The sequence below is a fragment of the Hyla sarda genome, chromosome 4 (assembly GCF_029499605.1).
Source record: "Hyla sarda isolate aHylSar1 chromosome 4, aHylSar1.hap1, whole genome shotgun sequence".
In the NCBI taxonomy this organism is placed as follows: Eukaryota; Metazoa; Chordata; class Amphibia; order Anura; family Hylidae; genus Hyla; species Hyla sarda.
In genome coordinates this window covers 362,944,932-363,012,525 of record NC_079192.1, presented here as the reverse complement: position 1 = coordinate 363,012,525, position 67,594 = coordinate 362,944,932, and the positions used below count along the sequence as shown (strand labels likewise).

Here is a 67,594-nt window from a genome sequence, read left to right as displayed (position 1 = left end):
AAGTGAAGCGTCTGGCTCTGAGTTCAGGAGAAGGGATTGTGACATTGTAGCTTTTAGCACCAAGCAAAATGTGGACAAGTCATGTATGACAACTAGTGTTGCTCGTGAATATTCGCAATGCGAATTTTATTCGCGAATATCGCATATTCGCGAATATAGCACTATATATTCGTAATTACGAATATTCGTTTTTTTTTTTTGTTTTTTTTTTTACACAGTATACATCACAGTGATCATCCCTCTCTGCTTCCAGCTTGTGTGGTGTAAAGAAGGCTCGAATACTACTGTGTGAGATCGGTGTGCGAATTTTAGCATATGTTAATTTTTGCACATGCAAATTTTTGCATATGCTAATTTTCGCATACGCAAATTTTCACATATGCGAAAATAAAACGAGAATGTTACGAATATGCGAATATTCGTGAATATATGATGAATATTCGTCCATATATTCGCGAATTCGAATATGGCCTATGCCGCTCAACACTAATGACAACTACTGATCTTCCTGCCTGGAGGAAAAGCTGAATGAAACAAGGTATTTTCTCAGCAAAGATAATACTTGTATATTACAAAGTTATTTAACTTTTTAGCTTGTGCAGCTATATAAAGGTAATTTAATTTTGCTGGAGTTCTCTTTTACTTCCTGCAAACCTCTGAGATGGATGCCATCTGGACCCAGTGATTTGTGTGTTTTAACCCCTTAAGGACCAAGGGCGTACAGGTACGCCTTTGCTCCCTGGTACTTAAGGACCAAGGGCGTACCTGTACGCCCGTGGGAATTTCGGTCCCCGCCGCGCGCCGGGCGGGGATCGCGCCGGGGTGACTGCTGATATCTATCAGCAGGCACCCCGCGCAAATGCCCAGGGGGGTCATTAGACCCCCCATGTCGGCGATCGGCGCAAATCGCAAATGAATTCACACTTGCGATTTGCGCCGATTCCGGGTCATACGGGTCTATGGTGACCCGGTGACCCGGAATAGAAGGGGGATCGCGGGTGTCCTAGACACCCACGATCCCCCTGTAGTGATAGGAGTGAGGTGGCAGAGTTGCCACCCCTCCTATCTCTGCTATTGGTGGTCTAGACGCGACCACCAATAGCAGATCGGGGGCGGAGGGGTTTTCTTTCGGTTTCCCCGTCCTGCCCTCCCACAATAGGCGGGGCAGGACGGGGAAACCGACAGGGACCGGCGCCGAAGATCCACTTACCCATCGGCGACGGCAGCGGCGACGATCAGCGGCGGCAGCGGGCGATGAACGGCGGAAGAAGAGGACCATGACGCAGCTCCCTGGATCCAACGGAAGCCGGTGAGTTACTTAGCAACATCTGGAGGGCTACAGTCTGAGACCACTATAGTGGTCTCTAAACTGTAACCCTCCAGATGTTGCAAAACTACAACTCCCAGCATGCCCAGAGAGCTGTTTAGGCTTGCTGGGAGTTGCAGTTTTGCAACAGCTGGAGGTCTACAGTTTGAGACCACTGCAAAGTGATCTCTATACTGTGCACCTCCAGATCTTGCAAAACTACAACTCCCAGCATGCCCAGACAGCAGTTTGCTGTCTGGGCATGCTGGGAGTTGTAGTTTTGCAACATCTGGAGGTCCACAGTTTGGAGACCACTATGCAGTGGTCTCTAAACTATAGCTCTACAGATGTTGCAAAACTGCAACTCCCAGCAAGCCTAAACAGCTCTCTGGGCATGCTGGGAGTTGTAGTTGCGATCCCTCCAGCTGTTGCATAACTACATCTCCCAGCATGCCTTTCGGCGATCAGTACATGCTGGGAGTTGAAGTTTTGCAACAGCTGGAGGCACACTGGTTGGAAAATACTGAGTTAGGTAACAGAACCTAACTGAAGGTTTTCCAACCAGTGTGCCTCCAGCTGTTGCAAAAGTACAACTCCCAGCATGCACGGTCTGTCAGTACATGCTGGGAGTTGTAGTTTTGAAACAGCTGCAGGTTTGCCCCCCCCATGTGAACGTACAGGGTACATTCACACTGGCGGGTTTACAGTAAGTTTTCTGCTTCAAGTTTGGGCTGTGGCAAATTTTTCACCGCAGCGCAAACTCCTAGCGGTAAATTCACTGTAAACCCGCCAGTGTGAACGTACCCTAAAAACACTACACTTACACATAATAAAGAGTAAAACACAACATATACACCCCCTTACACTGTCCCCCTAATAAAAAATAAAAAACGTATTGTACGGCAGTGTTTCCAAAACAGAGCCTCCAGCTGCTGCAAAACAACAACTCCCAGCATTTCCGGACAGCCAATGACTGTCCAGGCATGCTGGGAGTTTAGCAACAGCTGGATGCACCCTGTTTGGGAATCACTGGCGTAGAATACCCCTATGTCCACCCCTGTGCAATCCCTAATTTAGTCCTCAAATGCGCATGGCGCTCTCTCACTTCGGAGCCCTGTCGTATTTCAAGGAAACAGTTTAGTGCCCCATATGGGGTATCTCTGTACTCGGGAGAAATTGCGTTACTAATTTTGGGGGCTTTTTTTACTTTTACCCCTTATGAAAAAGAAAAGTTGGGTCTACACCAGCCTGTTAGTGTAAAAAAAAAATTTTTTTTACATTAACATGCTGGCGTTGTCCTTTACTTTTTATTTTCACGGGAGGTAAAAGGAAAAAAAGACCCCCAAAATTTGTAACGCAATTTCTCCTGAGTACGGAGATACCCCATATGTGGGCGTAAAATGCTCTGCGGACGCACAACAAGGCTCAGGAGTGAGAGCGCACCATGTACATTTGAGGCCTAAATTGGTGATGCACAGGGGTGGCTGATTTTACAGCGGTTCTGACATAAGCGCAAAACAATAAATACAGACATGTGACCCCATTTTGGAAACGACACCCCTCACGGAACGTAACAAGGGGTATAGTGAGCCTGAACACCCCACAGGTGTTTGACAAATTTTCATTAAAGTTGGATGGGAAAATGAAAAAAAAAAAAATTTTTCACTAAAATGCTGGTGTCACCCTAAATTTTTCATTTTCACAAGGGAAAATAAAAAAAAGCCCCCCAAAATTTGTAACCCAATTTCTTCTGAGTAAGAGCATACCCCATATGTGGATGTAAAGTGCTCTATGGGTGCACTACAATGCTCAGAAGAGAGGGAGCGCCATTGGGATTTTGAAGATAAAATTTGTCCGGAATTGAAGGCCACTTGTGTTTACAAAGCCCCCATGGTACCAGAACAATGGACCCCCCCCCCCATATGTGACCCCATTTTGGAAACTACACCCCTCATGTAATGTAATAAGGGGCGCAGTGAGCATTTACGCCCCACAGGTGTCTGACAGATTTTTGGAACAGTGATCCGTGAAAATGAAAAATGTAATTTTCCATTTGCACAGCCCACTGTCCCAAAGATCTGTCAAACGCCAGTGGGGTGTAAATGCTCACTGCACCACTTATTAAATTCTGTGAGGGGTGTAGTTTCCAAAATGGGGTCACATGTGGGGGGGGGGGGTCCACTGTTCTGGCACCACGGGGGGCTTTGTAAATGCACATGGCCCCTGACTACCATTCCAAACGAATTCTCTTTCCAAAAGCTCAATGGTGCTCCTCCTCTTCTGAGCATTGTAGTTCGCCCGTAGTGCACTTCAGGTCCACTTATGGGGTACCTCCATACTCAGAAGAGATGGGGTTACAAATTTTGGGGGGTATTTTCTGCTATTAACCCTTGCAAAAATGTGAAATTTGGGGGGGAAACACACATTTAAGTGAAAAAAATATATATATTTTTTTACATATGCAAAAGTCGTGAAACCCGTGTGGGGTATTAAGGCTCACTTTATTCCTTGTTACGCTCCTCAAGGGGTCTAGTTTCCAAAATGATATGCCATGTGTTTTTTTTTTTGCTGTTCTGGCACCATAGGGGCTTCCTAAATGCGACATGCCCCCCGAGCAAAATTTGCTCTCAAAAAGTCAAATATCACTCCTTCTCTTCGGAGCATTGTAGTTCGCCCGTAATGCACTTCATGCCAACTTATGGGGTGCCTCCATACTCAGAAGTGATGGGGTTACAAAATTTGGGGGGTATTTTCTGCTATTAACCCTTGCAAAAATGCTAAATTTGGGAGGAAACACACATTTTAGTGAAAAAAAAAATTATTTTTTTTACATATGCAAAAGTCGTGAAACACCTGTGGGGTATTAAGGCTCACTTTATTCCTTGTTACGTTCCCCAAGGGGTCTAGTTTCCAAAATGGTATGCCATGTGGGTTATTTTTGCTGTTCTGGCACCATAGGGGCTTCCTAAATGCAACATGCCCCCCAAAAACCATTTCTGAAAAACGTACTCTCCAAAATCCCCTTGTCGCTCCTTCTCTTCTGAGCCCTCTACTGCGCCCGCCGAACACTTTACATAGACATATGAGGTATGTGCTTACTCGAGAGAAATTGGGCTACAAATACAAGTATACTTTTTCTCCTTTTACCCCTTGTAAAAATTCAAAAATTGGGTTTACAAGAACATGCGAGTGTAAAAAATAAAGATTGTGAATTTTCTTCTTCACTTTGCTGCTATTCCTGTGAAACACCTAAAGGGTTAAAACACTTACTGATTGTAATTTTGAATACTTTGGGGGGTGTAGTTTTTATAATGGGGTCATTTGTGGGGTATTTCTAATGGGAAGACCCTTTAAATCCACTTCAAACCTGAACTGGTCTCTGAAAAAAAGCGAGGTTCAAAATTTTGTGAAAAATTGGAAAAGTGCTGCTGAACTTTGAAGCCCTCTGGTGTCTTCCAAAAGTAAAAACACGTCAATTTTATGATGCAAACATAAAGTAGACATATTGGAAATGTGAATAAAATAAAAAAATATTTTGAATATCCATTTTCCTTACAAGCAGAGAGCTTCAAAGTTAGAAAAATGCTAAATTTTCAAATTTTTCATCAAATTTTGGGATTTTTCACCAAGAAAGGATGTAAGTTACCACAACATTTTACCACTATGTTAAAGTAGAATATGTCACGAAAAAACTATCTCGGAATCAGATTGATAACTAAAAGCATTCCAGAGTTATTAATGTTTAAAGTGACAATGGTCAGATGTGCAAAAAACGCTCTGGTCCTAATGTGTAAAATGGCCTGGTCCTTAAGGGGTTAATGTTAATAAGGCAGTACCACAATTCTTGTTGGGTTAAATAAGTGAGATATGCTGAAGAATATACATGATTCCTTTTCATGTCACCTTACATTGGATTTTCCTGTGATCACACGATATGCAGAGATTTGCCTGCTCTACAGACAGTATCAGGAATGACAGGCTTAAAGGGGTACTCCACTGCCCCAGCGTTCGAACACTTTTTTTTCCCAACGTTGGGTGTGGGCTGTGGGGGTCATGTCATACCATGCCCCCTCAAGGCAAGTCTATGGGAGGGGGTGTGGTGGCTTCCATGCACCCTCCCATAGACTTGCATTGAGGGGTGTGGTGTGACATCATGACCCCCGCACCCAGCGTTTGGAACAATGTTCCAAACGCTGGGTGGAGCATCCTTTTAAATAGTCCAAAATATGATGGGCTTAGATACACTGGCTTACTAACCTATTATCAAACATGATAGTCTTTGATATAATGTTTTAGTAACATCATTAATATCCTCATGAAATTGGATACATGACCTTAGGGGCTCAATACAGTATCCGATTAGATGCATGTACATGTGATTGGATATTCCCTTGAAATGTATTTAGAGCAAAAAAAAAAAAAAAGTATGTTGGGCTGCTGCAGCCAGTTATTGAAGGCGCAAGACTAGTGATGTCGCGAACATAAATTTTTCGGTTCGCGAGCGCGAACTTCCGCAAATATTCGCGAACCGGGCGAACCACCATTGACTTCAATGGGAGGCGAATTTTAAAACCCACAGGGACTCTTTCTGGCCACAATAGTGATTTAAAAGTTGTTTCGAGGGGACTAACACCTGGACTGTGGCGTGCTGGAGGGGGATCCATGGCAAAACTCCCATGGAAAATTACATAGTTGATGCAGAGTCTGGTTTTAATCCATAAAGGGCATAAATCACCTATTATTCCTAAATTCTTTGGAATAACGTGCTTTAGCCCCCTTTAGGCAGCACATAGAGCCCCCCTTTAGGCATCACATAGTTAGATCCCCCCTTTAGGCAGCATATAGATTCCCCCATATTAGGCAGCACATAGATTCCCCCATGTTAGGCACCACATAGATTGCCCCACATTAGGCAGCACATAGTTAGAGCCCCCCTTTTAACCAGCGGTTCCCTCCCAACCAGGGTGCCTCCAGCTGTTGCAAGACACACGGACTGATATTTGAGCCCTAAAAAGGGTGCTGTCCTTAAAGCAGATGTTAGACTAGGGCTTTAGGAGTAAAGTGGACCCTGAATACACCACCTAGCAGCAACCTAGCTATCGCTTTCCCTAGGCTTTGTGTGCAAATATATTTGCTGCATTTATCATCTGTGAAAAAGGATTTTTGCACAGGAATACTCTTCTCCAGTTGATGTAGGATCCATTGTTGCCTTTTTTTTTTTCCATCTTTGAGTATCTTGTATAAAAATTCACACAACTTTGTTTTGTGCGCAATTTCTTTAGTCAAACACAGAAAATGTTCACGCAAAAGCTAAATCTTCCCCAATGGGACAGTTTTACTAGTGTTAAATGGGTATTCTGGGAATTTTTTTTTATTTGACTATGCTACAGGGGATGTAAAGTTAGTGTAGTTCATAAAACAGTGTCTGTACCTGTGTTTGACGGTTTTCTCACAATTCTTATGTGATTTTCATCCCAATACTTATTTTTATCAGCATACAAAATGACTGTTGTCTCGGATTTTTCCCAGCTTGCAATGCGGCCGAGACCTGACTCACTAGTCAGCTGATTACAGGGAGCCTGTCTGCTTCAATGTGTGGAGGGATCAATCTGCAAGTAATGCAACAGCTGGAGGCACTCTGATTTAAAACCACAGGTCTGCAGCTCATTTATGTTTCAATGGGTGGGGTAGCTGATGTGTGGGAAGAAGGAAAATGGTATCATGGGATTTGTAGGCAAACAAGAAAACTGAAAACAGGAAATACAAGTTCAGAGAAAGCTAGCCACAGTGTTCTGGTAATCTCACAGCATAGCCATTTAGCCCAAGACAAGCGCAGATCCTTCCTAAGCATGTCCATTACTGTCTGCCCGGTACGTACTAAAATCACCTTATGCTGGATAACCCTTTTAAAGTGCACAAAAAAGAAAACACAACACTGCCATTCATGTCTCTGCGCCATATTTTTAAATGATGCATGTGACAATAATAATTTCACTTAAAACTGTTTCAGGTCTGTGCAATCTTCAGCTCCAGTGTGATGCAGGCCACGCTGGGAGGTACAGTTACCTGGACCAAAAATCATACGGCCTTAAACTTTTTCAATGTACACTTTTAAAGCAACTCAGGAGGAGAAAGCCCTTATGCCAGATAATAGTATTCACCAGCAAGTGTCTGTGATGCTTTCTTTCTTTCTGGTCAGATGGCTGGCAGTGGCTAAGGGCCCCCCCCCCCCCCCCCTGCTACACAAGAACTAACTGCTAACTAGTGTTTGGGGCAGAGGGTTAGGACTTGTTCAGCATGCGAGCCTGGTGGTGGCAGAGGGCCCCTCGCCTGACTCATACAGGGCAGATTCCTGGTGCCACGTCTGCCCCCCCCCCCCCCCCCCCGAGGCTGACTCGTATGGTAAGTATGGGGGTATGGGGTAGATGTCTGGTGATGGCAGAGGGACCCCCACAGGCTGACTTGTATGGGGCGGATGGACCCCCAGCTGCATACAGAGTTGAACCTGGAACCCAGATCTAGCTTGTTGTCTGGGTGCTTCCAATCTCTCTTGATTATAGCAGATACAACAGAATGACTGTAGCAATGTAAAGAAACATAGCCTGCACTCACCGCTCAGTACGGGTCTAACGGCCTCGGATACCGGACCTCCTCGGTAGCGTGGGATTCACAGCAGCTGCTGACAGTGCTCAGAAACAGGCTGTTTGCCTGTTTCTGAGCGCTGTCAGCAGCTGCTGTGAATCCCACGCTACCGAGGAGGTCCGGTATCCGAGGCCGTTAGACCCGTACTGAACGGTGAGTGCAGGCTATGTTTCTTTACATTGCTACATTGTATTCTGATGCTTGACTCTCTGTCCTAGCACCACTGTGGGTCAGAACAGAGACTCTCTCAGCTGTTCCTAGAGTGTGAGGATTTATGTTGCTAGTGCCGCTACCTGTCTATTTTCTTGAGAAGCTACAACAGAATGACTGACTGGGTAATTCACAGGCTATTTCTGTCCTGGGAGGCATTTTTGCACAGGAAGATTCCATTATCCTCATAACAGACTTAATCAAGGTGTCAGTATCAGTGTCCATTTCACCAGAAGCAGAGATCACATTCTGCTGCATGTTTGTTGTTTTGTCTCTGTGTAACGAGGTCTTCAGATGGAGCAATGAATAGTGAATAAAAGACTTTTAGAATGATACCCATAGTGTTACAACACTGCAGCAGTTAAATGGGCACTGTCACCAAACTTTTTTATTTTTTGTACTTATGTACTACAACATATCTCTAATATACATTTATAAAAAAAATTCCCATTAAAATCGTTTTATTTACATTTAAAAAACGGCCACTAGGGGTCTCCCTCCTAGTGGCCGCCTGCAGCCTGGCGTGACGTCACGCATGAATTCGGACAGATGCCGGCTGGGCATCAGTCCGAATTCAGTCAGACTGCGCTCGCTCCCTGCCTGCCAATCAGACAGGTGGGAGCGAGCGCACTTCATTCAAAGCGAGAGTTCTAAACACCACGTGACCAAGCCCCGGGCCAAGCGCGTGTGATTGACAGCTCGGTCAACCAATGAGCGAGCTTTCCGCCCAGCCGGCTGCATACTGACTAGTAGAGTGAACTCCGGTGAGTGTTTGGTCCAGTTATAGGTGTAGCTCAGGAGTATGGCTGCCGGTCTACCGGTCAACAAAAACCGCAACACTCCTCCTTAGCATAGATAGAAACACACCCCGCGCTGCATGCTGGGAGTAGAAACGTGACGTCATAAAGGGGCACTACGAGTTGTAGTTTTGCAACAGCTGGAGGTGCCCTGGTTGGGAAACACTGTTAGGGTGCATGCACACCATGTTGCGGTTGGACCGGGTTGCGCGGTGGGGCTCGGGGGAGCGGGATGTGCGGCAGCTGGGGGCATCACAGATACTGGTTTCACCTATACAGTGTGCCTCCAGTTGTTTCCCCGCTGCAACTCCCAGCATGCCCTGACAGCCAAGGGATGTCAGGGCAAGCTGTGAGTTGTAGTGGGGAAACAGTTGACGGTACACTGTACAGGTGAACTAAGGGCGGAAGTCCCCCCCAGCAGGCATCAGTGACGTCGCACCCGCTGGGGAAGTCTGCCTGATAAGTGAGCACACTACCAGGCAGACAAAAGGCATTTTTAATATGTTAAAACATAAAATTAAAGGCAGTGAGGGGGTTAGGGATAGATGGGCAATAGGCAGGGATAGAAAAAAAAAAAGGGATGGTGGAAATTATTCCATGTACGGAAGCCGGAGCACGGATTCCAATGCTGGGCAGCATAGCACATATGAAGAAACAAAGAAGAGGATCCAGCTCTTGAAGATGCTAAAATTGTGGATTTATTTCCAAACAGACATACACATGGACAGCATGTAGACAGATGACGTGTTTCAAGTGCAGGTGCGCTCTTAGTCATCCACAATTTTAGCATCTTCAAGAGCTCGATCCTCTTCTTTGTTTCTATGTACATGGAATAATGCTACAATGTAGTAGTACAAATATGTAATAAATACGCCGAAGTGCAGGAATGTAAATGTGTGCAATGATAACACCTATCATTGCACACATTTACATTCCTGCACTTCGGCTAGATGTAAATCATATTTGAGAGTTTGTGAATACATAGGTATGTTTGACATCTCAGAGAATGCAATGTGGGATCCTGACTAAAAAAAAACATGGAGGGACTAGTGATTCAACAGCCAACAAATTTGACTAGTAACTTACTTGGCAAAATCAACAAGAACCCACTGGTACCACAAGGACGACCTATTGTGTATAGTTCTAATTCGGTATGTAAATAATTGAATATACTTTAAATCATTAATCAAAGTACTTCTTTCTTATATAAAAAATTTCACAGATGTGCTTAACAAATTTTTTTGGTTACCTGTGATGCTGAGTTCTGGTACACTTTGATTTGGCACACAGATGGAATTGTGGCTGTAAAGTACTTTTTGGAAACAAGTGACGTCAACACTGACTTGTGTAAAAAGTTTTAAAGCAACTTCTGACTTGCATTATCACACATTTTTTGTATTTAAAGGGGTCCTCAACCTACAACTCCAAACCACATTTATGGGGGCAGTTTGTTCACTAGCTAATGCCAATCTGTTCCAAGGGCTGTGGGAGTGGGCCCTTTTCTCATTAGAACTCACCCCACACGTAACTAAAATAGTTTTATGCGGTCATTACATAGACGACATGCTTATAATCCCACCTCAACTTCACCGTTGATATAATATTTTTCAGGTTATGTGCACTGCCATTTCTCCAAACATGATGTGTATTATGACATCCAAACTGTTCAGTTTAGCTCTCATCTGACCACTCTATATTCTCCCAGTATTTCATTGGCTTTTTCAAATGTTTTACAACAAACTTGAATTCCTTAAGGATGCAGGGCGTACCTGTACGCCCTGCACCTGATCCCCGTTTATGATGCGGGCTCAGGAGCTGAGCTTGCTTCATAGTAGAGTGGTCTCGGTGGCTATCAGCTGACAGGACCCGTGTCTAATGCCCGACATCACTGATCGTGGTGATGCCCGACATTAACCCCTTAGATGCCGTAATCAAAGTTGATTGCAACATCTAAAATAGAAAAAAAAAACAGTCTGGCAGCTCAGCGGAGCTGATCGGGACCACTGTGGTAAAATCGAGGTTACCCAATCAACTGGGAGGATGGCTGGAGGGCCCTTACCTGCCTCCCTGCTGTCTGATCAGTTGCTCGATGGTCCAAGAAGCCTCAGCAGCCTGGAGCAATCGAGCACTGATAACACTGATCAATGCTATGCTATGTTTAGCTGTTTTGGAAATGTTTATGTGTTGCCGTTATGATTGACGGTGATATATCCGGTCCCAACGTGTCACAAGACTGTGATGCATTTCCACCTTATCGGAGCACAGGGATGTATTCTTATTGGCGTTTTTACTCCATGATGTTTCACGCATTGGACCATGGTATGTGCATGAACTTTGTGGTCTTTCTCTTACTTGAATTGCTCTAGAAAAAGAAAGAAAATGAAGCCTTCAGAGGGGAAACGTTGTGTCAGTGGGGAGCTTCGGCAATCATACTCTTGCCACTCTTGGGAGGCTAAATTTGGAATCACTCTTCATCTCAGTGTTCACACATTAGGTAAGATCTATGTCCCCCTCCATAGCCCTACCACCACCACCCCTTCCCCATACCCTCCATTCATACTTTGTCTACTGTTTGCCTTCATTTTGCTTAAATTTGTTCTATTTATTTTTCTCTATATTATTATTATTATTATTATTTTATTTTTTTTTTAAGATTTGATTTAAAAAAATACTCTTGCCTCTAGGTTTGAATTTGTATACTGTAGTATTTAGATGTAGTCCTTTGGTTCTATTTCTATGCATTTCCACCATGGTACCATGAGTTACTATTTTCTTCATACATATGTGCATCCTATCAGGAGTCCCATTTTTTTGTTTTTCAACAGGGTGTTAATCTAGGTTACGTACACACCAGTTTATTGTGTATTTTATATGTTATGAAATGTATTGTATCACAGAGCTCCGCTTCTCGCTTTGTTATCTCCAGCTCTCTAATAGGGAAGCGTTACTAATCTTTAACTCAAGATGAAATGCAATAAAAACCTTTTAGGAAAACAAATTTGCAGGCAGTTTGTGATAAGCCAAAGACACTAAGCTCCGTTTATGATCAATAACGTACACAAAACAAACAAAATGGAAATGTTATAATGGGTCTGATTTAAAATATGATACTTCATGACACTTGTATCAAATTATGAATGTCTCATTTCTATACATGTGTTTCAGAGATTAATACAGAGAAGTTAAAGACACAAAAACAAAAAAAAAGGTGCTGCTCACAAGTCGGACAAAAGCTTGTGGACAACTGGATAATGTCCTTAATCTGCATAATGTTTTGAACCATGCTCTTGCTTACCTAATAGATTTTATGTAATATCTTAAAATTATTGTAAGATATTATTTTCTTTAAGCATCTAAGAACACAAAAAGGTAATATGAAGCAGAATGAATATGAAAAACAAAAAAGGCATTGACATTATGCTATATAAATATTACAAACTGCATTTTATTTTAATAAATACGTATGTACCTACAGAATCACTGCAGCAGAATTATTCTAATCTTATACGGTATATACAGACCTATAAACAAACTAGTAAATGTGTATTAATGTATACCTCCAATTCAACTGTTAAAATATAAGCCATTTTCTAGTGTTACCACCCCTCAAAGTTCCTTTTCCAGCTGCTCCCTTCAGAGTATTAAGTCAGTCTCTCATCAGTGCATTAGGGATCCATGTTACTGTCAGTTTGGGTCATTAAACCCACAAATTCTTGGCATCGTATAACAATGTTGCTCAATAGCTTCCTTTTGCCTGTAATTTTTGATGCTTAGGACTATAAGGTAATGAAAGTGTAGATACAAATTTCAGCACCTGCCCAATCTTTACATCAAGTGTGGAGCGACACAGGCCACCCTGGGTGGTACAGTTGCTGAGGCAACCATTTGACACCCAGTGAGTTTCATGCATGAGTCTCCTTATTTAGAAAATAGTTAATAGAAAGGTTCCCCAACCCATCTATTAGCAAGAGCTAGTCTGTTCTCGAGAACCTACCAGTTCCATGCTTTATACAATATTGGTAACGCCTGCTGCCGCTGGCTCCCATTTGTCAGGCCTGGCTGCGTTGCTGGCCGTGGAAGCTTCCCGATGTCTCGGTTCTTTTCTTGTCTTCCGTAAACTGACCCTCATCCCCAGGGAACCGTCACTCGGGGCCGGCACACCGACTGTGGAGCGTTGTGTGGGAGTCCAGCAGCTTTCCTGGCCCAGTAACGGAGACCGAGGGAGAAGGGAGGTGATAAGGAAAGAGACTGATAGAAGAGTCGGGGATGGGAGGTGACTAGAGTCGGGCTGAGAGAGCACAGGCCTGAACCAATTCCAGTGCAGAGGTATCGGGGCGACTAGACACAAGGCTTTCTCCCCTGGGTCTGATGATGAACCGGCTGGGGGGGTTCGGACCTTCCAACATGAGGAAAATGTCTACTTTACAAACATCCTGATGGATAATGTTGAGTGTTGTATACTGTGACTGTCTTGTAGATTAGCAACATTTTTTCCTGTTAAATTATATTGCATTTTTGCACTCCATGAGTAGCACAATAATAGCAATTGAACACTTCAATATCAAGTATCAAAGCTGGGTATTTCATGGGCCCTCTGAGAAATAAGAGACAGCTATTCTACAAGCAAACCATATAACACGTTATCACATACAGTGATGCAGCATATTGGTGAGTGGTAAGCATAGTTATTGCCTTAAATTTCGGCTGCACATTCTTTTCTATGCAATACAGCATCAATGGTATAATCTTCTTTTTAGAGCTACAAAGAACTTAAATAATTATCTGCACGTTTACATATTTCTCAGAATACCAGGCACAATTACAAAAAAATCTATCGATACCAGCTGTACATTTTAGACGATATATGACTAGCCCAGTACCCTCTATAAATAATATAAAAATTGCATTATATGTGATGTTGGGTAAGGTTCGTTTTGAAATGATTTTGTTTGCTTTGTAAGTACAACTTAATATAACATATTCTCTATTTTTGTAACTTGTAATTGCATAGCAAGCAAAAGTAAGACACTTCCTAAGTCATAAACTTCTTTGGTCTACCAAGTTGGCATCATATCTGGAAACCACATTCTTCCAAGGTACTTTGAAACTTCACAATGGATTTGCTCCAGATTGTACTTGTTGTCTGGAATAAGTACTTCCTCCATAATAGAGAGTTGTGTCAGTCTTCTTCCACACATTTTTACAAACTCAACAAATGCGCTGCAGGACACTTCACACTCTCCAAGTCCAATGGCAGTCAAGTTTTTGCAACGGTCAGCTATACGAATCAACTCATCATCCAAAGGCTGAAGTCCATTTGCACAAACCACAAGTTCGATTAGTCGGGGACAGTTCATACCTATACGACCTAGCATAGCCTTGCTCACAGCTCGGCCAAAGTAGAGATGAGTAACTGGAGTCTCCTCTCGGAAAAATGCATCAAATTCCTCTTCATATAGGAAAAAGTACATAACAATATTGACCTTTGGAGAGTGCCTGATAAGGGCATCCCAGCTTTGTTTCTTTATGGTGTGAAATTGCGTTTGACCTGGATTTTCACTAACTACATCAATACGAAGGTGTTCAAGACGAACATGTTTTTCAGTTGAAAGTGCCAAGAGTAATTCATCGCTTAAAAGATGATAATTCAGGGCGAGTTCTCTTAATCCATGACACTGATCAGCCACACACAATATTCCTAATGATAAAACAAGAATTGTAGTTTTAGTCGTGTTCTAGACCACCAATTCGCAATATTTCTAGTTCTAAAAACTTTCATTTAGTATTGAAATTTATGTATTGGTATCACAATATGCTACAAAAAGACACCATGCAGGGAGAGGCAACAGTAATATAGTGCGGAACATGGTATCACCTAACAGGATAGTGAAAAGGCAGGCTTCATCAAGGAGGTAGATGGATGCCCATTATAGACACAAAGAATGGGATTGTGGAGAGAAGAAAACAGGGCCTCAATAAGAACTAAGACCTAACTAAATAGTCAAGTCCAACTGAACCGTATCAATCTATCCAAGGCTGCTAGGCAGTGAGATATCGTGAACGTAATGCTTAAATCTTTTCCTAGACAATCATTACATTGATCTGTTCCTTCACAATCTTAATAATAAGAAAGGAGATTTTCACCTAGCAGCAATAGGAATTCGGGCTACTATTCGAAAGTTTATGTTGTTGATCAGTAAACCATAATGTTTGTGTTTTCTATGTAACATTTACAACCTCATAAATACTCTGCTACTGTGTCTCCAAAATAGTTTTTTGTCAGATCTTGTGTAGTGTCCCACAGGGACCCCTTTATAGCCTGTGGTTAGATCTTCATGTAGTTGGGGGGGGGGGGGGGGGGGGGGGTCACACATGCCATATTTTGCTGTGCATTTTGCAGCATATATTTTGCAGATGATTTTGCTACCCATCGGCCCTTAATAATCTGTTTTTTATTATTCTATGGCAAGGCAGAAATTGTGAAACAGTAACACACAAACACTCACACTGTAGGAACCTTCCAGAGTTGGAGGCTAAACCTAGCCCAGCCTCTTTAGAAGCAAAGAGGAATTGAGTTCACTTCAGGGTAGCATGGAGTAAACCTCTTCCTCTGTGCTGACCCTAACCCTGACATAGCAAGGGCAGAATTATTTTCCTCATAGAAGGAAGAAAGCGTTTGCTTTAAGCGTAAGATGCACAAGAACCCCATAACCCTAGAATAGGACCCAAGTAGGTTTCCAGGCCTAGTACAAGACCTGGTGAGACAAACAGAATCATCCCTGCCTCTGAGCTACAGCATGGAGACTCCCAACTGTGACTAGGTCCATTGTTGAAGGTATACAATATTATGCACAAAATTATGCACAAACCGAATGGGGTGATTTACTAAGAGTGGAGTTTTTTTTAAACAACTGCTCTGAACTGTCAGGTTTTTCAGAGCTCAAATCCACCACGTGTTTATGTGAGAACATTAGTAAATATGTTGGGATTTTACAAAACTGTCGGGGACACGCCCCATTTGTCAGGACTTCCCCCCTTTCACCCATGACCACACCCCTTTTTCTGGTTTTCCTTGTAAATTGGAGTGTCTTGGTTTTTTTGGTCGCAAATTCTGGCACACGAAAAGTGCGACACAATTTGGGCACAAAATCCTAGAAAAAAAGAGTTGGGATCATGTTAGTAAATAACCCCTAATGTGTATGTGTATAGGGAGTTTCTTAAAAAAATTCTTAGCTAACAGTCACTATATGAGATTGACCAGTTTATTCCAATAATTCACCTAGAATGATAGGTATATGTTAGTCAAGACATACAGCATATAGAATAAAATATTAAAAGGGTAAGAAATGGTATAGAGATCATACGGCTACAGTATAATGAAAAATACATTAAACTCCCAGCTTTGGTTATTATAAATGAGTAGCATAGGCTACTTTATCTTACCAGCAGGTGATACATGAGGACAGCTGCTCATTTTCAATAGCTTCAAAGTATCACTGTTGTTAGCAACTAAAACTTTCAAGGAAGGGTCGTCCACGGGAGTATCATCAATCTTTATTGAAGACAACGACTTTGAGTTGACAAAGACTACAGTGAGTGCAGACACAAAATGTGACTGAAACAAAAAAGATATTATTACTGATTATATATCGTGCAGCTCTGATAACAAGTCATTCATGTCATCAAGGTTTTATACACTGCTCAAAAAAATAAGGTAACACATCCTAGATCTGAATGAATGAACTAATCATATGAAATACTTTCGTTTTTACATTGAATGAAGGTCGAATGGGCTGACAACAAAATCACACAAAAATTATCAATGGAAATCAAATTTATCAACCCATAAAGGTCTGGATATGGAGTCACACTCAAAATCAAAGTGGAAAATCACACTACAGGCTGATCCAACTTTGATGTAATGTCCTTAAAACAAGTCAAAGGGAGGCTCAGTAGTGTGTGTGTGGCCTCCACGTGCCAGTATGCCTGGGCATTCTCCCGATGAGGGATGTCCTCCCAGACCTGAACTAAAGCATCCGCCAACTACTGGACAGTGTATGGTGCAACGTGGCGTTGGTGGATGGAGTGAGACATGATGTCCCAGATGTGATCAATCGGATTCAGGTCTGGGGAACGGGCGGGCCAGTCCATAGCATCAATGTTTTCCTCTTGCAGGAACTGCTGGCACACTCCAGCCACATGAGGTCTAGCATTGTCTTGCATTACGAGAAACCCAGGGCCAGCCGCACCAGCATATGGTCTCACAAGGGGTGTGAGGATGTCATCTCGGTACCTAATGGCAGTCAGGCTACCTCTGGCAAGCACATGGAGGGCTGTCAGATCCCCTAAAGAAATGCCACCCCACACCATTACTGACCCACCGCCAAACCGGTCATGCTGGAGGATGTTGCAGGCAGCAGAACATTCTCCACGGCGTCTCCAGACTCTGTCATGTCTTTTACTTGTGCCCAGTGTGAATCTGCTTTCATCTGTGAAGAGCACAGGGCGCCAGTGGCGAATTTGCCAATCTTGGTGTTTTTTGGCAAATGCCAAACGTCCTTAACGGTGCTGGGCTGTAAGCACAACCCCCACCTGTGGACATTGAGCCCTCATACCACCCTCATGGAGTCTGTTTCTGACCATTTGAGTGGACACATGCACATTTGTGGCATGCTGGAGGTCATTTTGCAGGGCTCTGGCAGTGCTTCTCCATGCACAAAGGCAGAGGTAGCGGTCCTGCTGCTAAGTTGTGGCCCTCCTAGGGCCTCCTCCATGTCTCCTGATGTACTGGCCTGTCTTCTGGTAGCGCCTCCATGCTCTGGACACTACGCTGACAGACATAGCAAACCTTCTTGCCACAGCTCGCATTGATGTGCCATCCTGGATGAGCTACACTACCTGAGCCACTTGTGTGGGTTGTAGACTCTGTCTCATGCTACCACTAGAGTGAAAGCACCGCCAGCATTCAAAAGTGACCAAAACATCAGCCAGGAAGCATAGGAACTGAGAAGTGCTCTCTGGTCACCGTCTGTGGTCACCACTCTTTGATTGGGGGTGTCTCACTAATTGCCTATAATTTCCCCCTGTTTTCTGTTCCATTAGCACATCAGCATGTGAAATTGATTGTCAATCAGTGTTGCTTCCTGAGTGGACAGTGTGATTTCACAGAAGTGTGATTGACTTGGAGTTACATTGTGTTGTTTAAGTGTTTCCTTAATTTTTTGAGCAGTGTATGATTGTCATTTGTAGAAAGCATCTTGTATAAATTTTCTCAATCCCTAAACCATGAATGCTGTAACAGCCAATTCTACCACTTTATTTGTTATTGGTAAGCATTAAGAAATGTATGTAGCCAGTAGAGGCCTTAAAAAGTTGTGCCAATAAAAAAATTCTAAAGTGCTATTTAGTCAAATTCATATGGCACCTTATTTGGTCTAAGTAACATCTGATTATTACATAAAAGCCTAGGATTTACAAGGAAGTAGTGCTCCTGTCCTACTGTGTCTGAGCCACATCATACCTTTAAAGGGGTATTTCAGGATTTTTTTATTTGACTATGCTACAGGTGTTGTGAAGTTAGTGTAGTTCATAATATAGTATCTGTACCTGTGTGTGACAGTGGTTTCACTATTCTTCTGTGATTATCACCCCAATATTTATTTTTTAACAGCATACATTTCTCAGGATTTCCCAGGTTGCAGTCCGTCGAGACCTGACATCACTAGTTAGGTGATCAGAGGGAGTCTGTCCTGCTTCAATTTTGCAACAGCTGTAGTACCCCTTGTTCGAAAACACTGTGTTTCAATGGGTGTGGTGGCTGATGTGTGGGAGGAAGGAAAGTGATCTCAAACTTGGATGGAACTGTGGAGTTTAGAGAACAAAATCCAACAGGAAATACTCTGTTCTGGCAGGTAAGTACTAAAATCCCCTTATGGTTAATAACCCCTTTAACAACATGTACGATGCAGGTGTAAACTTTATGGGGGAGATTTATCAAAACCTGTCCAGAGGAAAAGTTGCCCAGTTGCCCATAGCAACCAATCAGCTTCCTTCTTTCGTTTTTAACAAGGCCTCTGCAAAATGAAAGAAGCAATCTGATTGGTTGCTATGGGCCACTGGGCAACTTTTCCTCTTGACAGGTTTTAATAAATCTCCCCATATATTATCCACTTTAAGCATTTTTAGTTTCTGTATATGATATTTGATAATCAACTTCTGCTAACTGCAGAACTTACATTTGTCACAATCTCAAAATAATAGTAAAGGATTAAATCTAAATGAGCTATGACACTCGATTATTTGTCTTCTGTACCTGTATACATTAAAGTTGGCCATATACATTAAAGTCAGCTGAACCCCCCAAATGGCAGATATTTGGGATGTCAATGTGCTATCGAAAAAGCACTGGAGGAAAACGGATGATAAAACTGATCTCATTGATTTGAATGGGACCATTCACATTCATCCGGTGTCTCATTTTGGACTTTAAATGGCAACTTGCGGCATTCCTCCGTCCGCCATTCATAATTAAAGGGGTACTCCTGTGGAAAACTTTTTTTTTTTAGAACAACTGATGCCAGAAAGTTAAACAGATTTGTAAATTACTTCTGTTAAAAAATCCTAATCCTTCCAGCAGTTTTTAGGGGCTGTATATTACAGAGGACATTTTTTTCTTTTTGGATTTCTCTTATGTCACGACTACGGTGCTCTCTGCTGACCTCTGCTGACATTTTAGGAACTGTCCAGAGCAGGAGAAAATCCCCATAGCAAAGATATGCTGCTCTGGAAAGTTCCTAAAATGAACAGCAGAGGTCAGCAGAGAGCACTGTGGTGGTGACATCAGAGAAATCCAAAAAGAAAAACATTTCCTCTGTAGTATACAGCCCTAAACAGCACTGGAAGGATTAAGATTTTTTTTTAATAGAAGTAATTTACAAATCTGTTTAACTTTCTGGCACCAGTTGATTGAAAAAAAAAAGTTTTCCACAGGAGTACCCCTTTAAATTTGCAAATCAAAGACTACAGGGGGGTACACTGCGGCCATTTAATATTAAGGTACTTTGTGACGTTCCCAAAAACCTTTTCAAAACATTGATTCTTCTATGGTTCTGCTTTGAAATGACTATTCATTTCACAGTTACTTATTCATGCATGTTTAATATGATGCCCAGGACTATCCTGAAAAAAATGCTTTATGGTACTTGTTGTGGAATATAGGTCGCAGACGCTCACTCATGGTAGAAGCTTATTAAAAAGCCTCTTTAATTTTTAATGCCTTCCAAGTGTACAAGTATTAACAGGACAATGCTGGATTGCCGACACTGTTCCAGGATGCCACACCTCAAATTACATAGATGCACATGAACATGGGGAAGAAGAGCAGTCTAGGAGCATTGTATTGAATGTACAACATTCTGGGGTCCATGTAACTGCTTATGTACCCCAAACATCAGATGGTAAGGCATTTGCCATAGTATGCACAGCTTTTCTTATGTACCTGTTAATCGTTCCCATCTCCTGAAGGTGAGAGGGATGATTTTACAGGAATGTCCTTCATGAAAGCCATTGCTATGGTAACCATGCTCTCACTATTGCTATCTTTGAATACAAAGAATGTTACATTTTAACACAAATTTTAATTCTAGTGTAAATCACATTTTTACCTTGGAGACATTCATGAAACTGGGCTTTGCTGTTGATATTAATCCAAGAGTTTTAATGGAACAATTTACAAGCTGAGAGAGAATGTCACAAGCAGCTTCTGCTGATTCTGTGCAGCTATCAACCTGGAAAAGAAAGGAAAAGCTGTATTAAATGCATAGCCTTATATTTAACATATACATATCAGAAGTACTGTCTGAGGTGGAGGAATGGAAGAAGCTACTACTAGCACCAAAAGGGGAAGTAACTACTACCACCAAAAGGGGAAGTAACTACTACCACCAAAAGGGGGCTGTAACTACTACCCCCAAAAGGGGGCTGTAACTACTACCACCAAAAGGGGAAGTAACTACTACCACCAAAAGGGGGCTGTAACTACTACCACCAAAAGGGGGCTGTAACTACTACCACCAAAAGGAGAAGTAACTACTACCACCAAAAGGGGGCTGTAACTACTACCACCAAAAGGAGAAGTAACTACTACCACCAAAAGGGGGCTGTAACTACTGCCACCAAAAGGGGGCTGTAACTACTACCACCAAAAGGAGAAGTAATTACTACCACCAAAAGGGGGCTGTAACTACTACCACCAAAAGGGGGCTGTAACTACTACCACCAAAAGGGGGCTATAACTACTACCACCAAAAGGAGAAGTAACTACTACCACCAAAAGGGGGCTGTAACTACTACCACCAAAAGGAGAGGTAACTACTACCACCAAAAGGGGGCTGTAACTACTACCACCAAAAGGAGAAGTAACTACTACCACCAAAAGGGGGCTGTAACTACTACCACCAAAAGGAGAAGTAACTACTACCACCAAAAGGGGGCTGTAACTACTACCACCAAAAGGAAAAGTAACTACTACCACCAAAATGGGACTGTAACTACTGCCACCAAAAGGGGGCTATAACTACTACCACCAAAAGGAGAAGTAACTACTACCACCAAAAAGGGGGCAGTAACTACTACCACCAAAAGGGGGAAGTAACTACTACCACCAAAATGGGGCTGTATACTACTACCACCAAAAGGGGAGGTAACTACTACCATGAAAAGGGGGCTGTAAATACTACCAGCTCCTTTTGACCACCTTTTAAAATCCATAGCAAACTTGGCACCCAGCACGTAGGACAGTTTTTTTTTAAGGAGTTTTGCCTGAATTCTGGTGAATGTTGCTTAGTAAATCCGCACTATGGGGTACAGAGAATCTGTCAGCTCTGTTTCATTTCCAGAACTCAATTGCCAACTGAGCCGCAGCATGCAGGCCTAATCCCTCCTCCATCCCTCCCTGTCTTGACTGATTGGGGTATAGAGCTTAAACCGAGCTGGAAGCCGAGCCCTGTAAGTGAATAAATCAAGGCAGGGAGGGAGGAGATGTTCATCCTGTGGCTTAGCACAGCCTTCTTGACACTTGAGCTCTGAGACTGAAATAGAGATGACAGATTTCCTTTAAACACTAAAGTTCTAGCAGCCTTCAGCTGCTATTAAAGGGGCATTCCGGGCAAAAATATTTTATCCTCTATCCAAAGTATAGGGGATAAGATGTCTGATTGTGGGGGGCCTGCTGTTGAGACCCCCCGCGATCTCCCTGCAGCACCCACATTTTATGCGGGGACTGCGTCTCTAGCTTCGGAAACCTCCAGGTTTCCCGGACTGGGGACGTGACGTCACGCCATGCCCCCTCCATTCATGTCTATGAGAGGGGGCATGACGCCCGTCACGCCCCCTCCCATAGGCATGAATGGAGGGGGTGCTGCAGGGAGATTGCGGGGGTCTCAGCAATCAGACATCTTACCCCCCCTTCCAAAGGATAAAATGTTTTTGCCCGGAATACCCCTTTAAGTGGAGTGTAGGAGTAAATTGCAATGCTGCGTACTGTTTCATTATTGAGTTCAAAATTATAAATAAATGTGGAGTTTTATCAAAGCCTGTGCAGAGGAAAAGTATCCTATCAGATGACTAATTTTATACTTCAGAGACATTGTAAAAATGAAAGAAGGAATCTGATTGGTTGCTCTGGGCAACTGGTCAACTTTCCTCTGTACGGGGGGGGGGGGGGGGGGGGGGCTGCTATTTAATTGAACCATAACAACTATGAGGGACATTTATCAATGTTTGCTTATGTATTCCTTCTTTTAGTTCTTTTTTTCTTACTATTGTTTTGCTTATGTGCAACTTATTTATCAACTGGTTTCAGCCTGTTGATAAATTTCTTTCAGGTAAACAATTTATATATTTTTTTTTTTGCTTTGGTAGTGGCTTTTTCTTCTCCATGTCTGAGCTGGACTACATTTAGTAGGTTTTTTCATGTGATGCAACTTTTTTGTGACTTTCGCACTTGATAAATCTCTGACCACTGCAAGTCAAAAATCACTTTTTGCTTTGGTAAGCAAGATTTTTTTTTTTTTTTGCTTAGGACACTGCACAATCAAAAAGTCGCACAAAAAATAGAGTAGTAGCACATGTGACTTTTTTTGCAACAATTTTAAGCAAAAAAATCCTACTATATGCTTTGATAAATGTCCACCTATAAGTAAGAATGAATTAGCACAGAATGTTGGCTTTATTTACTTAAGCAGTACATTTAGGGTACCTTGAAGCTAACATACTGAAGGTGGTCAGCATGTCTTTTAATGATTTGCTGGATGAGATCAGGGTGTGTAGACTTCAAGTATGATGTAGCCGGCTGGTTTAGTTCAAACTCAAATTTTCTCCATAGTTCAGGAATATGAAAAACTTCATTCCAACGGTGACAAACAGATGATGCACGAGCCCTATCAACTAGTGGAAGGTATTGAAAGATATGCAAGACTACATGGTGCGGCAGACTCCCCCAGTCCAGTCTGCAGGACTGCATTTGAGATTTCTGAAGTTTAGGAGACAGAGTGTCCTTTTTTTGTTTCTTTAATCTTTTTGGTCCTTCAACAATTTGGCTGTCAAAAGCAACAGTCAATCTACCTCGTTTCATTCTAGAAAGCAGAAAAAGCATTAAAAGTCAGAATCAAAGTGAGCAAAAAACTAAATTGTCAAATTCATGTATGTCAACTATTACTTCTGTTGTCACAAGCAAAAAATGCCAAGCTGTCCACCAGTAGTTTATGACACATTGTAAATTGTAGATATACATATAGTGGTTTCACGTAGTGATAGCTACCCTTTTACTTTCAGTTTAGGTTTCTTCATACCTCTATATAATGTTTTACTTGCTAGAATATAGAGTGACTTAACCTGCCATACTGGACTACCCTCCTGACCCTCCTCTATATACAGCATACCTCTATCGCCGAATGACCTATCTACCACACACCACTGCATTCTAGGCATCTAATGTACAGCATGTCCATCCTCCAGCACTGGACATCAGGAATCTACCTACCGACGAGACAATTGGTTCTCACTTACCCTCTCCATATTGGATACTAGGGGGGAATTAGCAAGGCTTACATGCAATGGTGTATAAAAATGCCAATTTGTTCAGCAAACCTTATTTTGTGCAAAAATAATTGTGACTTTTCACCTTTATATGCCTTTCTTGCCACAGACTGGATATTTGCATACATTATGTCCAATATCTGTACCAGCTCATGTGGCAAAGATTTCAAACTCTGGCACACGTAACAACAGTTACAGTACGTGCCAGCGCTTCCTCACTGCACATCAGATGTCTACCTCCCATTGCCAGACACCAGGCCAACCTGTTTTTCCCTACATTAAACTAAAGTTTAAGAACATATGGTTTATATCGTACAAGAGTCCTTAGTAGTTGCTTTGAATTTAAGTTAAAGGGGTACTCCAGTGGAAACAAATTTTTCAAAATCAACTGATGCCAGAAAGTTAAACAGATTTGTAAATTACATCTATTTAAAAATCTTAATCCTTTCAGTACATATCAGCTGCTGTATGGTCTCGAGGAAGCTGTATAGTTACTTTTCTGTCTGACCACAGTGCTCTCTACTGACACCTCTGTCCATGTCAGGAACTTTCCAGAGCAGGAGCAAATCCCCATAGCAAATCTCTCCTGCTCTGGACAGTTCCTGACATGGACAGATGTGTAAGCAGAGAGCACTGTGGTCAGACAGAAAGGAAATATACAACTTCCTCTGCAGCATACATCAGCTGATAAGTAATGGAATGGTTAAGATTTTAATATAGAAGTAATATACAAATCTGTTTAACTTTCTGGCACCAGTTGAGAAGAAAAATGTTTTTTTCCACCGAAGTTCTCCTTTAAAGGAGATGAACTTCTCAGTTTAGCCTCCTCTATGGAACAAATGGCCAGAGTGGAGAGGACTCTCAATCTCAACAGGTCACAAATAACATGTAATAGTTATGCTGTAGCTCTCCTTCCAAAGGAAGATGTGAAGGAAGGTACCAGTGGCAGACAAGGAGGAAAATATATCTAGGAAGTATTACATTGCAGAAGCTATGCCTCAGTTGAATGATAGCAATTGATAAAAAGAGGCAAACACAGAACTCGGCACTGTGTATGCTTATCCCTGTTTAGCACTTGTAGTGCTACAGCAGCTACGGATCTACAAACCTACAAATGGCTGGGGTGTGTGCGAATAGCGTAGTGTGCTTCACAAATGGCAAGAGATACTTATTGACAAGCGAAAGAGGAACAAGACTGGAGCACTCACCACGGCGGGTAGATCTTCATTTATTCAGTCCATGAAAAACATCATGAGATTAAAATACACAACACCCCGGTGCGAACATTGCAGGGCAAGGAACAACGGGAGAGTCTCACCCAGACAACAGCACCCGTTTCATGCTTAGAAGTGCATCATCAAGTCTCAGAGGCCTGATGATGCGCTATTAAGCGTGAAACAGGTGCCGTTGTCCTTGATGAGTGCTCCAGTCTTGTTCCTCTTTCATTTGTGAATGTCTGCAGAGCTGTTGAGTGACAAATCAATGATCACAAACCCGAGGTTATTATGATATTAGAAAGAAGTAATGTAAATTATTCCAAAAACACTGGTGACGGAATTCTCTGAGAAACCGTATTGATATTATCTGCATACATCTACCAGGCCTCCTGACTGTGACAGGGATCAGATTACTTATTGAGACCCACTATGACTACTTAGATTGTTTAGATTAGTGTTAAAAAATGTATCCTTTTATTTGCAGGATATGAAGGATTTTATTTTGTACATTTTTGACTGCCAAAGAAATTCCAACTCGCTGCGACTGATCTTGAAATCCTGAGAGACCTCTATTACAGCAGAAGCATCTAACAACAGATGGTACCATCAAAAAGTAGGTACCGTCATGGGGACCTCTGTGAACTTCTGCAAGTATATTTCAGACTGATCTACATGACAAAATGATAAACTGATTTAAGAATCCCTAGGTTAAATATTTAGAGCTATATGTGTGTTATATAGATGAAACCAGAATGAGAAAACCAAATTTACCAATAAATGTGACTCAGTTACTTGAATTTTTTACGTCTCTTTGGACCCATTACACTGGAGAATATTGGCCCATGCAGTCCATAATCACAATGTGTAATAGGGTCCTTAAATTCCCATTTTCCTCTGTTCTTATGTTTCACACTTGTGGTTTTAAAATGCTAATCAGGATCAGGATTTAAAAAAAAAAAAAACATCTGCAAATAATGTCTTATAATATGCCTAAGATGTTATTCAATGTAACTTAAAATTAAAAATGATCTTTTAAACATCATGTCATTCTGTGCTAAATATATTTTTTATAGTTGCTGTACACTGTAGCATAGTTATTCTAATACAAAGCTCCAAAAGTCCTGCATGGCCCTACAGTTAAAGCATTACTCTTATTAAAAACAACTTTTCACATGTCGACGTTTGACACGTGAGAAATGTCAAAAGTTGTTGATGGCATCGGGTCGGCTGCGATTGTGAGTTATTAGTGGAAAAGTGGGCAGCATTTCACTCCATTTCCTGGCCAGCTGTGAGATCCATCTATTGCTCTGCATAGACTTCTATGCAGAGAAATGTGCAGCTCTCTCGGTCAGCTGTGAAGTTGGGGGCAATGCCGCTCACTTTCCCAGCTTGTAACTCATGATCGCAGCAGGTGTCAGGATTGAGACCTGATGTGATCAACAACTTTTGACATGTCTAAATTGACATATATAACGTTTTTCTTAATGTAATGCTTTAAAGAAGCTGTCCCATCCCCTTCTGCAAAAACAGTGTAGCCCGCAAGCTACTCTGTTTACGTAACATGGTTCTACGTTGTTTGCACAACTCCCATTGAAGTCAATGAGAGTTACGCAAATTGTGTTATTTTCCTGCTTTGGCTGTTTTCGGCTTTCCTAACCACCTCTGGCTGCTGCAAACAGACCTGAGGGTCCGGAAAAGAGGAAGTAAGGAGATGGGACAACCCCTTAAAAAGGAAAACTCCTGGCTGCTAGCATATATATACCTTTAGAAGAAGAAGTGGAGGAGCATACTATTTGTACATTTAATTCGTGCCCTAATTGAGCAATATGCTCCTATACTTTCTCTTACAGCTAAAAAGGCGTTTTTCATAGAACTGTTGATGCAGGAGATTTGGAGCTTTGTTTTAGTAGTTTGTAGTTTGAAAAACAATAAAGTAAACAGCTCTGAATTTTCAAACTGTACATTAAAAACAAAATGGTGTTCAGTGGTCAACATTAACGTTAAGGGTACAGTCACATGGGTGGATTACCTGTGGAATTTCCACATCGTATTTGCTTCAGAAAATCCGCAGAGGATTTTGCTACCAATGACTTCAATGGGTCCGAAGAAAAATCTGCAAATCTGCCTCTATTTCTGCTGACCCATTGATAGCAAATGGTAGCAAAATCCACAAGATATGCCATAAATGTCCCCTAGATACGGGAACCACCTCTGAGACCTTCACCTCATAATCTCAGAATCAAGGGCTCGCCGGCCTTCTTGCCTGTTTGTAGTTGGATAAGTTATGCAATTTGTATATCTCCCATCAATTTTAGTGTGAGTTGCACAAACAGCTTCACCCAGCAAGCTACGCTGTTTATGTAACTAGTTGTTAACTAGGTGTTATATAAACAGTGTAGCTTGCAGTATGTTTGGCTTCCCATCCACATCTAGCAGTCGCAAACAGGCTGGAAGGTGCTGGAAGCCATCTTTAAAGGGTACCTCTCATCAAAAAAACTTTTGATATATTATAGATTAATGTATGCAGAATAACTTTACAATTGCATGTTATTAAAAAATATGCTTCTTTCTATTTAATTTTCCACTTTGAAGAAATGACCACTAGGGGTCTCCCTACCAGTCCTGGCAGCAAGCATTTCAGACTCATGCTGGAGTCCTAAACACTACGAGCTGCCAGTCTGCTTTGTTCACAAAGGAGAACACTCAGACCTGCCAGGCTGCTTTGTTCACAGCCTGTTTGGCTGTGAACAAAGCAGGCTGGCAGCTCTGAGTGTTTAGGACTCCAGAATGAGTCAGAAATGCTTGCTGACAGGACTAATCAGGAAAAATACAATAGAAAGAAGCATATTTTTCATTAACATGCTATTGGAAAGTTATTCAACATTCATTAATCTAAAATATATCAAAAGTTTATTTGATGAGAGGTACCCTTTAAAGAAGTTGGGAACACCCCTTTAGCTACAATAACATAAGTGATGGTAAGCATAGACTATTCCTGTTTTTAGTTTTTTTTTCTACAGTAAGAAGTAATTTCCATAATGGGAAACAAATTTCTTACCTAAAAAACGCTTCCAGGTCATAGCTTGTACTTGATGAATGAACTAAGGTAACCGCTGCCATGGGGCATTCACCAGCATCCGTCCACTTTGACCTCCTACCTCATAAAAACAAGCTCGTCAGAATGTATAAAAACTAGGGAAAGACATTTAACAGAGACCACAAACCAAGCTATGACTAAGATATACAAAACACAAATATGTCCATGAACAGAAGATAGGTGAGAATTCTGAAAATGAAATATAAACAGGATAAGCACCATGTATATAGATATACAGATAGTTTGCTAGGACAGAGTTCCATGTGAGACAAGTTCGGACTGCCCATAAGTTAGGAGCTCCTTCTGCCCCACACTACCACTGAACAGGAAATATCGGAATGCTGATTGGGCGACAGAAGTATTCAAAAGGAACAAGCACAGAACATACTGCTTATTTACAAATGTGCATCGCGTTTCCAGGTCGCTCTCACCTCTTCCTCAGGTACATGCAAACAACAGAAAACCTGTAGTTTGCAAGTGCCTGAAAAAATGGATCCACTCAGAGAAAACGTTACTGGATGTAACTGTAATTTCTTTGGGATACAGAGCCACAAAGGCTATACAGATCCTGACTAGAGCTGGTATCTAGCACTATATATGCACTGTATGGTGGAATACTGATCAGTGTACAGTGGTTATATTCACTAATAGCATTGTGCATTAGTCCATCTTTGTGTAATGGTAAGCTGGGTTCCTGGTGTGATGGTTAGAAAAATATGTCTTTATTTCTAATGTATGATTCTGTATATTGTTTCCAGTTAAAGGGGTACTCCGGTAAAAACCTTTTTTTTTTTTTTTTTTTTTTAATCAACTGATGCCAGAAAGTTAAACAGATTTGTAAATTAATTCTATTAAAAAATCTTTATCCTTCCTGTACTTATTAGCTGCTGAATACTACAGTGGAAATTATTTTCCGTTTGAAACACAGAGCTGTCTGCTCTTTTATAAATAGATTTTTTTAATAGAAGTAATTTACAAATCTGTTTAACTTTCTGGCACCAGTTGATTTAAAAAAAAAAGTTTTTCACCGGAGTACCCCTTTAACCCCTTAAGGACTCAGCCCATTTGGACCTTAAGGACTCAGACAATTTTATTTTTACGTTTTCGTTTTTTCCTCCTCCCCTTCAAAAAATCATAACTCTTTTATATTTTCATCCACAGACTAGTATCAGGGCTTGTTTTTTGCGCGACCAGTTGTCCGTTGTAATGCCATCACTCACTTTATCATAAAATGTATGGCCCAACCAAAAAAATACTGTTTGTGTGGGGAAATTAAAAAGAAAACCGCAATTTTGCTAATTTTAGAAGGTTTCGATTTCACGCCGTACAATTTATGGTAAAAATGACATGTGTTTTTTATTCTCTGGGTCAATACGATTAAAATGATACCCATGATAATATACTTTTCTATTACTGTTGTGCTTAAAAAAAATCGCAAACTTTTTAACCAAATTATTACGTTTAAAATCCCCCTATTTTGAAGACCTATAACTTTTTTTCCGTATAAAGGGTGGTATGAGGGCTTATTTTTTGCGCCGTGATCTGTACTTTTTTATTAATACCATATTTGCTTATACAAAACTTTTATGACATTTTTTATAAATTTTTTTTGGAATAAAATGTTCTTAAAAAAGCAGCTATTTTGGACTTTTTTTTTACGTTCACGCCGTTCACCGTACGAGATCATTTACATTTTATTTAAATAGTTCGGAAATTTATGCACGCGGCGATACCAAATATGTATCTAAAATATTTTTTTTTACACTTTTTGGGGGAGGGGGTTTTTCACTTTTTTTACTTTATTTTTTTTACTTTTTTTACTTTTATTTTACACTTTAATAGTCCCCATAGAGGACTATTTAAAGCAATCACTCGATTGTTAATCCTGTTCAGTGCTATGTATAGGACATAGCACTGATCAGGGTTATCAGTCATCTTCTGCTCTGGTCTGCGGGAAGGCAGATCAGAGCAGAAGACTCCCGGAAGGCACCAGAGCCAGGTGAGGGGACCTTCGTCTGCCATGCAGGATGATCGGATCGTCGCGGCAGCGCTGCGGGCAATCCGATCATCCTGTTAAGTGACCGCGATGCTGCAGATGCCGTGATCGGTATTGATCACGGCATCTGAGGGGTTAATGGCGGACATCCACGGGATCGCGGGTGTCCGCCATTACCGGCGGGTCCCTGGCTGCGATCCACAGCCGGGACCTGCCGCGGATGATGCCGGCATCGCTCCGATGCCCGCGGTTATGCTCAGGACGTAAATGTACGTCCTGGTGCGTTAAGTACCACGTCACCAGGACGTACATTTATGTCCTGCGTCATTCAGGGGTTAAGCTGATGCTGCAATTTAAAACAAGAGTTTTTTTCACCACACTACAGTCACATGTCACAGTCACATATGTGTGCACAAAGTCTACTTGCAAGTTACACAACAGTGCCATCTATTGATCAAAATATATAGCAGTTTTGTTTTCCATATAGAGCAGTGTGTAGTGGCCATGCCCTTTTACTGCAGCTAAGCTTCCATTTACTGCAAAGGCTCTGAAGAACAGCAGATCGGCAGGGAGATGAAAGTCCATGTTTCCCAGCGACCGCCCCAAAATATCACTGCTCTAGAGGAGATCTGCATGGAGGAATAGGCAAAAATACCAGCACCAGTGTGTAAAAACCTTGTGAAGACTTACAGAAAATGTTTGACCTCTGTCATTGCCAACAAAGGGTATATAAGAATGTATTGAGATTAATTTTTGTTTTTGACCACATACTTATTTTCTACCATAATTTGCAAATACATTCTTTAAAAATCAGACAATGTGATTTTATGGATTTTTTTTATTATAATGTCTCTCATAGTTGAGGTATATCTATGATGAAAATTACAGGCCTTTCCATCTTTTTAAGTGGAAGAACTTGCACAACTGGTGGCTAACTAAATATTTTTTTTTGCCTCACTGTATATCTCAGCAGGTTGCATTGCTAATATAAAAAAGCTTTTCAAAATAATTTCCCTGTGTCCCAATTAAAGCCAAGTGGAGCGTTGTGCGTCAGCAAAAAAAAAAAAGAAGCTTAGGAGTGTCAGACATTCAGGAATGAATCACGACCTCGACCTAATTACTGAGCTCAAGACACGGCACAGAAAACTTCACTTGTTTGTGATGCACGAACCGAGCCTCTGTCACTTTCATTAGTACCATGCGACTGACGAAGACGAGGCTCAGCTATGATGACTAATGTCTTCTTTTTGCTTTGTCCTTTGTGCTAAATCAGACGGGATTATTATTAAAATAAGTATTACATAAGATTCTTTCCAGCATCTCAAACATTCATCTACGTTCAGTTTTGCGCTACAGTTCATATTGATTTCAATTATATAGTTATGACATAATATAACATAAGAAAAAAAATAAAAAAATAAAAGTTGCCTAAATTTGATGGTAGCTTGATACACAAAATTGATGTCAATTGCAAAAACAGAATTTTTGTGTTTTAATACAAATGTAGTTTTGGGCCAAAATTCATTGTAACAAAGTTGAAGTGTTAAAGATGACCTGCCCTCATAAAGAAGGTGACAAGCCCCTGAGCCTCTTTACGTGGAAGAGACATTGTTAGGTCATCGATGGCCATGTTGCACCAGTGATAAGCTAGGTTTTCTGTCACCCAGGGCATCTATTCATTCTACATAGAAAAAATACCTACAAATTCTTGTATACTGGAATGTATACAAGGATTTGTAGTTAAGCAGTCCAGTCATCATCCTGCCATGACAATGCTAGGTGGTTCACACTTCACTATGTGAATGTTACTCATAACTTTGAAATAGGACAGGATCAGGATATAAAAAATACCCACTTCATCACACCCCAAAATGAATACAGAGCCCCTAAAAACATATAGACCCTTCATACCAGAAGGGAAAGTGACACCTTACTTGGTTTACTATAAACCATTTGCGGCCAATTCTGGGAGTCTATAAGACCCCCCTGTTTTCCCTGGGAGTTTTGCAGATATTGTGGTAAAATCAGCATCTGTCCCCTTATTCACCCCCCTCATTTAACTCATTTTGAGATTCTGTATTGTTCTGAAGATCTAAGTCCAAGTGGGAAAGATATCTAGAGACGCCTCCAATCTTGAGAGAGAAGCAGAATGACATATCAGGAGGTAATGCAAAGCAGAGGAGGTGGGACTTTAAAAGTTACCTAGAGAAAAGGAATGGGGAAGAGAAGGGCTGGGGACAGAAGAGAACCCGAGGGATTCATGTAAGAGAGACAATAATGCCAGCAGAGAGGAAAGGGCAGAAGGAGCAGGTAGTAGGGTCTCGGCAGTAATACCATTGCTCTGATCTGGAATACCATAGGGAGCACAGAACAAAGCAATCATGCCCATCCATTTATTCATTCATATACCTAAGTAAAATTGCTGCCATGAATCTTTTAACTCATGTTTATTACTGTTTAAAGGGTACCACTCATCAAATAAACTTTTGATATATTTTAGATTAATGAATGTTGAGTAACTTTCCAATAGCATGTTAATGAAAAATATGCTTCTTTCTATTGTATTTTCCCGATCAGTCCTGTCAGCAAGCATTTCTGACTCATGCTGGAGTCCTAAACACTCAGAGCTGCCAGCCTGCTTTGTTCACAGCCAAACAGGCTATGAACAAAGCAGGCTGGCAGCTCTGAGTGTTCTCCTTTGTGAACAAAGCAGACTGGCAGCTCATAGTGTTTAGGACTCCAGCATGAGTCTGAAATGCTTGCTGCCAGGACTGGTAGGGAGACCCCTAGTGGTCATTTCTTCAAAGTGGAAAATTAAATAGAAAGAAGCATATTTTTTAATAACATGCAATTGTAAAGTTATTCTTCATACATTAATCTATAATATATCAAAAGTTTTTTTGATGAGAGGCACCCTTTAAGCCACTGTTTGATCCCAGAGGTGACTAACCCCCTTTTTGTAATGGAAACTGTTCAGTAAATTCAAAAGTGTAACCAATTAAGGTGGGGGAATATTGAACACAATGTTACAAACAGCAAAACAAAGAAAACCCAAAAGTAGAGCAAAATGGAGAGGTACGATTTTCCCAAAAGCTCTGAAAATATGTAAAGTTTAAAGGGATACTCCGGTGGTCAATGTGTTTTTCCGTTTGTGACTTACCCTATTTGTTTTGTTTCATTTCTATTCTTGTTGTTTAGCCTACTCTATTTCCGTTCTTTGTTGTCTTTTTATCCCCCACTTTGTTTTCCTATCTTTGCCTCTATTTCCTGTTTCTTGCTGTGCTGAAAACTACAAATCCCAGCATGCCACATGCCTTGCTGGTTTGGGGCGCTCCTTTTTTTTTTTTGTTTGTTCCGCCCTTTACCCATCCTACTATTTTCCTGGGTCGGCCCCCTTATACACAGCACACTAATATAAATCAGCCTTGGTTGGGATACACTGTCATACACACACAAAAGGGACTACAACTCCCAGCATGTGTCATTCAGGAGTCTTCAGTCTGTGGTATAACACCAGCTTGCTGCCTCTGTAGTCTCCTGGGGGTTGTAGTACACTACACCTCTGCAGGGCATACACCAGTGTTTCCCAACCAGTGTGCCTCCAGGTGTTGCAAAACTATAACTCCCAGCATGCCCTGACAGCCTTTCCCTGACAGCACACTGGTTGGGAAACACTGGTGTAACATTATGTGTATGCTGAATAGGCTAGAACAGTGTTTCACAACCAGTGTGCCTCTGTAAGGGCATGCTGAGAGGGCATGCTGAGAGTTGTACTTTTGCAACAGTTGGAGGCACACTGGTTTGTAAACACTAGCATACACACACAACAGGGACTACAACTCCCAGCCTATCACTGGCCGAGACAGAACATCGCTGCGGCCGGTGATAGGCTGAAGCTCCGTGTGAAGTGCCGGGCTAACAGGAAGTAAGAAGAATACAGCCCGGGGACCGAACACCTGTACCGGAGCTCCGGGGGCTCGTTGGCAGGTAAGATAAAGTGTGTTTTCTTTTATTTTGCAGCCCGGACGAGATAAAATGAAAAAAGTGTGCACCGGAGTACTCCTTTAACTCCTTACACTCCCTGGTCCATGGAGCGTTGAATCCAGAGGTTTGCTGTGAGTTAGAGATTTCATGCAGCTAAATCTGCTGCAAAAATGGTACGTGTAAATGTACTCTATGAGATCAGTAAAGCAGTGATAATAGGTGAGTCCACACAATGAGTAGTTCTTGAGTTATACTTCTCCCCTCTCACTACCCGTGTCTGCTGTGTTCTGTGTGCAAATTCTATATTTTGTCCTATATTATGTAGTCTGATTCTGCTTTTCTGTGTGTAAAAGCTACAGCAACAGGGAATAAAAAAATGGAGACAGGCTGCAGCTGTATCACATAGGATACTTTACATTGTGAGTTAAGGGACAGAAGATCTATATCTCTTAATGGCACCCAGAATAAGTGCAGTGCTGAGACCATGTCCTCTGTTAATGCAAAGCATGAGGCATCATGGGTAATGTAGACTGCTTTAGGAAGCCTTAAAAAATAGCCTTAAAAAATAGAAATAAAGATGGCAGATAACCCATGCTTGTCACATCAACTAAAATAGATATACACAATGCACACACAAGAGCCTCCTGGACTAGTTCTTTAATTGTAATAGGACTCATGCATACAAAAGATAACAGCAATTTTTTCCAAGTCATACAGATGCATCCATGCCTCAACCAAATGTGCATGTGTTCTAAATAGCAAGAGAGTAGAAAGCAGCCGCAAGTCGCTTTGGATTGTGGCTTATTTATCAAAAAACAAAACGATTGGGCAGTTGAACAGCAGAGGGTTTGGCCAAGTAATGAGTAATGTGTATGAGAACAGATTTACTGGGCAGAATCTGTACTGCCTAGTATGCAGTTGCATCTCCGAGCAGGCAAGGAAGTATGCCTGGAGGTACTCCAGCACTCCGATAGTAGACATCTTATCACATATCCAAAGGATAGGGGATAAGATGTCTGATTGCGGAGGAAAGGGGGGGGGGGGACTGTCCGACCACTGGGTCCCCCCTTGATCTCCGGCCCAGCACCTCAGCATTCTAAACATCTGTGCATGCGGATTACTGGGTTGGCACGCAAGTCTCAGTGGACACTCCCCCCCCCTTCCTCCAGCGCCATCAGACACCTAACCCCTATCCTAGGGGATAAGATGTCTAGGAGCGGAGTATAAAAGGGTAAATAAATCTGAAAAAATAGTAATTAAATATATGTATATTATGCATAAAAATGTATCACATAAAAAAATATATATATATATATATATATATATATTTATTTTATAACTTTGCTACTTTTTTTTCTTTTCCAAGTATCCAAACCAGGCTCCTTAGGGGACACTACAGGGAGAGTGCTGCATTTGGAAGTCAAGCCATCCAGTAGGTTTAGAGGTTACACCTCAATTTGATGTTGAAATGGAGTAAAATGACCAAGCCATTTCCCAGATTCAACCCTAAAAAGCAAGCAAGAGTTTTCCTCACACATCTGCAATACCTAGCAATGTACAAGTAAAAACCAGCAGTGTGTACAGACTCCAGGTCCAATCGAGTGCTCTGCGTCCCAAGGCTAAACTCTATGCCCCATCAGATTCAGACATATCCTACAGTAGAGAAGCCGCACTCCATGTAGATGTGAAATAAATAATTCTTTATTCAACCATCAAAGTTACAGATGCAACAGATGCAACTGTAACTCGAATGGGTAAATAAAAAAGAACCACTTTTTTTATCTCTATGGAGTGCTGCTTCTCTATTGTTGGATATGTCTGCAATACCTAGAATAGCTCTTATGAAAAGTATGGTAGGTACAAAGTTAAACAGGACTAAACAATGAAGATACCACCTAGCTCTCCTGAGTACCTTTACCCCTTTTAACATTTTGATCAGTGGGGGTACCAAGAGCTAGACCCCTACCAATCTTATAAATGATGGTATATCCTTATTATAGTTTTTCTTTCCCTTTTTTTAATCATTGCATAACCTTACAGAATATTAAAGCAATAGACATATGCATCATACTTTTGAACATGCATAGGACATTGAGTATTTAAATATATAATCCTACAAAAGTATATTATTACGGGTTTTCAAAAATCTTGGTGGCCCAAGGGCATGGTATTTCCTTAAAGGGGTACTACCGTGCTGACAACTTATCCCTATCTAAAGGATAGGGGATAAGTTGCCTGATCGTGCGGGGTCCCGCCGCTGGGGATCTCACACACAGCACCCCACTCTCATCAGGCCCCGGAGCGAACATCCGCTCCAGGTCTGATGATGGGGCCGGTGATCGTGACGTCACAGCTCCGCCCCCTGTGAAGTCACGCTCCGCACCCTCATAGACTTACATTGAGGGGGCGGAGCCGTTATGTCACGATACTCCGGCCCCGTGATTGGCAGTCATCAGACCTGGAGCGATGTTCGCTCCGGGGCCTGATGAGAGTGGGGTGCTGCGTGCGAGATCGTGAGGGTCCCCAGCAGCAGGACCCTGTGCGATCAGGCAACTTATCCCCTATCCTTTAGAAAGGGGATAAGTTGTCAGCACGGTAGTACCCCTTTAAGGGGGTACTCCGGTGGAAAACGTATTTTTTTTTTTTTTTTTATGAACTGGTGGCAGAAAGTTAAACAGATTTGTTAATTACTTCTATTAAAAATCTTAATCCTTTCAGTACTTTTTAGCAGCTGTTTGCTACAGAGGAAAATCTTTATTTTTTTGAATTTCTTTTTTGTGTTGTCCACAGTGCTCTCTGCTGACACCTGATGCCCGTATCAGGAACTGTCCAGAGCAGGAGAAAATCCTCATAGCAAACACAGACAGAGGTGTCAGCAGAGAGCACTGTGGACAACACAAAAAAGAAATTCAAAAAGTTAATGATTTCCTCTGTAGCATACAGCTTCTAAAAAGTACTAAAAGGAGTAAGATTTTTAATAGAAGTCATTTACAAATCTGTTTAACTTTCTGGCACCAGTTCATTTAAAAAACAAAACGTTTTCCACCGGAGTACCCCTTTAAGATAGACTATCAGTTTTAAAGTTCTAGATAGCTTCTTTATTTTTTCCTACAAAATGGGTCCTAGCATGTATGATTATTGGGGAAATTGAAATCACTGTGAGTATGGCCTCTTTTCTGTGAATTTAAGTCATTTTGATCCCATATTCTGTGATTTATTATAAGGAAATTAGATAAAATACTGATGTCAATTATGAAAATCTCAGAAGATATTGTAGCTCTATAAGCAAATGAAAATAAATAACTGCATGTAAACTGAGGAAGTATAAATCAAGAATTTAAGATTTAGCAATTACATTGCTCCTTCTGTTTAACAACAAATTTAAAGTGATTAAAAGTGACCTTCACACACACACACAAAAAAATATATAGAATACATGAAACAACACACAGGGCAGCCCTGAAATAGACTTACCGGTAAGAAAAGTTCTAATGTTTTTTTGTAGGTTCGCAGGTAGATTCTGCAAAAATAAAATTGGGCAACGATAAATAGTAGGAAATACAGAAGTAGTACATGTTTTATATATATATTTATCACTAGAGATGAGCGAACTTACAGTAAATTCGATTCGTCACGAACTTCTCGGCTCGGCAGTTGATGACTTATCCTGCATAAATTATTTCAGCTATCAGGAGACTCTTTCCTAGGAATGTATCCACCTTTTCCAGCCCACCGGAGCACCTGAAAGCTGAACTAATTTATCCAGGATTAGTCATCAACTGCCGAGCCGAGAAGTTCGTGATGAATCAAATTTACTGTAAGTTCGCTCATCTCTATTTATCACAACAAAGTATTTCAGCGTCCATAGCAGAGAACATATAATCAAGGCGTCTCTAGCACAACTAGTGCATAGGATGCCGAGCACCCAGCTGATCCACCACTGAGAATGGGGTATTTATTTCCAAGCCAGTCCTAACCACACACTCGGTCCCTATATGGTGGACAACTGCTAAAGTTCCTTGAAAAACCCCGACATTATGGGGGGAAACGCGTTGGAACTGTAACGTTTTTAATTTTATTTTTTTATCACGTGGTGATTTATACCTGGTGCAGTGGGTTATAGGAACAGTGTTCCAACAACACAGCGTATGATTATGAAATGCACATGCACATTACCAGATGATGCGAATTGTTCATAGGCTGTGTGGTATAAGGGTTGTTGTAACCCCTCTCTGTGGCATCTTACGGTATCCATAGTGAGATAGCCCTTAGAGATATTGGCTACATATCCGCTGCGTCAGGTGTTGGTGTGTTATTATTTTTGATTAGTGTGTACACTTTATTTTGGTTTCTTTCCTTGGTCATGCTATTTTTAAGATAGCCGTTGGCTGTCCGGGCATGCTGGGAGTTGTAGTTTTGCAACATCTGGAGGTCAGCAGATTGAAGACCACTGCATAGGAGGTAATACTCACGTGTCCCCGCCGCTCCGGACCCGTCACCGCTGCCCTGGATGTCGCTCCATCGCTGTCGCCGTGTCCCCTTCGCTCCGGAACATCTCTGCTGCCGGCCGGGTATCCTCGCTCTCCGTCGCCGCCATAACGTCGTTACGCACGCCGACGCACGTACGTGATGACGAGGAAGGTGAGCGCCGGCCATACAGGGGATCCCTGAACGGAGAAGACACCGAGGAGGCAGGTAAGGTCCCTCCCGATGTCCTGTAAGCACTAACCCGGTGAAATCGCGGCGGTCCCGAACAGGCCGACTGAACAGCCGGGTTAGTAACACTTTCCCTTCAGACGCGGTGGTCAGCTTTGATCGCCGCGTCTGAAGGGTTAATACAGGGCATCACCGCGATCGGTGATGTCCTGTATTAGCCGCGGGTCCCGGCCGTTGATGGCCGCAGGGACCGCCGCGATAGGGGTGTATTCGCCGTATAAGACGCACCGACTTTTCCCCCCCAGTTTTGGGGAAGAAAAAGTGCGTCTTATATGGCGAAAAATACGGTATATTGAGAAAAGGGTCTACTAAATGCTGAGACTACTATTTCAGCATAAATAGCATAAATTGAAATTGTGCAAAACATATCATTTTGTTGTTTGTTACCATAAACAGATCACGGACAACAATGCATTGCAGGTATGTGTCTGTCTATCTAGTGCTTTAATCTTCTGAATCTTAAATGTCTACCACTTCTTCTAACATCTGACAGAGACAGCCTTAACATGTCAGAATTCCTTTTGATTACTAACTAGGTTGTAATTTTGCACCATGTTTTCCTCTGTCGAGCTGTCTTACACATCCCCTTTGTCCTCTTGTCCTGAAGTCACCACGCTCCTGATACTTGTAAGGGTATCTTGTTTTAATCCATGTACCTTTTTCTATGTGCGTCATCTGTGACCCCAAAAACATAAGCTGATGCCTTTTAAGTGCTTGTTAGAATAATATGCATTGTACTTTTTGTGTACCCAGCATTAATACACGGAGACGTGCAATACATAAGAGTCAAATAGTACTCAATGCATATACCTAATGAATAATAAGTAACGAATGTGTATTCTAATAAAGATTTTGTAGTATTGACTCTTCCAAAGCGTAGAATGTACAAAGTGTCAAAGTTATACATATGTGGAGGGCAGAAGAATATGTATGAATTTACATTGCATTCACTCATGAGAAGATGTCGGGAAATACAAAAGGGTTAGAGCTAAATATTGTTAGCATGTAGAATGGAAACCAAACCCTACTTCACTGAGCCTTTGACAGCTCATTACAGATATTGTGGATATATGCATACATAACTAAATCAATATACATCTATAGATTACAGACACCACTGAAGGCCAAACAAAAACAACTTACCTGTAGAATGTATGACCAGGATCTGCGGGTATAGCAGTATATCTCTACAGTGTGGGATCAGACTGTTTGTGACTTGATGACTACCGAGCTCCTATGTCTATTCTCCCCACTCCCTCCCCTGCCTCTGTGTTTGTCTCTCTGAAAAGTAGGTCACTGTGTCAGTCAGGTCTTCGGGAAGGAGGAGAGCTGGCATAGCTCCAACACAAAACTGCAGTCACCAATGTGAACTCTCAGCTACTTCATTCTGTATTGAAAGGCGTATGTTTTATTTATAAGGGTCATCTATGGATAACCTCTTTTCATATGTGCTTTGTTTAGCTGTATAGAGGAGGCTCAGGCTTCAGAGTCACATCTATTTTTATATTGTGGTTGTTACGCCGAGCGCTCCGGGTCCCCGCTCCTCCCCGGAGCGCTCGCTTCACTCCCTCCGCTGCAGCGCTCCGGTCACGTCCTCTGACCCGGGGCGCTGCGATCCTGCTGCCAGCCGGGATGCGATTCGCGATGCGGGTAGCGCCCGCTCGCGATGCGCACCCCGGCTTCCCTACCTGACTCGCTCCCCGTCTGTTCTGTCCCGGCGCGCGCGGCCCCGCTCCCTAGGGCGCGCGCGCGCCGGGTCTCTGCGATTTAAAGGGCCACTGCGCCGCTGATTGGCGCAGTGGTTCCAATTAGGGTTTTCACCTGTGCACTTCCCTATATTACCTCACTTCCCTTGCACTCCCTTGCCGGATCTTGTTGCCTTAGTGCCAGTGAAAGCGTTCCTTGTGTGTTCCTTGCCTGTGTTTCCAGACCTTCTGCCGTTGCCCCTGACTACGATCCTTGCTGCCTGCCCCGACCTTCTGCTACGTCCGACCTTGCTTCTGCCTACTCCCTTGTACCGCGCCTATCTTCAGCAGCCAGAGAGGTGAGCCGTTGCTAGTGGATACGACCTGGTCACTACCGCCGCAGCAAGACCATCCCGCTTTGCGGCGGGCTCTGGTGAAAACCAGTAGTGGCTTAGAACCGGTCCACTAGCACGGTCCACGCCAATCCCTCTCTGGCACAGAGGGTCCACTACCTGCCAGCCGGCATCGTGACAGTAGATCCGGCCATGGATCCCGCTGAAGTTCCTCTGCCAGTTGTCGCTGACCTCACCACGGTGGTCGCCCAGCAGTCACAACAGATAGCGCAACAAGGCCAACAGCTGTCTCAACTGACCGTTATGCTACAACAGTTGCTACCACAGCTTCAGCAGTCATCTCCTCCGCCAGCTCCTGCACCTCCTCCGCAGCGAGTGGCCGCTCCTGGGATACGCTTATCCTTGCCAGATAAATTTGATGGGGACTCTAAGTTTTGCCGTGGCTTTCTCTCCCAATGTTCCCTGCATCTGGAGATGATGTCGGACCTGTTTCCCACTGAAAGGTCTAAGGTGGCTTTCGTAGTCAGTCTTCTGTCCGGAAAAGCCCTGTCATGGGCCACACCGCTCTGGGACCGCAATGACCCCGTCACTGCCTCAGTACACTCCTTCTTCTCGGAAATCCGAAGTGTCTTTGAGGAACCTGCCCGAGCCTCTTCTGCTGAGACTGCCCTGTTGAACCTGGTCCAGGGTAATTCTTCCGTTGGCGAGTACGCCGTACAATTCCGTACACTTGCTTCAGAATTGTCCTGGAATAATGAGGCCCTCTGCGCGACCTTCAAAAAAGGCCTATCCAGCAACATTAAAGATGTTCTGGCCGCACGAGAAATTCCTGCTAATCTACATGAACTTATTCACCTAGCCACTCGCATTGACATGCGTTTTTCTGAAAGGCGTCAGGAACTCCGCCAAGATATGGACTCTGTTCGCACAAGGCGTTTCGTCTCCTCGGCTCCTCTCTCCTCTGGTCCCCTGCAATCTGTTCCTGTGCCCCCCGCCGTGGAGGCTATGCAGGTCGACCGGTCTCGCCTGACACCCCAAGAGAGGACACGACGCCGTATGGAGAACCTCTGCCTGTACTGTGCTAGTACCGAACACTTCCTGAGGGATTGTCCTATCCGTCCTCCCCGCCTGGAAAGACGTACGCTGACTCCGCACAAAGGTGAGACAGTCCTTGATGTCTACTCTGCTTCTCCACGTCTTACTGTGCCTGTGCGGTTGTCTGCCTCTGCCTTCTCCTTCTCTACAGTGGCTTTCTTGGACTCTGGATCTGCAGGAAATTTTATTTTGGCCTCTCTCGTCAACAGGTTCAACATCCCAGTGACCGGTCTCGCCAGACCCCTCTACATCAATTGTGTAAATAATGAAAGATTGGACTGTACCATACGTTTCCGCACGGAGCCCCTTCTTATGAGCATCGGATCTCATCAGGAGAGGATTGAACTTTTGGTCCTCCCCAATTGCACCTCGGAGATTCTCCTTGGACTTCCCTGGCTTCAACTTCATTCCCCAACCCTGGATTGGTCCACTGGGGAGATCAAGAGTTGGGGGTCCTCTTGTTCCAAGAACTGTCTAAAACCGGTTCCCAGTAACCCTTGCCGTAACTCTGTGGTTCCTCCAGTAACCGGTCTCCCTAAGGCCTATATGGACTTCGCGGATGTTTTCTGCAAAAAACAAGCTGAGACTCTACCTCCTCACAGGCCTTATGATTGCCCTATCGACCTCCTCCCGGGTACTACTCCACCCCGGGGCAGAATTTATCCTCTCTCTGCCCCAGAGACTCTTGCCATGTCCGAATACGTCCAGGAGAATCTAAAAAAGGGCTTTATCCGTAAATCCTCCTCTCCTGCCGGAGCCGGATTTTTCTTTGTGTCCAAAAAAGATGGCTCCCTACGTCCTTGCATTGACTACCGCGGTCTTAATAAAATCACGGTTAAGAACCGCTACCCCTTACCCCTCATCTCTGAACTCTTTGATCGCCTCCAAGGTGCCCACATCTTCACTAAATTGGACTTAAGAGGCGCCTATAACCTCATCCGCATCAGAGAGGGGGACGAGTGGAAAACGGCATTTAACACCAGAGATGGACACTTTGAGTATCTGGTCATGCCCTTTGGACTGTGTAATGCCCCTGCCGTCTTCCAAGACTTTGTCAATGAAATTTTTCGTGATCTATTATACTCCTGTGTTGTGGTATATCTGGACGATATCCTAATTTTTTCTGCCAATCTAGAAGAACACCGCCAGCATGTCCGTATGGTTCTTCTGAGACTTCGTGACAACCAACTCTATGCCAAAATTGAGAAATGTCTGTTTGAATGCCAATCTCTTCCTTTTCTAGGATATTTGGTCTCTGGCCAGGGACTACAGATGGATCCAGACAAACTCTCTGCCGTCTTAAATTGGCCACGCCCCTCCGGACTCCGTGCTATCCAACGCTTTTTGGGGTTCGCCAATTATTACAGGCAATTTATTCCACATTTTTCTACCATTGTGGCTCCTATCGTGGCTTTAACCAAGAAAAATGCTGATCCCAAGTCCTGGCCTCCTCAAGCAGAAGACTCCTTTAAACGACTCAAGTCTGCCTTTTCTTCGGCTCCCGTGCTCTCCAGACCTGACCCTTCCAAACCCTTCCTATTGGAGGTTGATGCCTCCTCAGTAGGAGCTGGAGCTGTTCTTCTACAAAAAAATCCTTCCGGGCATGCTGTCACTTGTGGTTTTTTCTCTAGGACCTTCTCTCCAGCGGAGAGGAACTACTCCATCGGGGATCGAGAGCTTCTAGCCATTAAATTAGCACTTGAGGAATGGAGGCATCTGCTGGAGGGATCAAGATTTCCTGTTATTATCTACACCGACCACAAGAACCTCTCCTACCTCCAGTCGGCCCAACGGCTGAATCCTCGCCAGGCCCGGTGGTCTCTGTTCTTTGCCCGATTTAATTTTGAGATTCACTTTCGTCCTGCCGATAAGAACATTAGGGCCGATGCTCTCTCTCGTTCCTCGGATGCCTCAGAAGTTGATCTCCCTCCGCAACACATCATTCCACCTGACTGCCTGATCTCCACTTCTCCTGCCTCCATCAGGCAGACTCCTCCAGGAAAGACCTTTGTTTCTCCACGCCAACGCCTCGGAATCCTCAAATGGGGTCACTCCTCCCATCTCGCAGGTCATGCGGGCATCAAGAAATCTGTGCAACTCATCTCCCGCTTCTACTGGTGGCCGACTCTGGAGACGGATGTTGGGGACTTTGTGCGAGCCTGCACTATCTGTGCCCGGGATAAGACTCCTCGCCAGAAGCCCGCTGGTTTTCTTCATCCTCTGCCTGTCCCCGAACAGCCTTGGTCTCTGATTGGTATGGATTTTATTACTGATTTACCCCCTTCCCGTGGCAACACCGTTATTTGGGTGGTCGTTGATCGATTCTCCAAAATGGCACATTTCATCCCTCTTCCTGGTCTTCCTTCTGCGCCTCAGTTGGCTAAACAATTTTTTGTACACATTTTTCGTCTTCACGGGTTGCCTACGCAGATTGTCTCGGATAGAGGGGTCCAATTCGTGTCTAAATTCTGGAGGGCTCTCTGTAAACAACTCAAGATTAAATTAAATTTTTCCTCTGCATATCATCCCCAGTCCAATGGACAAGTAGAAAGAATTAACCAGATCCTGGGTGATTATTTGCGACATTTTGTTTCCTCCCGCCAGGATGACTGGGCAGATCTCCTTCCATGGGCCGAATTTTCGTATAACTTCAGGGTCTCTGAATCTTCCTCCAAATCCCCATTTTTCGTGGTGTACGGCCGTCACCCTCTTCCCCCCCTCCCTACCCCCTTGCCCTCTGGTCTGCCCGCTGTGGATGAAATTTCTCGTGACCTTTCCATTATATGGAGAGAGACCCAAAATTCTCTTTTACAGGCTTCTTCACGCATGAAGAGGTTCGCGGATAAGAAGAGAAGAGCTCCCCCCGTTTTTTCCCCTGGAGACAAGGTATGGCTCTCCGCTAAATATGTCCGCTTCCGTGTCCCTAGCTACAAGTTGGGACCACGCTATCTTGGTCCTTTCAAAATTTTGTGTCAAATTAATCCTGTCTCTTATAAACTTCTTCTTCCTTCTTCTCTTCGTATCCCTAATGCCTTTCACGTCTCTCTTCTCAAACCACTCATCCTCAACCGTTTTTCTCCCAAATCTGTTCCTCCCACTCCTGTTTCCGGCTCCTCGGACGTCTTCTCGGTCAAGGAAATTTTGGCTGCCAAAAAGGTCAGAGGGAAAAATTTTTTTTTAGTTGACTGGGAGGGTTGTGGTCCTGAAGAGAGATCCTGGGAACCTGAGGACAACATCCTTGACAAAAGTCTGCTCCTCAGGTTCTCAGGCTCCAAGAAGAGGGGGAGACCCAAGGGGGGGGGTACTGTTACGCCGAGCGCTCCGGGTCCCCGCTCCTCCCCGGAGCGCTCGCTTCACTCCCTCCGCTGCAGCGCTCCGGTCACGTCCTCTGACCCGGGGCGCTGCGATCCTGCTGCCAGCCGGGATGCGATTCGCGATGCGGGTAGCGCCCGCTCGCGATGCGCACCCCGGCTTCCCTACCTGACTCGCTCCCCGTCTGTTCTGTCCCGGCGCGCGCGGCCCCGCTCCCTAGGGCGCGCGCGCGCCGGGTCTCTGCGATTTAAAGGGCCACTGCGCCGCTGATTGGCGCAGTGGTTCCAATTAGGGTTTTCACCTGTGCACTTCCCTATATTACCTCACTTCCCTTGCACTCCCTTGCCGGATCTTGTTGCCTTAGTGCCAGTGAAAGCGTTCCTTGTGTGTTCCTTGCCTGTGTTTCCAGACCTTCTGCCGTTGCCCCTGACTACGATCCTTGCTGCCTGCCCCGACCTTCTGCTACGTCCGACCTTGCTTCTGCCTACTCCCTTGTACCGCGCCTATCTTCAGCAGCCAGAGAGGTGAGCCGTTGCTAGTGGATACGACCTGGTCACTACCGCCGCAGCAAGACCATCCCGCTTTGCGGCGGGCTCTGGTGAAAACCAGTAGTGGCTTAGAACCGGTCCACTAGCACGGTCCACGCCAATCCCTCTCTGGCACAGAGGGTCCACTACCTGCCAGCCGGCATCGTGACAGTGGTCTATTCGACTAGAGATATTTTCCTGACAAGGGAATCCACGGTTTGAGGTGCGGTTTGTACACCCCTCACATTTGCTGTGAATATTTTTTATTATATCTTTTCATGCGATAACACTGAAGAAGTGACTCTACTGCTACAAAGTACAGTACACAGTGAGTGCACAGCCTGTATAACAATGTTATAATGTTGTGTCCCCTCAAAATAACTCAGCACACAGTCACACCCCTAAGTAGAAATGTCCAAATTGGTCCCAATTAGCCATTTTCCCTCCTTAACTGTATGTGACTTGTTAGTGTTTGGGTATGTTTACACAATGGAATTTCCGTGCAGGATTAGGATTCCGAACAGAGATTCCGCAGCAACAGAGTTCCATTGATATCAATGGGATTCTGCTGCACTGTGCACACAGCAGAATTTCAGCAGCAGATGATTTTGCTGCGAAAATTCCGAATCTGGAGTCTGCAGAAAAAATAGATATGTCTATTCTTTCTGCGGCGTCCACATGGAAATGCAATGCTCTCAATGTTCTGCCGAGGCTCCGCTGTTGGAGGAATGTCTGTACGTTAATTTTCCATGCGGACATTGCCCGTGTAAACATAGCCTTACAAGATCTTAGGTGTGAATGGGGAACAGTTGTCTTAAATATGGTGTTATCACTCTGACACTCTCTAATACTGTATGCTGGAAGTTCAACATGGCACCTCATGGAAAAGAACTTGCTGGGGAAATGAAAAAAAGAATTGTTGTTCTACATAAAGATGACCTAATCTATAAGAAGATAGCCAAGACCCTGAAACTGAGCTGCAGCACAGTGGGCAAGACTATACAGCGGTTTCACAGCACAGGTTCCACTTAGAACAGGCCTCATCATGGTCAACCAAAAAAGTTGAATGCACATGCTCAGCATCAAATTCAGAGATTGTCTCTGGGAAATAGACATTTGAATGCTGCCAGCATTGCTGCAGATGTTGAAGGGGTGTTGGGGGGGGGGGGGGCTCAGTCTGTAAGTGCTCAGACCATATGCTGTACACTGCTTGAAATTGGTCTGCATGGCTGTCTTCCCAGAAGGAAGCTTCTTTCAAAGATGATACACAATGTGGTGCATAATGGTGGCCACACAAAATATTGGCCCAGTTTGGACATTTCCACATAGCGATGTACTCACCTTTGCTGCCAATATTTAGACATTAATGGCTGTTTGCTGAGTTATTTTTAGGGGAAAGTAAACACTGTTATACAGACTGTGCACTCACTACTGTACATGGTAGAAGAGTGTCATGTCTGCAGTGTTGTCACATGAATAGATATAATAAAATATTTACAAAACTGTGAGGGGTGTACTCACTTATGCCAGATACTGTAAATGCAAATGTATAAAAGGTAAAAAGGCATCATACCAGAGATTATCTTTTACTGCTTAAACTCCTCTCCACATAAGACCCCACTATCTTTTAAATTCATGATCATTTAGATAGGAAATCCCATAAAAAGTTCTCACCACCCATTAAATATGGTACGCAGTCGACTTGGACTAGGGACACTTTCTTCTCCCACCACACGGGCTGCCATTAGTTATGTACTCTCTTGTATAGTGGTGCTTAAAAGTTTGTGAACTCTTCAGAATATTCTATATTTCTGCATTAATTTGACCTAAAACTACCTAAAAGTAGATATAGAGAACCAAAATAAAACAAATGAGTCCAAAATATTATACTTTTTAATGTATTAATTTAGGAAAAGGATCTAATATCATATAAATGAGTATTTTTGAACTAGAGGAAAATGTGTGTAAATGGGTGACTGTCTTAGTGATAGAAAACTGAGGGTGGCTATTAATGGTACATACTCTGAGTGGGTGACTGTTACTAGTGGGGTACCACATGGGCCTTATTCCTTTTAATATATTTATTAATGAACTTGTAGAGGGATTGTATAGTAAAGTATGTTGGATTTATATTTATTCTTGATCATAGGAACAGATCTGCATCTTTGAAATACTTTGGTCTGAAGAAAAATAGAAGGCAATTCTTTTAAACACTCCCTTTCCTTTTTTTTTATTTGCATTCCAAAAATGTAGTATTTTTTTTTCAGTTATGTATGGAATCAGAGAAGGATAATGAAACATTTCTGGTCATGCCAATGTAATTGAGAATAATTACACCTTTGTTACGCCGAGCGCTCCGGGTCCCCGCTCCTCCCCGGAGCGCTCGCAGCATCCTCTCATTCGCAGCGCCCCGGCAGACCTGCTGACCGGGTGCGCTGCAATATCACTCCCAGCCGGGATGCGATTCGCGATGCGGGAGGCGCCCGCTCGCGATGCGCATCCCGGCTCCCGTACCTGACCCGTTCCCCGTCTGTCTTGTCCCGGCGCGCGCGGCCCCGCTCCTTAGGGCGCGCGCGCGCGCCGGGTCTCTGTAATTTAAAGGGCCACTGCGCCACTGATTGGCGCAGCAGGCTTAATCAGTATGTTCACCTGTGCACTCCCTACTTATACCTCACTTCCCCTGCACTCCCTCGCCGGATCTTGTTGCCAGTGAAAGCGTTTCCTTGTATGTTCCTAGCCTGTGTCCCAGACCTCCTGCCGTTGCCCCTGACTACGATCCTTGCTGCCTGCCCTGACCTTCTGCTACGTCCGACCTTGCTCTTGTCTACTCCCTTGTACCGCGCTTATCTTCAGCAGTCAGAGAGGTTGAGCCGTTGCTGGTGGATACGACCTTGTTGCTACCGCCGCTGCAAGACCATCCCGCTTTGCGGCGGGCTCTGGTGAATGCCAGTAGCAACTTAGAACCAGTCCACCAACACGGTCCACGCCAATCCCTCTCTGGCACAGAGGATCCACCTCCTGCCAGCTGAATCGTGACAGTAGATCCGGCCATGGATCCCGCTGAAGTCCCACTGCCAGTTGTCGCCGACCTCACCACGGTGGTCGCCCAGCAGTCGCAACAGATAGCGCAACAAGGCCACCAGCTGTCTCAACTGACCGTGATGCTACAGCAGCTATTACCACAGCTTCAGCAACAATCTCCTCCGCCAGCTCCTGCACCTCCTCCGCAGCGAGTGGCCGCTTCCGGCCTACGATTATCCTTGCCGGATAAATTTGATGGGGACTCTAAGTTTTGCCGTGGCTTTCTTTCGCAATGTTCCCTGCACTTGGAGATGATGTCGGACCAGTTTCCTACTGAAAGGTCTAAGGTGGCTTTCGTAGTCAGCCTTCTGTCTGGGAAAGCTCTGTCATGGGCCACACCGCTCTGGGACCGCAATGACCCTGTCACTGCCTCTGTACACTCCTTCTTCACGGAGATTCGAAGTGTCTTTGAGGAACCTGCCCGAGCCTCTTCTGCTGAGACTGCCCTGCTGAACCTGGTCCAGGTTAATTCTTCTGTTGGCGAGTACGCCATCCAATTCCGTACTCTTGCTTCCGAATTATCCTGGAATAATGAGGCCCTCTGCGCGACCTTTAAAAAAGGCCTATCCAGCAACATTAAAGATGTGCTGGCCGCACAAGAAATTCCTGCTAACCTGCATGAACTTATTCATCTTGCCACCCGCATTGACATGCGTTTTTCTGAAAGGCGTCAGGAGCTCCGCCAGGATATGGACTTTGCTCGCACGAGGCGGTTTCTCTCCCCGGCTCCTCTCTCCTCTGGTCCTCTGCAATCCGTTCCTGTGCCTTCCGCCGTGGAGGCTATGCAAGTTGGCCGGTCTCGCTTGACACCTCAAGAGAGGACACGATGCCGCATGGAGAATCTTTGCCTGTACTGTGCCGGTACCGAACACTTCTTGAAGGATTGTCCTATCTGTCCTCCCCGCCTGGAAAGACGTACGCTGACGCCGCACAAAGGTGAGACAGTTCTTGATGTGAACTCTGCCTCTCCACGCCTTACTGTGCCTGTGCGGATATCTTTTTCTACCTTCTCCTTCTCTGCTATGGCCTTCTTGGATTCCGGATCTGCAGGAAATTTTATTTTGGCCTCTCTCATCAACAGGTTCAACATCCCGGTGACCAGTCTCGCCAGACCCCTCTACATCAATTCTGTGAACAATGAAAGATTGGACTGTACCGTGCGTTACCGCACGGAACCTCTCCTAATGTGCATCGGACCCCATCACGAAAAAATTGAATTTTTGGTCCTCTCCAACTGCACTTCAGAAATTCTTCTTGGATTACCGTGGCTTCAATGCCATTCCCCAACCCTTGATTGGTCCACAGGAGAGATCAAGAACTGGGGTATTTCTTGTCACAGGGACTGTCTTAAACCGGTTCCCAGTACTCCCTGTCGTGACCCTGTGGTTCCCCCGGTATCTGGTCTTTCTAAGGCTTATATGGACTATGCTGATGTTTTTTGCAAAAAGCAAGCAGAGACTTTACCTCATCACAGGCCTTATGACTGTCCTATTGACCTCCTCCCGGGTACTATTCCACCCCGGGGCAGAATCTATCCTCTGTCTGCTCCAGAGACTCTAGCCATGTCGGAGTACATCCAGGAGAATTTAAAAAAGGGGTTTATCCGCAAGTCCTCCTCTCCTGCCGGAGCTGGATTTTTTTTTGTGTCCAAAAAAGATGGCTCCCTACGCCCTTGCATTGATTACCGCGGACTTAATAAAATCACGGTAAAAAAACGCTACCCCTTACCTCTTATCTCGGAATTCTTTGATCGCCTACAAGGCGCCCACATCTTTACCAAACTGGACTTAAGAGGTGCTTATAATCTCATCCGCATCAGGGAGGGGGACGAATGGAAGACTGCATTTAACACCAGAGATGGACACTTTGAGTATCTGGTCATGCCCTTTGGCCTGTGCAACGCCCCTGCCATCTTCCAAGACTTTGTTAATGAAATTTTTCGTGATCTCCTATATTCCTGTGTTGTGGTTTATCTGGACGATATTCTGATTTTTTCTGCCAACTTAGAAGAACACCGCCAGCATGTCCGCATGGTTCTTCAGAGACTTCGGGACAATCAACTTTATGCCAAAATGGAGAAATGTCTCTTTGAATGTCAATCTCTTCCTTTCCTAGGATACTTGGTCTCTGGCCAGGGACTACAAATGGACCCAGATAAACTTTCTGCCGTCTTAGATTGGCCACGCCCCTCCGGACTCCGTGCTATCCAACGTTTTTTGGGGTTCGCCAATTATTACAGACAATTCATTCCACACTTCTCCACTATTGTGGCCCCTATCGTGGCTTTAACCAAGAAAAATGCCAATCCTAAGTCCTGGTCTCCCCAAGCGGAAGACGCATTTAAACATCTCAAGTCTGCCTTTTCTTCTGCTCCCGTGCTCTCCAGACCTGACCCATCTAAACCCTTTCTATTGGAGGTAGATGCCTCCTCTGTGGGAGCTGGAGCTGTCCTTCTACAAAAAAATTCTTCCGGGCATGCTGTTACTTGTGTTTTTTTTTTCTAGGACCTTCTCTCCGGCGGAGAGAAACTACTCCATTGGTGATCGAGAACTACTGGCCATTAAATTGGCGCTTGAGGAATGGAGGCACCTGCTGGAGGGATCAAAATTTCCAGTTATCATATACACTGATCACAAGAATCTCTCCTATCTCCAGTCTGCCCAACGACTGAACCCTCGCCAGGCTAGGTGGTCGTTGTTCTTTGCCCGTTTTAACTTTGAAATCCATTTTCGCCCTGCTGACAAGAACATTAGGGCCGATGCCCTCTCTCGTTCTTCTGATGCCTCTGAAGTAGAGGTCTCTCCGCAACATATCATTCCTCCGGACTGTCTGATCTCCACTTCTCCAGCTTCCATCAGGCAAACTCCTCCAGGGAAGACCTTCGTTTCTCCACGCCAGCGTCTCGGGATTCTCAAATGGGGACATTCCTCCCACCTCGCAGGCCATGCGGGCATCAAAAAATCCTTGCAACTCATCTCTCGATTTTATTGGTGGCCGACTCTGGAGACTGATGTTGTTGATTTCGTGCGGGCCTGTACTGTCTGTGCCCGGGATAAGACTCCTCGCCAGAAGCCTGCTGGTCTCCTTCATCCCCTGCCTGTTCCTGAACAGCCTTGGTCACAGATTGGTATGGACTTTATTACGGACTTGCCCTCATCCCGTGGCAACACAGTTGTTTGGGTGGTCGTTGATCGATTTTCCAAGATGGCACATTTTATTCCTCTTCCTGGTCTTCCTTCAGCTCCTCAGTTGGCAAAGCAATTTTTTGTACACATTTTTCGCCTTGACGGTTTGCCCACGCATATCGTCTCGGATAGAGGCGTCCAATTCGTGTCTAAATTCTGGAGGGCCCTCTGTAAACAGCTCAAGATCAAATTAAACTTCTCTTCTTCTTATCATCCCCAATCCAATGGGCAAGTAGAAAGAATTAATCAGGTCCTGGGTGACTATTTACGGCATTTTGTTTCCTCCCGCCAGGATGACTGGGCAGATCTTCTACCATGGGCCGAATTCTCATACAACTTCAGAGTCTCCGAATCTTCTGCTAAATCCCCATTTTTCGTGGTGTACGGCCGTCAACCTCTTCCTCCCCTCCCTACTCCCTTGCCCTCTGGTTTGCCCGCTGTGGATGAAGTGACTCGTGATCTTTCCACCATATGGAAAGAAACCCAAAATTCTCTTTTACAGGCTTCATCCCGGATGAAAAGATTTGCTGATAAAAAAAGAAGAACTCCCCCCATTTTTGCTCCCGGAGACAAGGTATGGCTCTCCGCTAAATATGTCCGCTTTCGTGTCCCCAGTTACAAACTGGGACCACGCTATCTTGGTCCTTTCAAAATCTTGTGCCAGATTAACCCTGTCTCTTACAAACTCCTTCTTCCTCCTTCTCTCCGTATTCCCAATGCCTTCCATGTCTCTCTCCTTAAACCACTCATCCTTAACCGCTTCTCTCCCAAAGTTGTTTCTCCCACTCCTGTTTCCGGTTCATCTGACGTCTTCTCTGTGAAGGAGATTCTGGCCTCCAAGACTGTCAGAGGTAAAAGATTTTTTTTAGTGGATTGGGAAAACTGTGGCCCAGAGGAGAGATCCTGGGAACCTGAGGACAACATCCTAGACAAAAGTCTTATCCTCAGGTTCTCAGGCTCCAAGAAGAGGGGGAGACCCAAGGGGGGGGGGGGGTACTGTTACGCCGAGCGCTCCGGGTCCCCGCTCCTCCCCGGAGCGCTCGCAGCATCTTCTCATTCGCAGCGCCCCGGTCAGACCTGCTGTCCGGGTGCGCTGCAATATCACTCCCAGCAGGGATGCGATTCGCGATGCGGGAGGCGCCCGCTCGCGATGCGCATCCCGGCTCCCGTACCTGACCTGTTCCCCGTCTGTCTTGTCCCGGCGCGCGCGGCCCCGCTCCTTAGGGCGCGCGAGCGCCGGGTCTCTGCAATTTAAAGGGCCACTGCGCCACTGATTGGCGCAGCAGGCTTAATCAGTATGTTCACCTGTGCACTCCCTACTTATACCTCACTTCCCCTGCACTCCCTCGCCGGATCTTGTTGCCATTGTGCCAGTGAAAGTGTTTCCTTGTATGTTCCTAGCCTGTGTTCCAGACCTCCTGCCGTTGCCCCTGACTACGATCCTTGCTGCCTGCCCTGACCTTCTGCTACGTCCGACCTTGCTCTTGTCTACTCCCTTGTACCGCGCTTATCTTCAGCAGTCAGAGAGGTTGAGCCGTTGCTGGTGGATACGACCTGGTTGCTACCGCCGCTGCAAGACCATCCCGCTTTGCGGCGGGCTCTGGTGAATACCAGTAGCAACTTGGAACCGGTCCACCAACACGGTCCACGCCAATCCCTCTCTGGCACAGAGGATCCACCTCCTGCCAGCCGAATCGTGACAACCTTCCTACATTTATCCCTAGATACTTAAACGTTTCTCCATCTCTTATTATCTTGAGTCTCTCATGGGACATTTGCTTGTCTAGTGGCATTAATACAGTTTTGTTCCAGTTTATACTTAATCCTGATTTATTCCCAAATTCTTCTATTTCCTCTATAATCTCCTCCAATGTTTGCTGCGTATTTAGTATCTAAAGCAATATGTCGTCTGCAAAAAGTGATACTCTGACCTGTCCCCTGACATCCAAACCCCTCTAACCTCTTGTTATTCCTGATCCTTATTGCCCATGGCTCAATATATAGAGCAAAGATATGGGGGGACAGAGGACAGCCTTGTCTGGCTCCTCTGGTCAACTGAAATCCTTCCAACTGTTCCCCATTTATCAGAACCGCTGCCCTAGGGGAATCATGCAAAATTCTCATCCATTTCATAAATCCTTCCCCAAACCCATATCCCCTTATTACTGTCCAGAGGTGGGACCACTCCACCCTGTCCTCCCCCTCCCTTGTCTGTAGATTCCCAAACAATCTTCTCACATTATCTGCCATAGATCTTTCACTCATAAATCCACATTGGTCTTTTGAAATTAATAAGGGCATTACCTTCGCCAATCTCACTGCTAGGATCTTTGCCAATATCTTCGTATCGGTATTTAGCAGCGAGATTGGCCTATACGCGCCCGGCTCACATTCATCTTTTCCAGATTTAAGAATTAGCGTTATTACTGATTCCTTCATTGAGGGGGGCAGTATTCCTCTCTTTAGAATATCTTTAAATAGTTTCACTAGCCTAGTAACTAAAATAGTCGCATACTTTTTATACAGCTCGAACGGTATCCCGTCCGGGCCCGGAGCCTTTGATCTAGGTGCCTCTTTTACCACCTTCCATACTTTGCGTTCTGTAATCTCCCCTTCTAACATATCCACAGCTTCCTTCGTTAGTTTTAGTAGCTCACATTCCTCCACATATTTTCGTATTTCTTCATGCCCTACTTTTACCTGTGAGGTATATAGCTCTGTATAAAATTCTAAGAAAACCTTTGTAATTTTTTCCTTTTATTTTACTATCCTCCCCTTTTTGTCTTTAACGGCTGCTATTAACGTTTTTCCCTTTTCCCTCTTCTATAAACCTAGCCAACCACCTTCCTAGCTTCCCTCCTTCTAAATATCTCTACTTTTCTGCCTGGAACAGTATGTTCTTTGCTCCTGTTGTTAGTACTTCTTTATACCTCCCTACTGCCTTCTCCCATTCCCTTCTATCTTTCTCCAACCCTGTTTCTACATAGCGCTGTTCTGCTTCCTCTACTTTCTTTCCCATCTCCTCTTCCTCCATCTTTATTCTTTTCTTTATCCTTGCCATTCTCTTTTTACAAATACATCGCAATACCGCCTTGAAAGCATCCCAAACCATTCCCTCCGAGGTTGTTAAATCATTAATCTCAAAGTATGCTTTTATTTTATCCCCTACCTCACTATCCTCTCCCTATACTTCTATCCAAAATGGATCTATTCTCATACTTATCTGGTGACTTTTTCTGTTTACCATTTGAAGCATTACCGGTGTATGGTCGGATATACTTCGGGATTCATATCTTATACCCTTTATCCATGGGATAATTTCCCTATCCCCAATTATCATATCTATGCAAGATAATGTTTCCTTAGATTTATTATAGCACGAGTATGTTCCTGATTCTGGGTTCCTCTCTCTCCAGTAATCCACCCATCCCAATTCCTCCAACATTCTCTTTCATCCCGTTGTTCCACCATTCAAATTTTGTCTCCCTCTCCTTACTCTATCTTTCCCTTCATCCTTTACTGCATTCATATCCCCATCACCATAATTGGAATACCTCGTTTATCATTAGCAAACTTACATAGTTTCCTAAATTTACTCAGTGAAAAGGGGGGTGGCACCGGGACAAAAGCGAGCAGCAGTCTTTTCCCCTCCCAATATAACACCAAGAACACATCCCTTCCTTCTATGTCTATTTTTTAATTTAACACCTCTACCTTCAACCCTTATGTATTAACACACTTACCCGTCTAGAATAACAAGTGTGCACTGAATGGAATTGTTTTGCAACCCACTTCCTTTGCAGAAGTGGTATGAAAGTCAGTGTGAACGATGCCATAGTGTGTGATGATTCCGAGGATGTGGAATCATTGTGGGTAGAATTACAAAAGGAGGGAAATACTGAAAAAATTGTATTTGGTGTAATCTACAGACCCCCTAATATCACTGAAGAGATAGAAGTTCGGCTTCATAAACAAATAGAGAGGGCCGCCCGGGCAGGTACAGTGGTAATAATGGGAGATTTTAACTATCCAGATATAGATTGGGGTCCGGGGTTGGCTAAAACTACAAAGGGGCGACAATTCCTAAATTTATTGCAGGATAATTTTATGGGCCAGTTTGTGGAGGACCCAACAAGAAGTGATGCCTTGTTGGATCTGATCATTTCCAACAACGCAGAGCTGGTTGGTAATGTAACTGTGCGGGAAAACCTTGGTAATAGCGACCACAATATAGTTACTTTTGACTTAAAATGTAGAAAACAAAGACAGGCGGGGAAGGCAAAAACATATAACTTTAAAAAGGCAAACTTCCCTGGGCTGAGGGCTGCACTACAGGACATAGACTGGGGGGAGGTGTTGTCAAATACTGATACAGAAGGTAAATGGGACATCTTTAAATCAACTCTAAATAACTATACAGCTAAATATATACCAAAGGGGAACAAATATAAACGATTAAAACTAAATCCTACATGGCTGACACATGATGTTAAAAGAGCAATAAACAACAAAAAAATAGCCTTCAAAAAATACAAATCTGATGGGTCAGTTATAACATTTAAACAGTACAAGGAGTTTAATAAAATCTGTAAAAATGTAATAAAAACAGCAAAAATTCAAAATGAGAGACAAGTGGCCAAAGAAAGCAAAACTAATCCTAAATATTTTTTTAGATATATAAATGCAAAAAAAACCAAGGACAGAGCATGTAGGACCCCATAATAATGATAATGGGGAGGTTGTCACAGGCGATCAAGAGAAGGCGGAGCTACTGAATGGGTTCTTTAGTTCTGTATACACTATGGAAGAAGGAGCCGACATTGGCCAGGTCAGTGCTGGTAACACATCATGTAATGTACTCAACTGGCTTAATGTAGAGATGGTACAAGGTAAGTTAAGTGATATAAATGTAAGCAAATCCCCAGGACCGGATGGACTACACCCAAGAGTTCTTAGAGAGGTAAGTTCAGTAATATCTGTACCCCTGTTCATGATATTTAGAGATTCTCTGGTGTCTGGTATTGTGCCAAGGGACTGGCGCAAGGCGAATGTGGTGCCAATCTTCAAAAAGGGCTCTAGGTCTTCCCCAGGAAACTATAGACCGGTAAGTTTAACGTGCATTGTGGGTAAATTGTTTGAAGGACTTATAAGGGATTACATACAGGAATACATAGGGGATAGTTGTATTATAAGTGATAGCCAGCATGGGTTTACTAAGGATAGAAGTTGTCAAACCAATCTAATTTGCTTTTATGAAGAGGTGAGTAGAAGCCTTGACAGAGGAATGGCTGTGGATATAGTGTTTCTGGATTTTGCTAAAGCATTTGATACTGTCCCTCATAGACGTCTGACAGGTAAGTTAAGGGCTTTGGGTTTGGAAATTTTAGTTTGTAACTGGATTGAACACTGGCTCATGGATCGTACCCAGAGAGTGGTGGTCAATGATTCGTACTCTGATTGGTCCCCGGTTATTAGTGGTGTACCCCAAGGTTCAGTACTGGGACCGCTGTTGTTTAATTTATTTATCAATGATATAGAGGATGGCATTAACAGCTCTGTTTCTATCTTTGCAGATGACACCAAGCTTTGTAGCACGGTACAGTCTATAGAGGATGTGCATAAGTTACAAGATGACTTGGATAGACTAAGTGTCTGGGCATCCACTTGGCAAATGAGGTTCAATGTGGATAAATGTAAAGTTATGCATCTGGGTACTAATAACCTGCATGCATCGTATGTCTTAGGGGGGATTAAACTGGCAGAGTCACTGGTAGAGAAGGATCTGGGTGTACTTGTAGATCACAGACTACAGAATAGCATGCAATGTCAGGCTGCTGCTTCCAAAGCCGGCAGGATATTGTCATGTATCAAAAGAGGCATGGACTCAAGGGACAGGGACATAATACTCCCCCTTTATAAAACATTGGTACGGCCTCACCTGGAATATGCTGTTTAGTTTTGGGCACCAGTCCATAAAAGGGACACTGCGGAGTTGGAAAGGGTGCAGAGACGCGCGACTAAACTAATATGGGGCATGGAACATCTTAGCTATGAGGAGCGATTAAAGGAGTTACAATTGTTTAGTCTTGAGAAGAGACGTTTAAGGGGGGATATGATAAACGTATATAAGTATATTAATGGCCCATACAAAAAATATGGAGAAAAACTGTTCCAGGTTAAACCCCCCCAAAGGACGAGGAGGCACTCCCTCCGTCTGGAGAAGAAAAAGTTTAGTCTCAAGGGGCGACACGCCTTCTTTACCGTGAGGACTGTGAATTTATGGAACGGTCTACCTCAGGAACTGGTCACAGCAGGAACAATTAACAGCTTTAAAACAGGATTAGATACATTCCTGGAACAAAATAAGATTAATGCTTATGAAGAAATATAAAATCTCATCCCTTCCCCAATATCGCGTCACACCCCTACCCCTTAATTCCCTGGTTGAACTTGATGGACATATGTCTTTTTTCAACCGTACTAACTATGTAACTATGTAAGAATATGTACTTTATCTTATATCAAGTGTGTCTCTAATAGACAAATAATGCCTGGTAAGTGTTTCTCGATTACTTTAAAGACTGTCGCACATCTTACCCTATCCGCCAGCCCCCTTACTTTCCAATCCAATACCTTCATTCAGGCGCTTGGGAGAAAGAAAGAAAGAAAGAAAAGAAAAAAGAAAAAAAAAAGAAAAAAGGGAAAATAAAAAAAAAGATATAATAAAAAAACAAAAAACACCCCATCCCCCTTCTGCCAACCCTCCCTCCTCACTCCCCGCTTCCTCTGGTATTGCCAAAACATTCTCTGGCAATCCTCTATCTCGAGCCCTCCACCCGGTCAGCTAGCCAGCTTATAAATTTTTTCCCCTTAAAATTAATTAATATATTTAGTTGCTTCTTCAATGGGAGATTAATTTGTGATGTATTACCTGATCCCTTCCTTTTCCAACCACTCATTTACGTCCTCTACATAGGCAAAAAATCATGACTTATCTTTATATATCACCCTGAGTTTGGCTGGAAATAACAGTGAATACCTGATATTTGCCTTTATTAATTTCACAAAAAATATTCATTTCTTCTTTTACCCCTTGAACCACCTCCTCAATTGTCAGCCAGTGGGGGTTAATATACATGCTCCTAACCCCACCTATTTCTTTTACCCTTCTATGAATAGAACTAGTGTTGCTCGCGAATATTCGCAATGCGAATTTTATTCGCGAATATCGCATATTCACGAATTTGCGAATATTCGCGAATATAGCACTATATATTTGTAATTACGAATATTCTTTTTTTTTTTCGTTTTTTTTCCCACAGTACACATCACAGTGATCATCCCTCTCTGCTTCCAGCTTGTGTGGTGTAAAAAAGGCTGTAATACTACTGTGTGAGACTGGCGTGCGAATTTTCGCATATGCGAAAATTAGCATATGCTAATTTTCGCATATACAAATTGTCACTTATGCTAATTTTGGTATATGTTAATTTTCGCATACGCAAATTTTCGCATATGCAAAAACAAAACGAGAATGTTACGAATATGCGAATTTAGCGAATGACGAATATTCGTCCATATATTTGCGAATTCGAATATGGCCTATGCCGCTCAACACTAAATAGAACACACCAACATGTCAGGATCAGATAAACATCTACTATCCACACATTATTACGATGTGATCGATCTTCTAAATCCGATATTTTTTTTATTTCCGCCCATTCCTTCTTTATTTCCTCCATCTTCTTCTCTATCCGGGGAACTGATTTCTCTATCTGTTTCACTCTATCTTTAATTTTATTTGTGTTTTCTCGGATCAAACTAACGTCCATACTGATGGAGCCAAACTTAACTGTTAGATCTTCCAGTTTTTTATTACACCTCTCAACGCCTGCCAGGATTGAACTCAGTACTTGAGGATTTATCCCATCTCTTTCCACCTCCTCCAAACTCTCCTCTACTTGCAGAACTGTGTATTGTGATCCACTTGTACTCTCCATATCTTGACCTGTTTGCTTTTGTGTCCTTGTTTTTATCGTCACAAGTGGCGATTTTAAGTATTTGTCCATCCTGACATTATGTGCGGCCTCGATTCCACCCCCACCTGACTTCCTCATATTCATATACTCATATACTTTTGGTGGCATATTTCTGGTTGGTGCACCCATGTAATTGTATTATGTGAGATAATTGTGTGAACCTTTAGCCGTGGTCTATCGTACTTCCACCTTTCTAACGGTGCTTTACTTTAGACGTTATTAATATCTTCTTTCAACATTTATTGCAGGATATTATGAGCATTCCATACACACATTGCAGTGCGCTACTGAGGAAGCTTTAGCTGGAAAAGAAGCAGACCTCATGTAACTGACCTCACAATTTCTCTATATCCTTTCCTTATTATTCCATACTCAGAGGCAAACAGGAGAGAGGATTTGGGGGAGGGGGTGGGTATAGGAGGAGAGGGAGCATGGTTGTTGCATCATTGTTCACATTTTTATAGTCATACATATATTTCTTCCCCCACTGCTCCCCTTCCCTCTAAGTCTATCCAGAGTTTTACTAATCATTACAGTTCCATCCAAGTTCCTTCAGCATACTTTCTCACCACCTTTCTTTTTCCTCTTACCCCAACATGATTTCATATATTTTGCGCCCTAGGCGCATGGGACCCAAACTGTGAGGCTCCAGCTGTTCTTTCCTTCATCTTGCTCCATCGACATTTAAACTGCAGCATTTTTAAAATGAACACCAAAGATAAATACTTTATATGTATGTAAGTAGTAGGGCACTCAAAACTACTTTCACCGATGAGAAAAAAAAATCGGGCACAGTGAAGAGAACAATGGTAAAGTTTAAAATGTACAAACTTTATTAGAAAAAAGCAAAAAATTATAATAAAAAATAGAGTAGAAAATGAAGGCACCAGAATACAACAAAGCAATAGGTGGGAGAAGGTCCTGTAGATACTAGACATCATAAGACTAACATGGCATAATAATAATGGCTGATGGGTCAAGCAAAGGCATGAACCCTTGGAGGAACAGCTTTAAATCTATCTTATTTCTTTAAATTATCTTTTTCCTCTAACCACCAACATGATTTCATATATTATGCGCCCTAGGCACATGGGACCCAAACTGTGAGGCTCCAGCTGTTCTTTCATTCATCTCACTCCATCCACATTTAAACTGCAGCATTTTTAAAATCCAAGCGTTCTTCATATTTATTATGAATGGGAATAGTTTTTAATGCTTCTCCAGCATTCCCCTTCCCCACATTTTAGTCACTTACTGCTCCACCGGCTGCAAGCGCCCACAGATCACCTCACGACCCTTCTCCTGCTTCTGAGGCGGCATCACTCAGCCACGGCATCTTCTGGCCTCTCAGTCCGGTCACGTGACTCCAGCCCGCGGCAGCGTCTGTACTCTCATCTCTCTGGCCCGGAGGACCAGAACGGGGAATGGAAAATTACGGAGTGGCCAGCACGGATCGGGATATTCCAAAACTTTTTCCCCTTCTTATTTCTCCAGTCCCCCATCTTATCCAACACCGCTGCATCTATCACGGCCTTGACAGCAGTGACCAAGGTTCTATATGGGGCCACACCAACCAACCATGCTCTCAGGGACATGCATTCCAGGTTCAGGGTCTGGGCTCAGGATCCATCGAGGGGTAGGGGGGGGGAGGTACTCGGGCGGGGGGATTGGCGTTGGCGCAGGAGCCGGAGCTGACAACCTCACATCCTCACTAAGCAACACAGTAACAATGGCCGCCACAAAGCACCACACCAGTGTGAACAACTACCATGTGCTCCCTGCTAGAGGGCTGGGAGAATGCTAGGAGCAAACTCATTAAGTCTCAGTCTTCTAATTAAAAATGCCTGGGCCGAATTGGTGGAGTGCTGGCTATGAAAGACAGGCTACAAATGCAAAACTCAACATAACTTGAAAAACTAACAGGTTGTTAGTATACATTTTGATCAAAAAGTACAAACCCATTCACCACATCAAGGCCACCTAGTCAAAGTGGGACCCTAACCTAACACTGGCATAGTGCCCGGCTGCGACCACTGCTCCAGTGACACCAAGCCCACAGGGGGAATGACTCGGTGGCCAGGCAGCCCAAGTGTTGCCCGGCCAAGCCCCGGGCTCCGGACCACACCACATTACAGACCAAGCATCACAGTAACAATGGCTGCCACAGAGCGCCACACCAGTGGGAACACCTACCATGTGCTCCCTTACAGAGGGCTGGGAGAATACTAGGAGGAAACCCATATGCCAAATACAAATTGTGGATATGCGGCTATGTTTCTGTTTCTCTATTTTTGTTTTATATTTGTAGTCTGTCCCCTTTTTCATAGCCAGTACTCTACTCCACCCATTCGGCCCAGACATTTTTAATTAGCACGAGACTGCAAATGGGTTTCCTCTTAGCATTCTCACAGCCCACTGGCAGGGAGAACATGGTAGGTGTTCACACTGCTGTGGTGCTCTGTGGTGGCCATTGTTAGTTTTTTAAATGATCCTGAGAAGCAAGTAGATCAAAATACAAATGGTGGATGTGTGGCTATGTTTCTGTTTTTGTTTTATAACTTGTAGCCTATAAGCACCAACACAAAATCTGTAACATCTTGTGCATCTTGCCACATAATATAGATACAAAAATTTTAACATATTAGACTCATCTGAAACTGTCCATAGACACAAAGGCCCAAACGCAACTGCTACTTTGGCACTCACTAAAGGCACCCCTTGCTTTTTCTAAAGCATTTGGTAAATGAAAGATAAACTATAGAAACAAAATTCATCAAGCATATTGTATAAAACCCAAATCCTTATAGACATCAAATTATTTTCATTTCGATAATCATAGTATTTTTTATTCCAATAAGCTGCCAATGAAATGGGTTGTTTTCAGGAGCAGGCACACCCACAGATAATGACACTGTGCTGTTAATCTAGAAGAGCAGATCAAGCTGCCAGACTGGAGAATTCAGTAGGCCACGGAAAGTAGGTCAGTGTGTCGTGTTTCACTGAGAAGTCTTAGCAGGCATGTAACAACAAGATATACACAACAACGACAACAAGACAATACGCGTCTTCATCTTCAATTCAAAAATGTATTCTAATTATATTTGCATAAATTAAAGAGTAAGCCAGTTAGGAATGGCAAGTTGATTCACACAGGGGTTAGATCCAACCAAAAATGCTGATATGTAACCATAAGGATGAAGTAAAAAAAATTATATGGGCCTTACTTTGCCTCTTTTGGCTTCTAATTTTGTATAGAGTCTTACTGAGTTTTTTTGTATAAATCTGTCAGAACTTTTCTTAGTTCCAAATACAAAAAGTATTCTCCCCTAGTAGCAAACCCTACTTGTTTCCTCTCTATTGGGGAGAATTATCAAAACCTGTCTAGATGAAACGTAAAAGAAGAAATCTAATTGGTTGCTTTGGGCAACTCAGCAACTTTTCCTCTAGACAGATTTTGATAAATCTCCCACTACGAGCTTAGAGCCATTGCAAAAGACAGTTTGCTTTACAGTAGGCAGCCACCCAGCCAGGGCTGCCTTACATGGCTCAAGGACACCCCTCACAGTACCGCCAATTGCACATATCCCATTGCGGGTCCTATGACGTACAACGTGATACCAGTATCTGCCACTTTATTCCCCCCTCTGACCCCCCCCTGCCGCTTTATTTCTCTGGCTCTGATCCCACCCTGCCACCTTATTGATACTGAGCTGGCTGGCAGGCTCAGGTGCAGGGGCTTGGCGTATTAGCGAGCTCCTCTGTGCTGCACTGATTAGTGATGTCCTCTCACACCGCAGATTGACGTTAGGGGGGGTCACTTGTCAGAGCCAGCAGCCACTGTTGCTCACTTTAAATCAGTGAGCAGCGCCAGTGGATGTACAGAAGCAGGCAAGGGCATGGCTGAAAACCACCGGGCCCTGATGCAAAAAATTATCCTGGGCCTCCCCCACCCTTTCATGACCACCACAGATGCTCCCCAGACAGCTGTCTCTTACCTCTGCAGAGTTTGATGCCCAGAAATGTATGGCTTTTCTCACTTTGTCAGTAGATCATCACACTGTATATAAAAACAATAATTATTACAACCCTGTGACACACTGTACTCCTGAATATAACACTGCCGCAAAATGTACCCTGTGAATATAACAGTGCTACACACTGTATCCTCTGAATATGTCCCCATATAGCATCAGGCCCCATACTGTCCCCATAAAAAATAAATAGGAGCAGTATAGGCAGGCTAACGCTATATTAGGCAGTATAGGGGCTTCTTACTGTATGATAAATCTACACAGAAAACAAGGGTCCACGTACCGCTAAAAGGTCATTTTATTAACACCAACAAAATAAAAAATATATATATGAGATATCAGGAGAAAAACACAAGTATAAACACAGAACAAAACACACATGAACTTCAGAGATAATGGGGGAGATTTATCAAATCCTGTGCAGAGGGAAAGTGCAGCAGCTGTAGATTGCGACCTTTTAAAAAATAAAAGGAGCAATCTGATTGGTTGCTGTAGGCAACTGCTCCACTTTCCCTCTGCACAAGATTTGACAAATCTCCCCCATTATCTATAAATTTCATGTGTGTTGTGGCCTCTGTGCTTACTTGTGGTTTTCTCCTGATACCTCATAAATATGATTTGGTTGGTGTTAACAAAATGAACTTTTAGGGATATGTGGCCTTTTTTGTTTTGTTTTGTGTTGGTAATTTGTTTTGGAGTTTTACCCTTACAGTTACAGTCTACGTCAGATCAGCCAGGTATTGTGACAGCAGTGGTGGCTGGTCCCAGGAGGGTCCGTCATGATTGTGACTGCTGCGAACATGATATTTATACCACTTGTGTGAAGTATACAGGTGCGTGTTTGTAAAATGCAGTGTATTTGTGTGTGAACTATATGCCCCTGGGTAGGGGATAAGATGTCTAGGGCCGGAGTACCCCTTTAAAGACATCAGGACTTTCTTTTTTTCTCTCTTTGCCTTCTTATAGCCATAATACTTTTAATTTTCAACCTTCAGACCCATATGAGGACTTGCTTTTTGTGCCACCAATTGTACTTTGCAATGACATCACTAAGGCTACATGCTAAAAAAACAACAAAAAAAAAACAACAACAAAAACGCCATTTTGCAACTTTTGGGGGCTTCCGTTTCTACCTAGTTCCCTTTTCAGTAAAAAAATACATTATCTTTATTCTGTAGTTCCATGTCATTACCACAATAACCACTTTTTATAGGCTTTGTTTTATTTTACTACTTTTTAAAATGAACTTTTTGTACAAAAAATTGTATGTGGTGACGGCAGGGTGTGTGTGCAGGGCAGATGTTGTTACCCTAGGGGCAGGTGGTATTAACCCCTTGTGTTCATGATGCCAGGGCGTGGTTTAGCCATAACTACCTGAAGGTATACTGCAGAATCCTGGGCTGGGCACGGGGGGAAATGAAGACACCGACGCCAAGTTACGGACAATGGTAGGTTTACTGAGGGTAGACAGTTGTTACAGTCTATGCAGTACAGCCAGGGCCCAAGGAGGTGACCATTGACACGGAGACCTCACAGGTTTGCTGGGACTTGTAGTAGACAGGAGAATTTAGTGCAGGCCATGCTGGATAGACAACAGACTTGACTTGACTGACAGGGCTGTGACTTTAGCTTACTGTGCACTTGACTTGTGGATGCAGGACTTGACTTAAAGCGTACCCGTCAGATCCAACAAAATTATTTTTTCATATATCACTCAGTACCTAATCCTGACCATGTACATCTAATTTTTATGTGTCTAGCCTCACAATGCAGGTCTCCACCCCCTCCCTCAGTATGCTGTCTGCTCACATCTCCTCTAGCATAGCAAAACTACAACTCCCAACTTGTCCTCACTGACAGTAGCGGGACACAAGCTGACATTGGGAGGATTTTTCCTGCAGCTGTGAGTAGAGATGAGCAAATCGAAGCCAAATTCATTACGAATTTCATGAAATATTCGATTTGCAACGAAATGCGAATATTGTCGCTATTCTATCGTGCAAATCGTTTAATTGAACTCCATTTTACAGTGTTCCAGGCTCCAGGACACCTAAAATGGCGAATCCACATGTCAGTACATGGGGCAGGGGATGCTGGGAAGGTGGGAACGCAAGGCTGGAAGGGAGGTAGGCGGGATGACCCTGAATCACATGCAGGATGCAGCCTATCAGCATTCAGTCACCCCTGTGATGTCACAGGCTGCTCATTTCATGCCATGCACTGCAGAGGGATAGGATGGATTGCGTGTCTCTGTGTGTTACACAGACACGCTGAATTGATCACACTGCAGCGTTCCACTTCCAACTGATCACATCAGCATTGGGGACAGAGAGCAGTGCTTGTTCTCACTGAAATGTATGTTTACGCCAGCCATTAACCTCCGAGTCACTTTATTCAGCATTTTATCAGAGAAGGGCAGATAGCTTTTCGTTGCCTCATACATTTCAACACGCTGCCTGAACTTAATCAACCTTAGCAGAGGGCGCAATTCTGTGTATTTTTTCCACAAGAAATCTGCTGCTTAAACTAGTCTGTAGGCGGTATGATAACCAACAGTTCACTCCATTCTTAATTCTTGACAATTTTGGGTTCAATTCAAATTTTTTTTGTGTACTGCTGCTGTTGTGCAAAAATACTTTTTCAGCGGACTGTAGTTCATTTTTCTGCCCTCATACGTGCAAACCACATACCTACATCAAAGCAGTGTACTATTATGCAGCTGTAAATTTGTAACAAGTCTAGATACTGGGAAAGTCCAGGCAAAAGTAATCACTGGCTAGTGTTTTACGAAAATACGTTTTCCAAGTGTACTGTAGCGCATTTTTTTGCCCTCATATGTGCCTACCACATACCTACATCAAAGTAGTGCCTTTTTTGTACCTATTGATCTATAACAAGGCTACATACAGTGAAAGGCCAGGGAAAAGTAATCACTGGCTGTTGTTTTATGAAAATACGTTTTCCAAGTGTACTGTAGCGCATTTTTTTGCCCTCATATGTGCATGTCACATACCTACATTTAAGTAGTGCACTTTTTGTACCTGTTAATCCTCACAAGGTTACATACAGTGAAAGGCCAGGGAAAAGTAATCTCTGGCTGTTGTTTTATGAAAATATGTTTTCCAAGTGTACTGTAGCGCATTTTTTTGCCCTCATACATGCTTACCACATACCTACATCTAAGTAGTGCACTTTTTTGTACCTGTCAATCTGTAACAAGCC

General features: G+C 43.4%; 1 protein-coding gene across 2 annotated transcripts; it reads right to left on the bottom strand.

Annotated features, from left to right (window-relative positions):
• Positions 1-11,698: 11,698 nt before the first annotated feature.
• LOC130267236 (F-box/LRR-repeat protein 21-like) lies at positions 11,699-40,342 on the bottom strand. Of its 2 annotated transcripts, XM_056516652.1 has the most exons (8): positions 40,205-40,342; positions 37,820-37,865; positions 35,694-35,851; positions 28,327-28,422; positions 23,213-23,588; positions 20,619-20,741; positions 16,399-16,570; positions 11,699-14,653 (listed from the first exon to the last, which is right to left on the bottom strand). In XM_056516652.1, the coding sequence occupies exons 4-8, from the start codon at positions 28,386-28,388 to the stop codon at positions 14,010-14,012; spliced, it is 1,377 nt and encodes a 458-aa protein (XP_056372627.1). In that variant the 5' UTR covers positions 28,389-28,422; positions 35,694-35,851; positions 37,820-37,865; positions 40,205-40,342; the 3' UTR covers positions 11,699-14,009. The 2 variants fall into 2 exon arrangements, with proteins under 2 accessions (XP_056372627.1, XP_056372626.1); XM_056516651.1 differs by lacking the exon at positions 35,694-35,851 and having other exon boundaries at positions 40,205-40,341.
• Between the last annotated feature and the right edge of the window lie 27,252 nt (positions 40,343-67,594).

Bases quoted from the DNA above. Each gene is read 5' to 3' on its own strand.
- LOC130267236 (XM_056516652.1), bottom strand. From the start codon at position 28,388: ATGGCAGCGGTTACCTTAGTTCATTCATCAAGTACAAGCTATGACCTG. The intron at 23,589-28,326 runs GTAAGAAATTTG...TCTGCTTTCTAG, and splicing joins GACCTGGAAGCGTTTTTTAG to AATGAAACGAGGTAGATTGA. The intron at 16,571-20,618 runs GTAAAAATGTGA...TTTTTGTTTCAG, and splicing joins GTTTCATGAATGTCTCCAAG to TCACATTTTGTGTCTGCACT.